At 33.7% G+C, this 72089-nt stretch overlaps 5 protein-coding genes across 8 annotated transcripts; 3 read left to right on the top strand and 2 right to left on the bottom strand.

Moving 5' to 3' along the window:
- The first annotated feature begins 1384 nt into the window (after positions 1 to 1384).
- Positions 1385 to 2754, top strand: LOC115987093 (ethylene-responsive transcription factor CRF5-like). The gene has a single exon (XM_031110549.1). The coding sequence runs from the start codon at positions 1593 to 1595 to the stop codon at positions 2589 to 2591; it is 999 nt and encodes a 332-aa protein (XP_030966409.1). The 5' UTR covers positions 1385 to 1592; the 3' UTR covers positions 2592 to 2754.
- Positions 2755 to 15604: 12850 nt separating this feature from the next.
- On the top strand, positions 15605 to 22475 carry LOC115987179 (mitochondrial carrier protein MTM1-like). Of its 3 annotated transcripts, none has more exons than XR_004090998.1 (10): positions 15605 to 16060; positions 16336 to 16416; positions 16595 to 16723; positions 17428 to 17487; positions 17616 to 17786; positions 18213 to 18312; positions 20223 to 20314; positions 20427 to 20608; positions 21639 to 21697; positions 21879 to 21906. XR_004090998.1 is itself a non-coding variant. In XM_031110678.1 (10 exons), the coding sequence occupies exons 1-10, from the start codon at positions 15854 to 15856 to the stop codon at positions 22009 to 22011; spliced, it is 1182 nt and encodes a 393-aa protein (XP_030966538.1). In that variant the 5' UTR covers positions 15606 to 15853; the 3' UTR covers positions 22012 to 22475. The 3 variants fall into 3 exon arrangements, 2 of the variants coding, with proteins under 2 accessions (XP_030966538.1, XP_030966539.1); XM_031110678.1 differs by having other exon boundaries at positions 15606 to 16060; positions 20427 to 20576; positions 21879 to 22475; XM_031110679.1 differs by lacking the exons at positions 15605 to 16060; positions 16336 to 16416 and having other exon boundaries at positions 16601 to 16723; positions 17412 to 17487; positions 20427 to 20576; positions 21879 to 22475.
- Positions 22476 to 22771: 296 nt separating this feature from the next.
- On the bottom strand, positions 22772 to 23757 carry LOC115987221 (arabinogalactan protein 41-like). The gene is made up of 2 exons (XM_031110728.1): positions 23413 to 23757; positions 22772 to 23032 (listed from the first exon to the last, which is right to left on the bottom strand). The coding sequence occupies exons 1-2, from the start codon at positions 23540 to 23542 to the stop codon at positions 22932 to 22934; spliced, it is 231 nt and encodes a 76-aa protein (XP_030966588.1). The 5' UTR covers positions 23543 to 23757; the 3' UTR covers positions 22772 to 22931.
- A 2487-nt stretch (positions 23758 to 26244) lies between these two features.
- On the bottom strand, positions 26245 to 32884 carry LOC115987220 (tubulin gamma-1 chain). 2 transcript variants are annotated; one of them, XM_031110726.1, is made up of 12 exons: positions 32571 to 32883; positions 31482 to 31682; positions 30792 to 30903; positions 29986 to 30386; positions 29637 to 29690; positions 29452 to 29556; positions 28819 to 28893; positions 28673 to 28717; positions 28318 to 28446; positions 27855 to 27959; positions 27698 to 27774; positions 26245 to 26451 (listed from the first exon to the last, which is right to left on the bottom strand). In XM_031110726.1, exons 1-11 carry the CDS (start codon positions 32697 to 32699, stop codon positions 27715 to 27717), a joined length of 1416 nt encoding a protein of 471 aa, XP_030966586.1. In that variant the 5' UTR covers positions 32700 to 32883; the 3' UTR covers positions 26245 to 26451; positions 27698 to 27714. The 2 variants fall into 2 exon arrangements, with proteins under 2 accessions (XP_030966586.1, XP_030966587.1); XM_031110727.1 differs by lacking the exon at positions 26245 to 26451 and adding an exon at positions 27052 to 27308 and having other exon boundaries at positions 32571 to 32884.
- A 2092-nt stretch (positions 32885 to 34976) lies between these two features.
- Positions 34977 to 55332, top strand: LOC115986541. The gene is made up of 5 exons (XM_031109670.1): positions 34977 to 34990; positions 35132 to 35210; positions 36121 to 36217; positions 48543 to 48636; positions 54872 to 55332. The coding sequence occupies exons 3-5, from the start codon at positions 36186 to 36188 to the stop codon at positions 55094 to 55096; spliced, it is 351 nt and encodes a 116-aa protein (XP_030965530.1). The 5' UTR covers positions 34977 to 34990; positions 35132 to 35210; positions 36121 to 36185; the 3' UTR covers positions 55097 to 55332.
- The last annotated feature ends 16757 nt before the right edge of the window (positions 55333 to 72089 follow it).

Here is a 72089-nt window from a genome sequence, read left to right as displayed (position 1 = left end):
CTAAGAAAAAAAAACCCTTTTCACTAAAAAAAATATTTTTTTTAAATTAGAATTATATTATTAACACTTAAAAGGATGCGAAAGAGTTTATTTTTCTTATTTGCAAATCCTCATCTTGTGGGTTCCATGAGCTGGATTCCTTATCTTTGAGTACATATCTAAAATTACGAAAACAAGTGAATTATAAAGTTGAAATTTATAGAAAGTGAATCAATTATATTTTTGTCTAAAAATCCACATTAAAGAAATCTGAAATTCAAATAATTTCTTAACATTTAAAAAAAATTTTTTTTTTTTTTAAGAAAGGTCTCAAAAAGGCTGAATGCTTGATTGACAAGAAAAAAAAAAAAAAAAATTGACGCTTTGATAGAAGCAATTAATTAATAAAAAATTAGAGTGGAGATAATCAATGCTAATTAGTAATTTAGTATAACGCAAATCCAATTTAATTTAAAATAATGGAGTTTTAAACAACAGTCAAAGTTAACCACTGACACGTCTGTCACCATATGCTATCATATCACCATTCACAAACAGAAGTGGTCCCCTCTCACGTGACCCGTATCTCAGAGGCAAAAAATTGTTTGCCTGTGAAATTCAATTTGTCACCATATTAAAAAAAAAAAAAAAAAAAAAAAATCAAATCAAATCAAATTGTCACACAAAGTTGTTTCTTGGGGACCAAGGTCAATCGAAGGGCCACACAGTTTTTCTAGGCTACGTGGCCGAATCACAACGCTATATTCAAAATGCGGCGAGTCGTCACTCGACATTGGAATCTCTGCCTATTTATAATTTATTTTGATTTGAACGACAAAATAAGTGTAAAATTTCAAAATTCTGTACGTTTAAATAATAAATACTAGTCTTTTCTTCAAAAAAATAAAACTGACTACAAATTATTTTCACATTGTTTTATAATAACATTATTTGATAGTCATGACTCATGTTAAGGAGGGGAAGGATCATTTTTAATAAGTTTTTTAGGATATACAATAACCATCAATTTTAAACAATTATTTATGAAAAATTAAAAGATGTGTCAAAAAGAGTTAGTTACTCTCTCATTTTTCTATAAGAAATTTTTTTAAATAGTTTACTAATGTAATGTTAATATACCTTTATTAACAAATTATTTTAAAAAAAAATTGACATCACTTTTATAAAAAATATAAAAAGTACTAAAAAAATTTAAATTTCTTAAACATATATTTCTTAATCAATACCATTAAAATATTTGTTAACAAAGCGTGAAATTAAACATATTCTTAAAGTTACAATATATATATATATATAATGATTTTAATTTTTAAATTAAAATTTAAAAGCAAAACATAAAAATATATATATAAAAAATAAAAACAAAAAAGAAGAGTAATTAGGATTCTGCTATAAAACAGGGATTCTTTAGCCTTTTGAGTTTTGACTCATCTCTTTCTCTGCAACTCCAAACCTCTTCTCTACCTTCTCAAACCTCAGATCCTTTATTTTTGGGTCATCCTCGTCTGAAAAAACAAAAACCTCTTTCTGTTTTCACATCTTAGAATGCAAAAGACTGTCAAAAACACACATCCAATCTCTGCAATTCAACCATGAATGATTCTGTGAAGTACACAGAACACAGGAAAGTCACTAATAAGCTGGTGAAATCTTTGGGTACACAGTTTCCTGTACCCAATGCCGAGAAACCCAAAATCGTTCGGATCTCAGTCACAGACGCTGACGCCACAGACTCTTCAGGCAGTGAAGACGAAAAAGAAGCATCAGTTCATCGACACAGAGTGAAGAGACTGGTTAACGAGATCAGAATCGAAGATTTCTCACATTATGTTTCAAGCAGAGCTGGGCAGCCCCAGCCCCAGCCTCAGCCCAAAACAAAACAAGCCTCCTTGGCTGTGAAGAAGTTTCGAGGCGTTCGTCTAAGGCCATGGGGGAGATGGGCAGCAGAGATCAGAGACCCACATCGAAAAGTTCGAGTTTGGTTGGGTACATATGATACAGCTGAAGAGGCTGCCTTGGTTTATGACAAAGCTGCTATTCGAATCAAAGGTCCAGACGCACTCACCAATTTTCTCAAACCTCCAGAACAGGTGGTTGTTGTGTCTGGTGATTATGATTCTGGGCAAGAGAGCAATCAAATAATGAGTGTCTCTCCGGTAAGTAGTAGTAGTTGTTGTAAAACCCAACAAAAACCAGAAATTGATGTTGGGAATTGTGGTGCTACTTTTTATGATTGTGATAATTCTGGGAAAGACTCACAGTCTCAGTCTCAGTCTCAGTCTCATAGTGTTTATTCTCCCACCTCTGTTCTCAGATTTCAACCTGTTGAACTTGGGACAGAGGCAGAGAGTGATTGGAAACCAGTGACTGAAGAAATGGATTTTCGGTGTTTTGATGATTACTATTTCGATTCTCAAACTCTGCAACCACCACCGCCCCCACCACCACCGATGTTTTTGGAGGATGATATGAGGGTACAGGAGACATATATTAAAGAAGAAGATTTGTGTGATATTTCTGTTGATGTTTTAGATGCTGATTTTGGGTCTTGTAAATGGGATGTGGAAGATTACTTTCGAGATCCTTGCTAAGTTAAAAAAGAGCATTGTGGGTTTGTGTGCTTGTGATTGTGCTTTTGTGTTACTTTACTTATTAGTGGTAAATTAAAGGGTGGAAAACCAAGTTTTGTTTAGTGCTTAAATTTTATAAAACGGTGGTAAATTTTATTAGTGTGGCCTTTTTCTTTTTGCTTCATTTTGTGGCTTTGTGCAAACTCCATAAACCAAAAATTGTGAGTACTATGCAATCAATGGAAATGGGCAATGGCCTTTTGTGTCTTTTTTGTTTTTATTTTCTGTATGACTCACAACTTGTTTGCGTTGATGAGATATTTTTCCGGTGTGGGATACAGTGGCTCGGGGCTCAAAAGGTAAGCCCACTTGTTAAAAAAGTAGTTTCAATCGCATGTTCAATGGTTGGGCAGCTTAGGCACTTGAGAACCATACGCTCTATCTGCGTTTTGTTAGCCACTCTTTTAGAGGTCAGACGTCCTTATCCAAACCATGTTCCTAATACTATGTTGTATGATTTTTTATTATTATTTTGTTTTAATCGTTTCCGCCAATTTGCCAACTACTAAAAGACAAAGATTTATTCATGTACGGTGACCCATAAGCATGGCTCCCTTTCTTTTATATATATATATATATATATATATAGAAACTTGATTCACAAGCATTTCGAAGACAACATGCTCAGTGTGGATAGCATTATCACTACCTCGCAACAATTTCAAGAGCCAATAACATAAACAAAAAAAAAGTACGATTGGGATTGAGTCATTCACTGATTACAATTACATTATAAATTATATAAGTTTTGCTGGTGAAAACCTAACACTTGGGACATTGTGATTTATTATGTTTTTAGCTAACTTATTTGTATTATGCATTTTTTTTTTTTTTTGTCTCACTTTATATAAATAAGTTGGAACCAAATAAATTGGTCAAATACACACTTTAATGGGCTTGGCCTCTCTGAAAAATAAAAAGTTTGCCCATGCTTTGAAATGTTTCAAAAATTTTTGAGAATCGAACTGTTTCAAAGTTGAAAGACAATGTTATTAGAGAAATTATTATTTATTCATTTGGAAATTTGTAGTTTTGGTAGCTTATTTGTTTAGTGTTTATTAAGAGATATAATTTTTGATAGCTTTTATATTTAAATTTGTCACAAAAAGTTAAAAGTTAGCATATTTCCAAAGAAGTTAGTTTTGCTATTTTTTAAAAAAACATAGAGAAAAGGGCAAAAAAACTAAAAGCTAAAAAATTTTGGCCAAATGGACACTATGTATGAGTTGAATAGGATTTATACAAAATGAGACAAATACTCCCTAACAAATATTGAGATATCGTGACATACCAACTTGCTAGCTTTTATTAAGAGATATAATTTTTGATAGCTTTTATATTTAAATTTGTCACAAAAAGTTAGAGGTTAACATATTTTTAAAGAAGTTAGTTTTGCTATTTTTTTTTAAAAAAAAAATAGAGAAAAGGGCAAAAATACTAAAAGCTAAAAAATTTCGGCCAAATGGACACTATGTATGAGTTGAATAGGATTTATAAAGTGAGACAAAGGATCCGTTTGGATTGAGCTTATTGTTGCTGAAACTGAAAACTGAAAACTGAAAACACTGTAGCAAAATAATTTTTAAATGTGTGAAAAGTACCGTGGGACCTATTTTTAATATTTTTTAATGCGTGAACAGTATTACTACAGTACATAAACAGTACTGCTACAGTGCAAAACAGTAATTTTTGTGCACCAAAGTCAACATATGCGGGCAAAAGAAAAAAAAAAAAAAAAAAAAAAAAAAAAAAACAAAGAAAACACAGAACGGAAACGTAGATGTAGGAAAACACAGTAGCCAAACGCCCTCAAATACTGCTTAACAAATATTGAGATATGTGACATTAAACTTACTAGAATCTTATCAACTTTTCTATTTCTTTTTTTGGGTGGAAATAATTATAAATAAGATAAATTGTAAAATATTATCCTAAAGTTTGTAATTACTTAAATTTTATACTCTAACGTGTGAAAAATTATTATATCTTACAACTGAAATTTGGGACCTATGATGTGAACTATTAGTGTCACCAACGTGGAAGGAGAGAAACATACCCTCAATTGGCGGTGTCATAGTACCACCTACCAAGTTGAAGTCTTGAAAGTTGGAAAAAATGAAATAATAAAAAAAAGCAAGAACCTCAGGATGAAAGCAAACGCCACGTCACAGCAAGGATTTTGTGTACTACAAATGAAACATGGTGAGCCCCCACAGATATCAAGTCAAATTGACCCATTGAGATAGGATAGGTAGTATCTGACGAGGCCCAATTGCAGGCTGTCTGTCTGGTGCTGCAGCTTGCTCTCTTTGTCTCTCTGCTCTTCCCCAGACTCTAGAAAACAATAAATAAAAATATTCTAACAATAAGTCTTTTTCTTTTACATAAAATTAATTAATTATAAATAAAAAAAAATAAAAATAAAAAAAACACACATAAATAAATCTTGGAAAAGGGTGGGTGATATATGCACCGCACTGCAATGCAATTACTAGAGACTAGGACCACGGCTTTTTTTCAAGAAATTCCAAGACAGAGACAATGCTATTTGCCAGCTTTGCTTTCAGGTGAAAATCCCGGCGTGCTTCATGAATCTCCGTCCACTGATATGGATGTCTTTTCCTCTCTGGTCAAATTTTACTACAAAAAGTGTTTTAGCTATATTTATTGGTACATGTATCTGTATCTGTATCTCTCTCTCTATGACTCTATGTCCTCTTGTAAGAGTAAGAACGTGGAAAAAGAGGTTTTCACATCAGACCCACTTGCATGCCTGTCCATTGTTCAGTATCGAATCAAACATCAAACCCCACTTCAATCTTCAAAGTTCAAAGCCAGTTAAAATAAAAAAAAATTAACTTACAACCCCATTCATTAATGACAAGTGCAGCATCAACCACTATCGGAGTTCAATTGAAAAAGACCGTTTAGATCTTTGTCTTTTTTGATGTTGACATTTTTTAAGACAATGACAAAATAATAACTTCTAATATGAGAGGTCATGTTTCTGTTTCGTCTACATCAGCGGTAAATATAAATGGATCACTTAATTTTAACTCAAGTCTATTCTAAAATGCATTTGAATGTGAAATCCAATGTGATTTTGAGTTTTCACACTCTGTGCAGAATGTTTTCTCAAGAGAAAATTTGCTTTACATGATTGTGGTTATAAGTGAAAGTGGAAACTTCTCAACATATGATGTCAACAACCATTTTATCTCTTAAAAGTGAAAACGACTTATTTTTATTGTTTGTGACATGACTGTCATTTCTTCTTCAATGTTATTTGCTGGATTTGAAAATTACAGCTCAAATCCGAACACTATAAGCACATTCAATTTTTAGGAGTCAATTATTTGCAATCAAACTTTATCATATGATTTTAATTATTTTATGTTTTGGAACCAACCATTTGTTCAAAATATCAAAGATAATGCAATTTACAATTGTTGGCTAGCTCATTTCAATTACTTTTGGTAGAAATGTGGATGTTAAAACAGATTTTTAGTTATGATTTTTATCTTTATCTTCATTTAAAAAAAAAAATTTATGAGGTAAAAAAAAGTTGTATTATGAAAGAATTTTAACTTATAGTGCATGTTTCATAATAATTGCTTATTAACAAAAGGTCTAAAATACCAATTAATTTTTGGTATAAATAAAAATTAAATCTCAAATCTCTTTTCAATAACAAACTAACTATTTTTAATTAAACCTTAATAAGAAAATTGTAAATATCGCTATAATAATTTAATCACTCTTGCCGCATACCATAACCATAGGATGTAAGAGTTACTATTTAGCAATTTACCAACTTTAAATATCACTATAATCCTCCATAACCAATTCTATATCCTTAATTTCCTCCAAAAAAAAAAAAAAAACTCCTCTCTCTCTCTCTCTCTCTCTCTCTCTCTCTCTCTCTCTCTCTCTCTCTCTCTCTCTCTCTCTCTCTCTCTCTCTCTCTCTCTCTCTCTATATATATATTAATAGCCAAAGTTTAGAGAAAATCCAATTAAATTTTGATTGGATTTTCAATTCTACGTCACTTGTTTCATTTAATTTTGTGCCAAGTGTATTATTTAATGTAAAAATCAAATAGTTCAAATCCAATTAGATTTTAGTTGGAGTCCAATTTTCTGTCGTGTGTCCATCTTTTTTTTTTTTTTTGACAAGTGAATTATTAGATATAAAAACTGAAGAGTCTAAGTTCAATTAAATTATAAATTATATATATATATAATAAGAAACCGTTACATATTTTAGAAATGTATGATTCAAAAAAAGCGTAAGCTAATACCGTAAATAATTTGAACATCTTCTTAAAAAAATATATAATTTAAATTGTGATTATAATTGTTTCTAATTATACCCATACTACATATTACTGCAGATATTCCCATCTCGAATCAATATAATCAAATTGCTGGAGGCTCATCAATGTTTCTCTAAAATCCTATTGAACCTAATCAAAAGTCTACACCAACAGATCATCATATCAGTTATCAAATTCAAAGTTACTGTAAGAAATCATATCAACGCCACCTTATAAAGCCGCTATCTAGGGTCAAAACTTGAGGCTAAGTATTTAATGGTTCGATTCTCAAAAAAAAAAAAAAAAAAAGTATTTAATGGTTCAAACTTCAAAGTGTACAAGACTACAAGGTCTTCTCTATAGCCAATATCTAAGATTGGCTATGAGCTGTTTACAATATGCAAATCCATCAAACTGATAATGGATGGTGTCAATATAAAATAAAATCGAAAGTCAATATTATAAAAAAAAGTTATTTTTAGAATAACGATATGTAACATCCTGAAGCTTTAAAAACTTATGTTACATAATACTTTAGAATAATGAAATGTAAAATATTGAAACTTTAAAATCTTATGTATATATATATATATATATATACATAGTCATTAAACTGTCCAATGCACAAAATAATTAGTAATAAAAATTAGTTTATATATACATTCACTTTTATTATTGGTACAATCATTTGAAACTAATCAAATTCTATAATTTGTACAAAGAACTATTGAAATATTATTTAAATAAATCCTGATTTCTTTGTCTTCTTCTATTGGATACATATTTTTTATTTGTAGCTTAAGATTTTGCTAGTCAGAAATTGTTTCAATCACCATATCATTGTATTACAAATTATAGATTATAAATGATATATTTTATACTTCACGCTTAAAAAACAGAAGAGTTTACCATATAATAATTGTATGGGTAGGTAGAGCTTCAGTTTGAAGTTTTTGCTTGACTTTTTTTTTTCTTCAAAATATATAGTATTTTAAAATGCTTAGAGATGAGTTTTTAGTGTTACTTCGACAATCCTCCAACACACTCAATACAAAAGACATTAAAATTTAATAAAAGAAAGAGAATTGTCGGGTCTGTGTTTATAGCGCGCAAATGATGATTTTTGTTTATAGGTGATTTTACAAACGAGTTGAGTTGATATGTAATAAAAATATTGCTCATCCAAATAATAATAAAAAATAATGTTTTTCCAACCGAAACTTCTAACAAACAAAAGATGAGAAAAAAAAAAAAAAAAAAAGTAAGAAATTAAGCAAGTAGGCTACATTCTGTTGATTTATGTGTGAATGAGTGGCCCTACCTATCTTAAAAACTGTTCAACCAAATTAAGTGAGTGAGTGAGGAAATGATGACAACAAGCCAAGATTTCAGAGGAATTTAATTGTGGTGATCAATTAATATACAATAATAATGAATTGAATAAATCTGACCTATATTAGTATCTATGGGGCACAGTGCATTGCGGCCGCCAGCTATTCATATGTGTACGTTTTTTTTTTTTTGGTAGGAATATATGTACAATCGTAGTAGTAGTTGTCTACTAATCATGATGGGACTGGCCTGGCCTCCAGACCCAGTGCAAGCGGCCTTGTGTTGTCCCTATATATAGCCTATAGCCTATACTACATTATCTTTAATCTCTAATCGATCGATTTCATATTTTGCTGTAAAACCTGTAAATGTTGTTAAACACTGTTTCGCATGTGATTTCAAACCACAATTTTCAGTATTTAAATACTAAAAATTGTGGTTATAAAAAAAATCCGGAAATGTTTTCGTTTTCTTCGTTTGTTGTTTTAATATCAACCAAAAGTTTCACTTTTACTATCCTTTCCATAATTTTTTTTTTCTTTTTTACTATATATTACAAGTTCACAGTACTCACAATATTAGCATTGTGAAACCATGATTTTAAAGTGAGAAGGAGAGAGAGAGAGGGAAGTATATCATGCATTTAAGTATTTACTATATAGCAAGTAAACAGCATTGTGAGAGGAAATGCTGGCTCCAATCTATATTCGTATATGCCAAAAAAGAAACTAGGGTCCTGTTTTTTTTTTTGAAACCAAACTAGGGTCCTGTTTGGTATGACAACTCAAACATATATTTTCAGTTTTTAAACAATATTACACGTATTTTCACATATTTTTTCACTCACACGTATTTCAAAACAAGTTTTTAAATAAAAAAACACATGTTTTTAAGTACATGTACCAAACACCCCCTAAAGATTTTGCAGATGCATTGATCTACATCCAATGGGGTTTTCAGTGTCATTTTAAGGGACTAAAAAAAATGAAAGAAAGTTATATTTGTCAAAGTAGTTCAAGACTCATTGAAAGCGTAAAATTCTTTGATAAATTGTCTTGATATCATGTTAGAGATAAGTACCTTTATATATATATAAAAAAAAAATGTTTGAAATAAGGAATCAAATTCAACTTTTATTGAGAACAATATTGAGTGTAAATATACACATACAATATTATAAAACTAATCTTTCATTAACATAATAATGAGTTTCACTAATTAAAATAATTAATAAATCAACCATTCATGTTAAAGGATAAAGTATCATATCAATGAGTACCTAATAATTTTTCTAAATAGCCAAAATCCTTCTATTTTAGTATAAATTTGGATCTAAATGTTCCTCCCCATTTATTGAAAAAAAAAAAAAAAAAAAAACCCATACACACTCATTGCATGGTTTTGTGATGGGTGCTTTGTGGTTTATATAATTCTTCCAATTTTTTAAACATTTGTAATTGGTTAAATGCCGAATCCAATTGTTAGTTAGGTTATGTTTGGTTCAATGGAAGAGAAGAGAAAATGAAAAGGGAAGGGAAAGGAAAAAGAGAGGGGAAAGAAAGTTATTCCTCAACTGTGTTTGGATAGAAAGAGAGAGAAAAGAAAAATGTGAGGTATTTTACACTTTTATTCTTTTAATTCATAAAAACCTTTTTCCTCCCATTCTTCCTAGCTAGTAGCTACTTCCTGTTTTCATTTCTAACCAAACAAAGGAAGGTCATTCCTTTCTTTTCTTTTTCTTCCATCTTCCATCAAACCAAACAAAGCCTTAAGAATTAAGATACTAGTGCATTTAAGAAATGTTTATTCTAGAAATAATGTGGGACAAGCTGATACACAAAGTTTTGGACAGAAAAGACAGGAAGCATGACTCACCAACAAATCAGATAAGATTAAAAATACTGAAAAGTGGAAAGAGTTTGAAGGAATAATAAGAAGAATATGTTTATTCCAACGTACGCACAAGTGCACAACACAAAATAACAAGGCAGGCTACTTTTCTTTATTTACTTTTTTGACTCCCTTTATAATGTGAATGGCATGTGGCTTTGCCCTCAAAGTTATACTTATTGGGTTTGAGCCCACCCAACCATTCCCTTGTTTATTCTATGCTTTTCAGGCTCAAGTGGGCCATGTAAATTTTTTCGGTAATTAAGGATTTTCTAATTATGGCAAATGAGCCCAAGAAAAACCTATTAATTTTCATGGAATTGATAGCTTTACATTATGTTTATGTACTTATCACCTAGTATTATTGTGAACCCAAACAGGTGGGGTCCGTAAGGCCCATTTCACCTACCAACAGATAACAGAAGCAGAGACATCGATCTCATCAATCTAAAGGGGTCTACGTTTAGATATTTTTCTTTTTTATTTAAAAGACTAAATTGCAATTTACACCCTTATAATATGAGATGGTTTTGATTTTTTTTTTTCTTCTAAAGTTTTAAAATTTGGATCTGTAACCCTAAAGTTATGCATTGTTTGGATTTAAGTCATTCTGTCAATGCACAATGATAGGTATTTATTAAGTATGAATTAAGATCAAAACAATGTCGCTCTTTTCAATCAAAATTACATCGTTCTAAACCCAATTAAAGCTATGTAATATATTATCATGAAGTTTGTTGCTTGTCCATGAATGCTCAGGCACTTCCATTATGATAAGTTATCGATCTAATGGGTCTACATTTAGATATGTTTCTTTTATTTAAAATCTATGATTGAGAAAAAAAAAAAAAAAAGAATCTTGAAGCTTGTTGCTCATCCATGAATGCTTAGGCAGATACATGAGATAATCAATAGGATTTTAACACTTATCTTATTAAATCCTAGAGGTGGTTTTAACCTTAAAATTGTGTTTGGTTGGGGTGAAAAGAGGGAAGATAAAAAATAAAAAGAAAAATAAAAAAGAAAAGAAAGAAAAATAGAAGAGAAAATGAGATTTTCTTTGGTTGGAGAGAAAATAGGGAGAAGGGAAGATGGTGAGGTGGAGGAGTTATTACGTGGGCCCACCATTCATTTTCTTTTCAAACTAGAGAAAAAAGTAAGAGAGAAAATGGATCATAAACATAAGAATTATCCTTGTTATCCCATTATTTCAAATTACGATAAGAGCAAAATAGGTTTTTTTTTTTTTTTGGGGGGTTCTACTTTTCTATCCTCTTTACCAAACACACCAAATAGAAAATTAAAACATTATCTATCCTCTCAACAATTTCCATTCTCCCACTTCTCCATCCTCTCAACCAAACTATAAGTAATTCTCAAATTTAAGGAAAGCCAACTTGTTTGTTTCACATTTCAAAAACAAAGTTGAAATGGTGCAAAGATCATAAATTGTTATCTATGTATGCCCACTGAAACTAAATTGATAGTGCTTTGATCCTAAAAGTGTCCAATCATATGTATGCACATGTCAAATGATTCAAAATAGTGTCTAAGAGATATAGGAGTTATATGATGTAACTTTTAAAGTGATAGTCTTAATCAAGCCGTTTTGATGTATGATAAAAGTGACTATGTGTTAGTTTTTCTAAATCACCTCTCATATTTGTTTGTAACTTGCACATTAATTTGTATCACTCACTACACACATATTCTTTACTACAATTGGTACACTGCAAGATGGTAGTAGGTTAGGCCTTTCATAGATACATATACGGAAGTATGTTGTAATATTGAGCTAAATTGAAAATTCCTTGAAATTGTGTGTCAAATCATGTTCTTTCATTAGAAGTTATGTCCATGTTTTTTTTGGACAATTATTGAACAAGGCTTAATGTCAACAAATTCTCTAATAGATTGTCTTCTTGTATTTAAACCAACAGGACGTGGTCCTATTGCTTTTTTAATTTTCCTAGTTGTGTGAACAAGGCTTCTACCCCTTACCTTTTCAAATTCAGCTTTTTTGCTACCTTTCCTTTTGTCATTTTTCCCAAGTGAGCTGATTCCATCTCTGCCAAGTTGAAAGTTTTCCCAACTACTTCCCTTCGTGGTTCTTCTTTCTGAGTTCCCCGAGGTACCAGTCCTTTGTTCATAAATTGTTAGTTCCCAAGTTCTCTGATTCCTTTTTGTATCATTGGATGGCTAATAAGGACGTATCTGTTCTTCGTTTTTTGTGTTTCTGGGCACTTCTTTTGACCTGTCTTAATCCCATCCTAGTTTTGCTACATGTCCTGAGAACCTCGAGCTCCTAGCAGTCCCTGGGTATCCTGGCCTAGATCTTTTTATTGGACTCCCTTTTGATTTTCTGATTTTTGGCAGGTTGGGCTTCTTCCTTTCTTCCCTTCGTGGGTCTTGGGGTTAAATCTTTTTTAATAGATTTAGGCCTACCATCCTGTTTTCCTTGTTGTGAGCTCAAACCTTTTATTATTATTTTTTTCCATGGAGTTTAACTTACTGTGCCACTCAGGGCCTTGGTATAGCATTATAACCTTTTAGACCTCAACACATTGATATGATTCAATGTGATTAAAAAAGAAAAAAGAACCATCAAATGTGACTAGTTATGGTCATATGTGCTGTGATTTTGGTATATTAAAAGATGTCAATTAGTTGAGTTACAAGTTTCTTGGTTCTAATATAATATTTTGGTGATTAGTCATAGCAGATTAAGAGCCCGTTTGGTACATGTGTTTAAAAATTGAAAATTGTTGTTTAAAAACATTTGTGGAAATACGTGTGGGTGAAAAAGTGCGTTGAAATACGTGAAATGCTGTTTAAAAACTGAAAATTGTTGTTTAAAAATACAAACCAAACACCCTATAAAGCAGAGGTGCCATACCCTTTAAAAAAAAGTATTTTGAATTTTTTTTCTTCAATTATATATATATATAGTATGTAGTAGTGCGGTTTGCATTGCTAAATGGATTTATGCATACGGCAGGCCGAGCTGTAGCCCAAAATCGAATTAGGGCCGAAAAGGGTTGACTAACTCAAGCCCAGAATAGGAGTATATTTTGGTGAGAGCCCATAGTCCAACATTAGATCAGCGGGAAGCCTGGACTCTGGAATTATTATTATTATTATTATTATTATTATTATTGAGTAAAAGTTTAGAAATTAGTTGGAACTAACCACTTGAAAGTGTAACAAAAATAAAAAATTCAGACCACGCAAACAATTGAATAATTTTAGTAGCACGAAACTTTCACACCTATTTTGCCACAAACGACTGTGCCATGGTGTACTATAACTGAGAATATGTATTATTATATGACCCATCATTTTTTTTTCTCTATTAATTACAATTTATCATATAAAACGGTTATATTAAAATGTAGGCGAAAAGCAAATTTTAGTCCCCACATTTTCAGGCGATTCCCATTTTAGTCCCTACATTTTATTTTTACCGCTTTTGGTCCCTATCTTGAAAAACGCTTCCCATTTTTGTCCCTGCCGTTACATCAGAAACGGAAAAGGCTGACGTCGCAAACGACATGAATAAATAATATTAAATTAATGTCCACGTGGCTTAAATTAATAATAAAAAATGTTTTTTGGCATTAAAAAAATGCCACATCAGCATTTAAATTAAAAAAAATTAATTTATTAATTTTAACTAAATAAAAAAAATTAAAAATTAAAAATCATATGAATTGAAATCTAAGTGTGTTTTGAACAAGAACAATAAGAACACAAACTCAGATCCAAGAACACAAACCCAGAAATTAAAAAAAAAAAAAAAAACATAGATCTGTTTTCATCTTTAATAAGAACACTAAAGGCCACAAACCCATATTTTAAATATAAGAACACATGCCCAAAATTTCTAGTATTTTCTTACCATTTCTTGTAAACCAAACACAAAAACACAAACCGATCTCCAGCAAGAACACAAACACAAACCCAGCAGTAGATCTCTCTTGTCAGCCAAACACAAAAACACAAACCGGTCTCAAGCAAGAACACAAACACAAACCCAGCAGTAGATCTCTCTTGTCAACCAAACACAAAAAAGAAAACACATACCCAAAAATCAGCAAGAAAACAAACACAAACCCATCAATCCATCTTCAGCAACAACCCAACAATCCAAACACAAAATCACAACGATCCGCGATTTGAAACCCAACAATCCAAAACTAAACTCAGACCAATGATCCAAAATCTTCAAACCCACCACATCCACATCCACAAGCTTTAATCCTTCACCAATCTTCAAACCAATCACAACCATCCGATCTTCTACTTTTGTTTCACCGTGAGGAACCCAGGCCGAAGCTCCTCAAGCTTTAATCCTTCACCGTTGATCACCACAGCCATGAACGGCAATGGATCCTTTCTAGGTTTGGTTTATGGTTTTCAAATCCAAACACCATACAACAATGGCCAAGGGTTTAGATCAATCTAAAGAGAGAGAGAGAGAGAAAGAGCAGAGGGTTTGTGTGAGAAGAGAACTTGAGATAAGAAAAGATGAGATCTGAAAACCATGGCCATGAAGGTGATGATTGGGTCTTGATCAGAAGAGAGAGGGGCTTTGAGGAGGCCATGGGTCTTGATCTGAGAGAGAGAGACTTTAAATTTGGTTTGTGTTTGAATCGGGTGAGATAGTATGGGGCTCTTCAACATAATATTTGCTTTGTTTATTTTTTCCATTTGGGGCTATCCAGTGCTTGAAGAACATGAATTCATGTTCTATTCAGAGTTCTTTGTATTCTTCCCAAAAAAGAGAAAAAAAAAATGATAATTTTTTGGGTTTCAAATTTTTTAAGTTTAAAATCCACTCAGATCTTAATTAATATGATTTTTTGTTTTTAATTTTTTTATTTAGTTAAAATTAATAAATTAATTTTTTTAATTTAAATGCTGACGTGGCATTTTTTAATGCAAAAAAACATTTTTTTATTATTAATTTAAGCCACATGGACATTAATTTAATATTATTTATTCATAAAGTTTGCCACATCAGCCTTTTCCGTTTCTGATGTAACCGCAGGGACCAAAATAAAAAGCATTTTTCAGGATAGGGACTAAAAGTGGTAAAAATAAAATGTAAGGATTAAAATGGGAATCGCCTGAAAATGTAGGGATTAAAATGTGCTTACTAAAAAAATTATATAATATATTTACAAACTATTGTTCACTAATTCTTATTAAACTTATTAACAATAAAAACATCATTTTTTACAGGTTCCTCTATTGATTTTTTGTTCATCAAAAAAATCAATAAAGGAATCTGTAAATTGACACACGCTACTAGAGTGGTCACTGGTGGTAGAAGTAGACGTCAGGGCACACGCAAATTGTTTGGCGCCGTTGCACGCCACGAATCACAATCAGCAAATTATTAATAATATTGGAATTTCCCACGCAAAATTATGAAAAGAAAAATGGAAGGAAGGAAAGAAAGCCCTAGAAAGTAGGAATTTCCCTCCTTTCATTTTCATCAATTACAAACCAAGCAATCTCCTTTCATTTCTCTTCCTCCTCCTATAAAAACTCTCTTCTCTCACCTTGTTACATTTTTCAACAACACCAGAATTAAAAACACATAATAATAATCCCAACAGTAACACAACAACAATGAACAAACAACAGTTTTGAATTTCAAAAAAAATTAGAGAAAAAGGGGATGGTGGGGTCAAGGCCGAGTCTACCTTCATGGTTAACTGCAGCAACTACAAGGGTTGATTTTGAAGGGAACGTTTCATCCATGTCTTCTTCTTCTTCTTCTTCTTCTGTTTCTGATATGAATTTGGGGTTTGGAGAGAGGGCTTTCTCTGCCGCTGGCGCCGCTGCCTTCTCCGCTGTTCTCGTTAACCCTCTCGATATCGCCAAGGTGGAACAATATGCTTTACAATCACTTTCTTATATATCTCTCTCTCTCTAATTTTCTGCCATTTATTTGATTGATAGATACAAATACAATGGAATGGGGAGGGAGAATTTTAACCTTAGAAAAAACCACCCACCAAAATGTGCTAGTAGAGTGGAGACAATTGTTTTAACTTGGACCTCTTGCTCTGATATCATATTAAATTGAGCTATTAGGAAGGAATTTAATCATTATTCTAATACTTGAGGTTTCGTTTCATTTTTGATGTGTATGTCCAGACAAGGTTGCAAGCACAGGCTGCGGGAGTTCCCTATCACTATCAGGGACCATGTCATATGGCATGTTTTTACACAAACACGGTATGCTTACACCTTGTTTTGTGATTCTTTACTTCCAACTTATTACTGTTTGGTTGTATTGTTTAAATAACACGACACTTAAACAACGTTACCAAATGGACATAGTTATTACTGTTTGTGCAAGAAAGGAAACTTTAATGTAGGTTATGTTGAATGCTTATTGTCTTTTATGTTTTAGATGCTTCCCGATTTGAGATCGACCACATCATCTGCACGTGCAGTTCTTGGCTCTGAACCACCAGTATGCCCTTCAGATTGTAGCCGGTATACGGGAACACTGGATGTTTTATACAAAGTCATACGTCAGGTTAGTAGACATACATATATGAGTGTATGGCAAAATTTGTTTCATAACGGAAGTTTCAAAATATTTTTGATGCTTTGCAGCTGGCCTCTTGCAATGTCATTATACTTTCTAAAATGATAGAAGCAAATAAATAAGCTTGCATTCTTTTGTTTTTCAAGGAGGAAACTTCTGTATATCTACCCTTAAAAATCATTTCTTTCAATCGAGTTGTGAATTGAATATTTTCTGAATCACTGTCCTGTTTCTTAATAATGCTTTACACTCAGGATTCGGGATCTATTATTGATATACTGATGCAGGATTAGGTTTTTGAGGACTCATTGCTTAAAAGTAGAAGGGAAAAAAGGGATTATGAAGTTTATTGCATTTTTAGGGATAGTTTTAACATTTACTGCTTGCATTTATCCCCTTTTACAAGTTTGTAGCCTTTCTGTAGCTTCGTGAGTATTGCATGCCAAATAAGTTTAGGAAGGTAATCAATACGAAAATTGTATTTAAACCAAGTTCATTAGCGTCAGCGTAGCACATGCATGACACTTACAATCAGGCTTCTTATAAATGCTGTTAAGTTGCTCTGTCCATGTCTTGCAGATGCACCTGCTGTTATGTGCAGCTTAAAGATGTATTTGTTTTTATATTATCAACTTTGTGTTTGGTCTGCAAATCACTTATCTCTAGAGGCTTCAAGGAGTGAATTTGTGCAGGAAGGCTTTACTAGGCTGTGGAGAGGCACAAATGCAAGCTTAGTGTTGGCTGTGCCAACTGTAAGTCTCTCTTAGCTTGGAATTTGTTTTATAGTTTCTTCTCAGGATTGATCCAAGCATAACCTATTGTTTGTATCTTTTGTTGTTAGCTGTCTTGATGAAAGTTATTATTATTAATTGACAACCAGGTTGGCATCTACTTGCCTTGTTATGATATATTCCGTAATTCAATGGAAGAATTTACGACTCAGAATGCTCCAAACTTGACTCCATATGTCCCATTAGTTGCAGGGTCTGTTTCACGGTCATTAGCTTGTGTTTCTTGTTACCCTGTTGAACTGGCAAGGACCCGCATGCAGGTCAGTAGTGTTGTATTTGTGTAATACTGAGCTTTTCATCCAAACCAAGAACTTGGTTTTAGTATTCTTTGTACATTTAATAAATTTATAGGAGATTTGACTTTGAAAAAACAGAAATGGAAAAGAGAGAACAGGAAAGGAAAGGAGTAACTTCATTTGTATTGGATTGCTTACATTGTGCTCATTTGAGAGAACATATTTTCATCGGTATATTAGGTTTATAAAAATAAGCTAGGCAAAAAGTACAATTGTACTTGAAAAATTAAAGCTTTAAAAAGTTGTACATGAGCTAAACGGAAATTAGCTCTGTCAACAAGAACTACTTGTATGGAGAATTTGTGCTACATATGTGCAGGGAACTACTGTAATGGAGAATTGTTTCTGATTGATGTTCTTCATTCTGGTTTTCTTGTCTTTTTAATATAGGCTTTTAAAGAAACCCAAATTGGGGTGAAGCCTCCAGGAGTGTGGAAGACATTGCTTGAGGTCATCAACCCACTCAAGAGCACAAACCTTCTTCAAAATTGTGAGTGTGTACTTCTGACATGATTTGTCTAGGTTTTAGTGAGTTCTGTCTTCCATATCCTCTTAGATATGTGGATTTGTAGTTGATGTTTTAGGCAAGATGATGTGGTGATCTTGTAGTTGAGTTGTAAATAATGGAAGATCAGGATTAGGTGACAAGAACAGAGAGAAGAATGAAAGAAGAGATATTAGAAAATAAGTTCAGGAATTAGGACTCTAGTAATTAGTCTTTTGCGTGGATCCTTAGTATATAACATGATTACATCATTAAGTTAATATAACAAGACAACAAAAAATCCTTAGTCCCAAATCTATGGGGTTAGATATGGACCCTCAACAAGCTTATCATGGTTTCACATGTATTCTTATCCACCTTCTATGTTCACCCTTCCTCATTGGTAATGCTAACAATCCCCTTGAAGTTGGAGTATATAGATAAGCATGCCTAGCTTGGAAGACAATTGTTGAAAGGAAATGCATGCTAAGAACTTCAGAAGAATAACAACCAGTTGATCATTTGAGTGAACATAGAGATTGACAATTTGTTTCCTCTTCAATAAATCTTGACTGATGGTCAGATTTCTATGTGCTTGGTGTGCTCATGGAAAATAGGATTGTTATCTTGTGGCCTATTTGTCACAAGTTGTAATATTTGTTTTATGGGTAATAAATATATCTTATTAAAAAAAGAAGCAGATGTACAAAAGAAGAATATAAGGAGGACACAGGTCATATTACCCTCAAATAGCACATAAGGTCTATTCAGATCCAAAGAGCCATCCCATAGCAACAAAATCTTTACTCATCCAATATTCGTAAGTTGGATCTCCCTTATTAGGGGGATTACCTGTCAAATGTTTTAATTTTCATTTTTCTCACAGAAGCTTTCACACCATGTTCCCAAGCTAGACAGTTAAACTATTCAACTTCTTGTGATAATTGTTTTAAGCATACCCTCATCCTCAAGAAATGTTGGTTTTTCCTTAGCCATGGCTTCTGCAGTCATATCGAACACAATAAACACAAATTGGGACAAGAACCCAATCCAACACAACCAAGCTGATTCAAACCAGAATTAGAAAGGGAAAAAAAATGCATCTAACAAAGGGAAAAACTTAAAAAAAAAAAAAAAAAAAAAAAAAAAGCTGAAAAAACTTAAAGGTGCGACACACTCATAAGCTGAAAACCAGAATAATAACTAGCATCACCAAACAACCAATAGCCAACATAAGGACATAAAAAAGCAACAAACATCACAGAATTCTTATTTGTGTGGAAGACTGAGTAACTCAAATCCATAGAATTGAGAAAAAACTTCATAAAATAAACAAATAACCAACATCTAGGTCCCCCTAAAAAGTCCATTTGGTCCATATGGAAGTGACCCTGTCAATATCAGAAGCAAATCCCCAAAAAGTGCAGATTGAGAGAAGAGAGCTGAAATTTGGGGAAAAGAAGAAATGAAGGGTAAAGGACTCACATAATATGGCTTCAAAAAATTTCGAAATAAATCACCACAATAGAATTGGTTGTCTGTACTGGTGCTGATGGCATCATATGAATGTTGAAGTTAGCATGCCCCTGTTATCTAACAATGACCTCCAGATTGTTGTAATGGTTTTAGGGTTGGATAAGATTACTTTGATGCCAAGTTGATTTGTAAAGTATGGAAGATTTGGGTTAGTTGAGAAGAAAGAGAGAAAAGAGATTGGAAAATAGGTTTAGGGCTCAATTTAATCCCTCAATTGTAGCATATCTTATATTTGAGTGATATGACAATTACTAAAATAGCTAGTGCTAATGCTAACAATGGTAATCCATGAAAATTAAAATTTTCATTGGATACTCAGAAGTCCTATTTGTATATTTCTTTCTTGGGTTTTATCAGATATATGATTCTCATTTTAACAGTGCAAAACTATCGTGTATTGTGGACCGGACTTGGAGCACAACTTGCACGTGATGTTCCTTTCTCTGCAATCTGCTGGTCAACTCTCGAGCCGGTGAGATATCATCTTTTCGAACATTTCAATGGATGCAGTATGATTTCTTATCGTGTGTTGCTCCTGCACATATGTCCAACTTGGTGCCACTTTCTCTTGCTGCTTTGTGCAGATCCGAAGAAGAATTCTTGGACTGGTGGGTGATGAAGCCAGTGCACCCTGCATCCTTGGAACAAACTTTTCTGCTGGTTTTGTTGCAGGAATCCTTGCAGCTGCTGCTACATGTCCGCTAGATGTGGCAAGAACCCGTCGGCAGATAGAGGTTTATTCCCGACCCCCATCCTAGTGAACAAGGTTTCTCTCCAAACTAGTTTGAAGAGAAACTCTTCAAACTCCTTCTATTTCTTTTTATTGGATGTGAAATTGAAAATCTAACCGTTAAACTACATAACTCGTCAAATTTCGTTCAAATTGGATGTTATTTACTATTTGATCAATAAACTTATTTTTTATACATAATATTAGACTACAAAAACTTGAAATTTAAATATTTGATTGATGACGTATCTATTGATCTTCTTAAGATTTTGCAAACATGGAGGACATAATAAGAGCACGTAATCCAACGGTTAGATATTCAAATTTCACATTCAATAAAAAGATATTTGAGGAGTTTGAAGGGTTTGGAGAGAAACCTTTTCCCATCCTAGTGCTCTTTACTCTTTTCTACTCTTTCAACAAAGTAAAGAGACGAATATAAAACAAACCTGGCCACCAAATAAAAGTGCATTTTAAATTAGATAAAGAGTGAAGAGAGTCAAGATAAAAGAACCAATAAAAAATGTTGTCAAATTCTTCTTCCATTTGTGGGTTTGAATATGCATAAATGACATGTACAGGGAATGGATCCAAAACATTTGGCAGGTCAAAAATATGAAATATGGTCCAATGTATGGCAATGAGCTTCTATTAACAAAAAGTTTTCTTATGCTATAATATGGTATGCAAGTTTTCTTAGAGGAGGAAATCCTATCATCTCTCATATACTCAACATAATGCAAGTAATATCCTGCCATCGTGCTTTACGAAAAAAGGTTTACCTTAAACTTCCATGCATTTTCTAGTGACTGAGAACAAAAGTGGAAGCATTAGAAACAGATAGTTGGCAACCTTCTGACTAGTAAATGCAAAATTACCTGATGCGAATTTACAATGAAATTTCTTTCATTCAATTACATGTGATATCTTTTCCCCCTCTCTGTCCTCTTTTACAAGTGAAATATTTGTTCACTACAGAAACAAAATAACTGGAATCCTGGCATAAATTATAAGTTGGCTCCTTCTATGATTTGGCTGTTAATATGGTTTTCTTTTGTAAATTTAGAAAGATCCTGTGAGGGCATTAAAGATGAGGACAAGGGAAACTTTGGTGGAAATTTGGAGGTATGTAGCAGTCTTTGGTATCAGATACAAACTGTACGATTCCATATCACTATTGCATCCAAAATTTTAACCGTAGGATGATCCCATTTAGAACATGTTTAATTCCTATATTAAAATTCATATTTTGGTCTTCCAAATTGCTAGCATACGATACAAGCCTTAAACTTTTTGCTTGGATCAGGGATGGTGGAATGAGGGGGCTATTTACCGGAATTGGTCCCCGTATTGCTCGTGCTGGCCCCTCTGTTGGCATTGTTGTCTCCTTTTATGAAGTTGTAAAGTATGCTTTACACCAGAGATACCTAACTCAATGATCAGGAGCCACTCCCTCAGCCTTTGGGATGACTAACATGGATGGTGCATTCCTTTTACAAAGCTAACTGTTCTTTGCACATGGATGATCACATCAATGTTTGAAAGGAATAAACAGAGTTACACCAGGTCCACTTACCAAGATATTTCCAATAAACAGAGTTAGACAAGGTCCTACTTGACGTTGATGTGCCTGCCATTGCAGGATGTTTGCGCTTGAGATCCAACAAATAATGCTTATGCAAAAATAAATTTCTTTTTCTGAAGTCTGAAGTACCAAGATCACAATACTTTTTTTCATTTCTTTTACATTTCAAAAGCTTGTTTTCAGCATTGTAACAGAATCTCTCTTCAATTGCAATTGCAAGTACCACAGATTCTTTAAGGCAATTTCTTTAGTACCACATCTTTAAGATGTTACTATGCAAAATATAAAGGTAGTGGCTAGAAAATGTGCAGTTTACAAGATTTATATTGCACGCATGAGAAAGTGTGAGCGGGGTTTACCCTCTATGCAACGAAGTGCATGTCTGCTTGTGGCCCGGATACTAGCACAAAGTGATAAAACAGAAACTAAATAAATTGAAGACTGCTTTATAGGAATGTAAATTATTTGTCTCATAATTTGGTGTGTTGGGCTGCTCAGTGGTTACTGGGATGGATTTATTTAGATCTCTTCTTTACTTTTTTTGGGTTATTTATAATAAAGATGGATTGGGACCGTCTTCAGTTGAATATATTCTGGGGGCAAAAAAAAAATCATTCACCAAAATAATAATGCCATTCAATTAATTTGCCAAAACAAACGAACGCCACCAACAATCAATGAAAAAGAGAGGAAAATTATCCCCAATATCATATGTCTATGCTATGCACAAAGCAATTTCCTATCATCTAAAAATCTTATATTTCCTTCCTAGAGCTAGAAGCCGTAGGAAGAGGCATCAAGAGGATGGATGAGGTATGTGAGCACCAGCGCCAGAAGCATCAGCACGTATGCAATCCCTTGGTCAATTGCAGTACCTGAATACAACAACAATGTCCACATGAATGAATCACATTTTTCAACGCATATTTAATAATAATAATAATATAGCGCTTATTTGCTTGAATCACACTCACACGCACAAAGAAATTCAATTTTGGGTTCTTAGATAGCAATGTAGGTAACAAAAATTTCTAATCTGTAAGATTTCGTCAGTAAAATTACATTAGAAATGAAATTTGAACAAACAATGTAAACAAGATACAACACCCAAATAACTAAACGAGAAAGAAATTAAAAAAAAAGGAAAACAATGCGTAGGTAAGGAACACTTTGAATATCCAAAAAGAAAAAAAGAGCAAACTTTTCGGATCTACAGAAGGCAATGAAAGAAAGAAGGAAGTGTATATAATAATACCATCGCTGGTGGGAGCAGGAGCAGGAGCTGGAGATTGAGCCTCAACCACAATGGCAAATAGTAGAGCAAATATGAGCACTACCACAATAACACCACCACTTGATGATGAAGAACCAAAACACACTGCCATTTTAATTCAGACACAGAAACAGACACAGAGAGATATGAAAAAGAGAACGAGAACGAGAACGAGAACGAGAATGATCTTGTGAATTGTGAGGGCGTGTGGGAGAAAGTTTAGTTAATATATAAATATAAATAGAGGGTCTTGATATTCAACCTTGGAGAGGAATCCGGCTGGCCACAATGTTGTATAATCAATATTGTATTACGTTAAATAATTACTAATTTTTTTGACTCTGGGTCTACCTTTCCATTTCTTTTTTTTTTTCTTTTTTTTTTACAATTTTCAAGGCCATGTGATGGTTTTGTCTTATTTCAATTTTTTATTTATTATATTTTTGGGTACAGTATAGATCCACTCTGTCTGCTTCTATAATTGGAGTGGGACCTACCATTTGTATTGTACCCCAACAAATTTTAACGGCTAAAATGTTTGATATCTTATTTTTATTTTTTCAAAATTTTAATTATTTATTTATAATTGTTGGGACACTGCAAAACTGTGATAAATCATCCAACTGACCAATATTCAAACTTGAATTTTAGCGAAATTCTTATTAGAAATTAATGTAATCCACTTCATTTTTTTCATTTGAAAAATTAATAGTAAGATATCCAAACATTTTGTTTGGATTCCCTCTTGCACGGCTACTTTTCAGCCTTGCTGGCATTCAAATTTTAAATTGAGTTTAATTTTGCAAATTAATTAAACAATCATGACAATAACTCATTTAAATTATAAAATTTGGGAATTTACTATGTAGTATTTTGGATAAAGGTTGTTCCTCTTTTTTTATTTATTTTTTTTTAAAGCTCATATTTGAAGCAAATTTTCAAAAGTTTACTATGAATGTCCCAATTTTTCTTATTATAAGTTTTTGTGATACTTCATGAAAATAGCCACGGTTATATTTAAACTTAAGCTAATTATTATTGTATATGTTAAGTTATATACTTTCATACATACATACACCAATTTGCAAAATGGGAAAAAAAAAAAATTTTAAAGCACAATTTCTCATCTTTTCAAAACATGATTTCAATAATATATTTCATTCTCATACGCACAGTAACTATATATACATATATTAAAAAAAAGGGGTTATGGAATCTCATTTTACTCCTACCGAATATCTTTTTCCTTTGAGCCTGTGCCTGTGGCATTTTCTAGCTCTGGTGAGAGGGAAACAAGTTGGCATTCTAGCCAGGGGATTTGCATAGTTTTCATCTACAATACAATAACAGCAAGTTAAACAGCTTGTAGGTGTAGGGCCTGCCTATCTTTGATGTCTTTAATCTTTTACTTATTGCCATTGTCACTTTCCGGCGTTTGCTTTCTCTCTCTCTCTCTGTGCTACCATAATCACTCGTTAGTTGGGTGAATTTTAAAATTCAAATTCAAATTCAAAGTCAAAGAAACGTTAAAGAAGAAGACACTGCCAAGTTGGCATCTGCCGCATCTCTTTACAGCCTCATGTTATAATATATTAAGTACAACTGGATTTTTAGACCATTTTGGCTACAAACCAACTTTGGGTTGGTTTGTAAGGAATAATCAAGGGAAAGAAAATTACACTTCTCTTTCGGTTTCACAAATCATACTACTACATTTTCTTATTATTTGACCGTAACTTCAAATTGGAAGATATTACTATATGTCAAGTAACCTTCGATTTTTTTTTTTTTTTTTTTTTTTTTTTTTTGTGGGTCCGCATACAAGACAACCACAAAGTGGTTAAAGATCCGGTTATCCACAATATTTAGCAAATTAATAGCCAATATTTAATTAATATTTTCCATATCAGACGGTTGTTAATCCAATCATGGGCACCACACAACATGCCATGATGATATACGCACATGCTATAGTGAATGTCTGCCACATGGGTCGGTAGCATCCATATATTTTCTAAAAAAGAGCTTCATAAGTTCATATACTTTCCACAAATAAAAATCAGTAATGCATCTAACACAAAGCATCTACCAAACGCTTAGAATAGTCAAGCCAGAGGTGATTCCGCCGCAAATGCATTGTCTAGATTCCCAAGATCCCAACAACAAAACCAACATAATTATTCCCGCAAAACTTCTTTTTTTGATAGGTAGATTACAAACATTTCATTTTCTACCATTCCTATTGTTGAGTTGTTTCCCTTTTTTTTTTTTTTTTAAGATAAAACAGATAGAAAATAAATTGAAAGCTTTTATCCTTTTCATTTAAAATAAAAATAAAAACTTCACAAAAACCTGATAAAAATGTATATAAAATAAGAATTCCTACACAAGAAATAGATTAAATTGCAAACTATACCCTTAAAGTTTGGGAGTGAATTTTACATCTATACCCACATAAGCTTGCCATGCATGTGTTAGTTTGTTCAATAAAATAAAACCACATCATTTTTGTAGCCTAAAAAAAATTAAATAATTAAAAACAATGTGGCATCATTTTATTAGATAAACTAAGCACATACAACAAACTTATGTGGCACTTAATTAAAAATATGTATGGAGGAGCAATTGATGCTAACGAAATAAAATTTCATGAGGGAAAATCAAAATTATGAAATTTTAGGATGTAAAATATAAACACCTTCAAACTTTTTGGGTGTAGTTTGCAAAGCCAAAATAGTATATAGAGGGAGGGGGTTGGAGGGTTTCCAACTCGGATGCCCATGCACCACATGAGGTTTTAGAACCATTCCGGTATCACTTGATCAACAAGATTATTCCAGCAAACTTGATATACTGAAATTTTGTACTATCACGTTTAATAGCAAGTAGAATAATGGAAGATTGACACACAAAAAATCATCAAATTACAAACCATTAAATTCACAATGCAGGAGGAAATTAATATACACAAGCATTCAAAAAACACTCTCTCCCAACGTTTTTTCACCCAGCACTCTTAACCTGCATTAAAAATGTAAGTAAAGCCAGTCACCTTAACTGCAAGAAGAAAAGGCAAACTGGATGACTATTAACTACATAAATGTTACCATGGGACACAATGCTACACCATAGGCAAAGGGGCCAAAAATAAATAATTTCTAGTAAAGATAACTGTTAAATGCTACTTTTATGTGCTTTCAAATATAATTAACAATGAATCAAACAAATTCAGACATTTCTACCCTCTTTTGGCTGTGTTAGTTTCAACACCCTAGAATAGGAACAGAATCTCCAAGAGGAGCATGTTCAAAATTTAAACATCCTGGAGATACAGAGCTGATCCTCCCCCCCCCCCCCCCCCCCTTCTCTCTCTCTCTCTCTCCCCCCCCTCTCATACACCAATGAAGAAAAATGTTGCTCTATGAAATGGGATAACATACAAATCTAGTGCCCAAAAGGAGAATCCTACGCATCATGTTTTGGATGATTATGTTATTGAATTAAAAAGGCAATCTTTTTTTTAGTTCAGTTGTTACAACATGTGAGAAGGGGGGTTTCGATCCTAGTTCTCATAAAAGAGACCAGGCAGTGCCTAGGCTCTTAGCCTTAATTCAACAAAAAAATCTCACTGCTGACCACACCATTAAAGAGTTTTACTTCAACACTGAAGAAATTCATTGCATAGATGATGGCACAACCTATCTTAGAAGGCAAAAAGGTAACTTTAATAATTTCATTAGCAAGAATAAAATATCAGTTCCTGCAGACTTTTTGCTTACGATAAGTTTTTTTTTGGGGGGGGTTGTTCAAACCTAGGTTCTCCATGTGAGAACTGGGAATGCTACTGAGCTACAAGCTCTTGGCTAGTTCCTGCTGACCTGTTTCCATCAAATTATCAATGTTTTCCGCTAGAGAGAGCATGTTAATTGAATTATGTGGACAGCTGGGCATAACGAATAGCACTTCAAAATCAAATAAACAAGAAGATTAGATATGCACAATGGCGCAGTACAAAGAGCAGAAAAAAGAATCCCTTGGAATGATCACGAAGAGATCCCCCATGAAGCCTATTTATGAGGGAATTGGCAAATTCAAAAAACACACTGGTGTAAGGATGTTCTACATAGGGTTTGAATATCACGTAAGCCCTTAGATTCATCGATGTGATGAAATGTGACTGCTGGAATAGGCAGCCACCAACCGTTCTGACACAGCGCTGACCTCTAAAAACCAAGCAATCTTTTAGGAATTCTAGAAAATAGCTTACTTGATATGTTCACACAGCTAATTTGGATCCACGGTTCCAGAAGCATTGCCTTCTCCAGTTAGAATGTGGTCTGGGTCCTGCATGAAAAAAAAAAACACTTATTAGGAAATTCCAAAACAAATTAAATAAGGGAGAAGTAAAGCAAGTAGGCATCTACCTCCATTCCCCATTTTATGTAATCTGGGGACTCACAGGCCTTGTATTCATCAACCAAACTCTCAATTATGTCTCTTGATTCATCAAATTCTGAAAGGTCATTGTCCTGTACAAGTTTTAGATTATATTAAAATAAGACAAATATAATCCCAGAACACAATAAAGCTGGAACAGCCCCAAAAGAGTATCTTATCTATCACCAATATTACTCTTTAGTCACAAAGGTCTTATGGTAAAGAGTAATATGCATAAATTCGACTTAGGTAGCTGATTGGAAATGTAGAGATGATATGCCTCTGAAATACAGTAATATTTTTCAATAAAATTTATAAATTCTGTCCAACATTGCAATTTGCAAATAAGGGAAGTAAAAAACACAGATGATTTCAACAGGTGCAGTGCCCATGACTTGAAAAATTAGATCTGCAATGAAACTATTAAACTTTATAATCATGAAAACTCACGGCAAACATTGGGAACTTCCGGTAATTGTCAAGAAAAGCTTGCTTCTTTCTCAACTTCTCATACTGACTCAAACACTTGCTGAAAAGGTGCCGGATGCTAGTATGGCTTGCTAACATAAGACCACTGACCTAACAAATGCAGAATACACCAAATTTATTGCCCATTTGCTCAACTCTTTATTCTAATAAATAGCACGTTAGTTCATAAGTAAAACGGACAAGTAGGTTACCCAAAACTATTTCGTCAACAAAATTTGATTAAGAAAATTTGTATTCTCTGAAATAAACTTTAAAGAACAGAATATCAACACAAAAAGTAACAAAAGGAACTTGAAGATAAGACATGGAGTCCTACCCTATGAGCAGTTTGAACATATGGGGACTTTCTAGACAGAGCAACCTACAAAAAAAGAGACAAAAGTGTTGTATAATTCCAGATAATAAAATTACAAAAGAATAGAGTGAAGCTCAGGAGTAATTGCTTTTGCTATGGAAAGCGACCTGAATGCTTGCAGGGCCCCACTCGATAAAGTTAACAAGCTTTCTTTCACGTATCCTCTGCAAACTTTCGTGAACCTGATCACAGAGAAGGCAAATATCAAGATGCAGCAGGCGTTGAAAAACTTTGCAAAAGAAAAAAAGAAGCCATATATAGATTCCTGATAGCTCAACAGTGTATAATAGAAAGAATTTATTCCAAGAATACTACCAAAGATTTGAATGTAAGCGATACTAACTGAAGGTAATGATTTTTCTTTTTCTTTTTTTGATAAACGGTGATGTATGAGAGTCTATTACATATGGCTCCCAAAAAGATATCTGAATTTGCAGACACGTGAACTAGTCTTAATAATATAATAATTTCAATTTTTTGATTGGTGAGTTACAAAAGCACCCGATGAGGCTTGAACACATGACCTCACCCTAGAACTTATAAGGGCTGCTGGTTGAGCTAGAGCCTAGAGCTCATTGGCAATATACTAATTTCAATTTTTTATGGCCAAAAGTTAAAAGAAACTGAGATTGAAGTACGGTCTGTCACATAATAACATTGAGCTAGTCTATCCATACAATCAATTGTATAGGAATTTGTATGAAAATATCCTGACACTTTTTAAGTTGCTCAAATATTACCTGAGTAGGGTCCACTTCCCCTTGGATGATATTCAATATTGATATATACTTTGCTTGACTAGCTTCTTTTGTTCGGGCATATGAGGAAACCATAATATTCTTTGTCTGCAAAGTGCAAAAGAGATCTATTTCAAAGGAATGCTATATTGTGCATGAATGGGAGAACTAAAAGCAAAGAATCTTGCCTGCAGAAGTCTTCTCATGACATCAAGTACAGTGGTTTTACGAATCACATTAGCCTGCCAAGAAAAGATATATTTGTGTTAGACTTTACTGAAATACTTCTTTATAAGCATAACTTGCCTAATACAAAATTTATGAGACAGCAAACAATCAGAGAGAGAAAGAGAGAGGTGAAAAACATAGTAGATTGATAGATTCCTGACTTGCTCAACTTTAATGAGGTCAAAATGTTTAAATAGAAATTTCAAAGTATTAAAGATTCATAATTATTTTTACAGAACTGCCATAATTCTGAACATAATTTTCTGCAGAGATGCTATGAAATAAAGAACATTCATATCTGAATATTACCTGGCGCTCCACTGTGAGAGGTGTATATCCTGTCATTAGAAAATGGCATCTTGGGGTAGGAATTAAAGAAGCAAGAAGGCCAACCAAGTCATTGTTCATGTAACCTGGATATCGCAGAGTGGTTGTACTGGCAGACATTACAGTGGAGACCAGAGAATTTGTTTGAGCAAATGTAGGATTTGATAAATGAAGACGTTCCACAGCAATTCTATTCAATGCAGTGTTATCAAGAACAACAACGCAATCAGCATTTAATGTAAGTCGCTTAAGTGTCAAAAGTGAGTTGTAGGGCTGGACCACCACATCACTCGTCTCCATCTGGTTTGGAAATACACTATATGTCTGAACCAGTTTTTTGCTGTAGCGATCATTTAGAGTTTCCAACAGATATGAACCCATACCTGCACCATTTTAAGTGAGAGCACACAATAAATACACAAGTAAGAAAGCACTTCAAGCATTCATGCACATGCAACTGTGCAAATACTACAAAATACAAAAGGTAAGTAAAAGATACCCATCATTGGGTTAAAATTTAATGATAATAATTGTGCTAGAGGTTCTCATAATTCCATTTTTTATTCATCTTTAAACTGCTAAGAGCAATCTGAATTTAGTCCAACACCCAGCACAAAGCACTTCTAATCAGCTCTAATTTCCATTGAAATAATGCCAAAGAGTAAATGTAAGATTTACTTTAATTACTCAGCAATGCTGTAAAAAGATAAGTGCTGTCCCCAAATATACAAAATATTTTAAAACCTTGGTTTTAGAGGTGAACAGTAAAGACATAGAGTAGTAAGAACCTGAGCCTGTTCCTCCAGCAATAGAGTGACATAAAACAAAACCCTCAAGACTATCACTTCCATCTGCTTCTCTATCAATCATGTCCATTATATCCTCTTCAACACCCTTCCCCTGATCATAAATTAACCATATGACTGATATAAAAAGCAGATAAAATATGCCCTAAACAAGCAAGAGAAATCTGAAAAATAATTTAACCATTTAAAGTATAAACTGGATTGCACATCATGACCTTTCTTGCAAAAGCCAACAAATAATGAATCTCCGAATGATTGAAGCATGAGTGATTAACTGAAATGGTTACTATTTACACTCAAAAATTTTTTATAAGTCTATTTACACTCAAATTGGAAGTATGAACATGTGAAACAATAATTTAACAGCAAGAAACTTGTAGTGTATAGAAATATTTTCATTTTTATTTTATGGATATTGCAATGGTTCTATTTGCAATAATGCTATCTATTATTTTGAATTTATAATTCTTCCATTTTACTAGATGAAACAACAAATTAGACTAAAAAGACTAATAAATTGCTTTCACCCATCGTATAGCTGAATTTGAACCATAGATATCACAGATGCATTAACCTGCAAATATAGCAATGACCCTAAATGAAAAGCTTTGGGTACACACAAAACCCTTAAAGCATTGACTCAGAATCTACAGAGAAAATCAAGCAACAGACCTGATGATAACCACTGGCCCAATTATTTCCTGCACCACCTCCATGATCTGAAACAAAGATATTCTCATGATTGTAGAGATTTCGATATTCACTATTCTGGATGCCGTTAATCACTCTAGGCTCGAGGTCGATCAGCAATGCTCGTGGGATGTAGTGCTGATCATCAGCTTGATAGAAAAAAACATCTTTCCTGTCACCTCCCTACACCATTTCAAACTCAATAATTCTATATTTGGAATAACGATGAAAAAGGTATAACTTGCTAAGAAGCTCACTGAAAAAGATTGTAAGTTTCCTAGTGACCCTCACAATAACTAATTTGACATTAGATTGCTAAGAAAGACTAGAAAAAAATGAGAAAAGAAGATAAATTGTGAATCAAATTTTCATTATTAGGCATCCAAGTACGCAAATTTGAACCAAATACACACAGGACAACAACCAAACCTTCGTCCCAAAATTTTGGGATTGGCTATGAATCCCCATCAAAACATATATATGTGTGTGTGTGCGTGTGTGCATGTGTGTGTGTGTGTGCGCGCGTGTGTGCGTGTGTGTGTGTTATAAGTTTGTGAGAGTCAATTGAATCAATACAATCTTCATTACCTTTTTTTTTGTTTTTGTTTGTCTCCCTTCCTTTGGGGGTAACAAGTTATATCAACAAAGAATTAATGAACAACTCTTGAAGTGCCCTTGTGGCGTTGCTGAATTACATGATACATCACAACTCTCTTTAATTATGTACCCAACATTATACTCAGTAATTGAATTGATACCTGAAATTTCTCCTATTATTTCCTCAAGCGCAGCATCGTTTTTTAGTATTGATGTATGAGAAACCCCACGAATTTTGGTCACCTTAAGGATTTGATTCCCTGGACTTAAAATCAACTCACCCTTCCTCGTTATTACAGGCTCTCCTGTCTAAATCTAGTAATGTGCAGTGGCTAACAACAATTAAAAGTAAAGAACAACGATCGCCATTGGCATAAGCATGAAACCCTAACAAAAACACTACATACTTCCACAACACACACTCGTTTTTTTTGACATGAAAGTGAAAGTGAGAAGAGAGAAGGAGGGGGGGACCTGAGTAGCGAAATCTTCGAGAATGCCATCCTTGCTGATGCCATGTTCGAGGCAGAGCTGCTTCCAGAACTCCATCCCGATCTGGTTCCCACATTGTCCCACCTGGAGCGTGATGATCTCCCGAGGCATTTTCCTTCACTTTCTCGGGAAACTTAGGGTTTGCCGCGCGAGGAAGATGTTTCAAAATGAGAGGGAAATTAACAAGAGGAAATGATAATCCACTTCCACTTCCACGGAGAGTCTGAGTCTAAATAGGAACTGTGAATTTTTTGCTAAAAAGAAACTTTTTATTAGTACTGTAGTATTTGAATTAAGCCTGAGCCGGCCATTTTAGTGATTGTAGAATGCTAAAGTGTGCGCTATGCTACGTGTAGGTTAACATTTTGGTAATGATGTTTTAACTTTATTTAAGCATTGGGAAAATACTTAGAAGTAAAAAAGTGTTGTGAAAATACCTGTTCTATGCAAGGTTCTTGTGTGCTCAAGGCATGGTTAAGTATGCGTATGCACCTCGATCCCAGATTTGGGAAAATCTTGTCTTTATCAATCTATTTGTTTTTCTACATGTTGTTTGATTCTATTTGACTCTATTTAGGTCATTTAATTATGTTTATTGTTTTCCATGTTTGTTTTAGTATCTTGCCATGCTTGTTTTGTAATATTTTTCCTTTTGTGTTTATTTAATTGTTAGTTTTCCTTTTTAATATATTCTGTTTGATTGTGTTTTATTTGTTTTCTTTTATATTGTGATGCAATCTTTAGCATGTTATGTGTGTTATTTTAATTAAGTGCATAATGTATATTTAGGTTAAAGATTAGGGCTTTTTTAATAACTTCTTATTTAAACATGTCTTAGCTTAGCAACACATAATGGAGGCTAGTCCACAAGTCGAGCAATCTTGAGTGTATAACACCTTTCCAAGCCATACCTAAACTCTGGACCCATAATCTGGTATGCAGACCTATGCATGTAAGTAAGTGGCCCAAAAGACTTAGTATGATTCCTAGACCTAATCTAGGAGGAGACTTTATTTTCACCCTCCGCCAGGTCCACTCCAAGGCCGAAGCATACTTTTCATGAGGAAACCCACTTGTTCGCGGGTGCTTGCACCCATACCTCCAAATTTTAGGGGTGTAGTTTTCACATCAGCTTTTTTAGCATTTTATCATGTTTTGATTAGCATTAATTAAGAAAATACAATTTTGAGAGAGAGAGAGAGAGAGAGAGAGAGAGAGAGAGAAGAGAGAGAGAAGAGAGAGAGAGAGAGAGAGAGAGAGAGAGAGAGAGAGAGAGAGAGCATTGTTCTTTTACATAAATCTACTATATTTGTGCTTAGTGTCATATTTTTGTTCATAACTGGTCCTAAACCCAAAAAGAGTATAGTTGTTGTTGTAGATAGATGACTTCATAAATTTAGTCACTTTATTATGAATGGATTCACTTTATTGAATTATTTTCTTGCATGTATTGATAGAGCACAAATCTCGTGTCTCACTTTTGTGTTCCACTTCCATTCATTATGGTATGCCATATGTTTAATTTTTTCCCCCCATTTTAAACTATGATTATTTTATAAGTTACATTAAATGAATACAAGATAAGTTGTGATTAGTGAAGTATATAGTACAACACAAAAAATGTGATTGAGAATTTGTATTCGTGGTGTCATAAAATAAAGGTGGATAAAAAATGCATTCCATATTACCTTTGTTTTAATTGATCATTTTAGCCTTCTTTTTATTGTATTATAAAGTTTTAGGCTCTTATCACTACAAGAAATTTGTACTATTGTGGCGGGTGCAAAAACCGCCGCTATATGTCGCATATTGCGGCTTTTTTTTGAGATCGCCACAGTAGCTCTAGTCTTTTGCGGCGTCTTACAGTGGCAGGACATAAAACCATCGTAATATATATGTTTTTGTAGCGTTAACTTAGATATAGCGGTGCTCCAAAATTCTGCCGCAATAAATATATCATTTTGCGCAAATACTATAGTGGCGGTATAGAAAATTGCCGCAATATGTAAGTTATAGTAGCATTGAGATGACCACTGCAATAGGTACTCCTTTTTGCGGCGATTTTTCTTAGTTATAGCGGCGGGTAGGACTGCCGCAATAGACCTTTAAATTTCTTTGCCCCAAAATTTCCCTATGTTTTTTTCGCCTTCCTACTTATTAGGTTTTCACACTCTCAAAATAACATTCCTTCTCACTCTCTCCAAACTCTCACTTCAACCAAGCTTTTGCTATCAACTCCATCTCTGCCGCCACCGCTTCGCATCCTCGCTGTCGCCACTCTTTTCAGGTCCAGCTCCGACCTCGGCCCAGGCTTTGCACACGCATTCTCTCTCGACGAAGGTTTTAATCTGAGCTTTCCGTTTTGAAATTTGGTTCGTCGGAGACTAACCCGCTCATTTCTGGTAAGTTTCATTCCAATGCTAGTTTCATTCTTTGCATTTTATCTTTCTTAACTTTCCTTCTCGGTGCTTCTTCTTCATCAGATCGATTTGTTAGTTTTATTTTATTTTATTTTTGTTGATTAATGAGTGCCATTGTGCAAGGAATGTTCTTCTAGAGCTCCATGTAGAACCTTCCTAAAGCTAAAGCCTTGCCATATTAAACCCCTTATTTCCATTCCAGGTACAAAATCTCTTTTATTTTGTTTTTCTGTTTTGGTTTTTGTTTAAAATGTTTAATCCATATAGTATAAGCTACTGAAGTGAGTTATTTATTACTATATATTATGTGTTATTGGCATGCATTATGTTTCTGTTTTATGAGAGCACATTATGACATTTGCTTCAAGACTTTATTTTTTTTAACTAAGACATCAATGAGTTCTTTGATGTAGATGGGGATTTGATTACAAAAAGAGTTAACTTGTTGAGCTAACTAATGTTCACACCTGACTTTGTATGCAAACATTAGTGCTACTACAAGTGATAGCTGTGTTTGATGTTATTCATTAGGGCTACTACTACTACTCTTTCCTTTGATGCCTTAAATCATACATTTTAAAAAATTATTTGCAAAAAAATAGCAATGTTGTAAAATTAATTTGCAAATATATATAATAGTTTGGAGTTTTGGACTAGTCATGATTCATTAGTCAACATATTGGCTAGATGTGAGTTCAAGTGTACTCGTCTTTAGAAAAAATGAGTTCCACTGTTTTAAAGGGAACTTGTCTTTAGGAAAGATGAGTTCCACTTAAAACGTGAAAATGGCCATGTTCCATTATCCATGACAGCATAGTGGGTGAAGCTTGTCTCTTGGAGAGACGAGTTCGGTGCTTGAATTCATCTTTTCAAAAGACAAGTTTAACAAAAGGCTATTTTGTAGCAACTTTAATTTTAAAACAATGTTACTTTACTGAATAATATTTAAAATAGCATTATTGATTAACAAGAAGTCCTATAATTGTGCTATGCGTTGGTTGAAAATATGTGATATAAGATGGTATTAACTGATTGGCACATTACTAATTGTTGTATATATTCTGAAAATTTTCATATGTTTATTGGATAACCGTTCGGACTTGTAACACTGGTTAATCTTCGCCGCCAAGGACCACCGCTCCCACTAGCCCTTCTTTTCACGGCATTCTCCCTAACAATGACAAAGACAACAGCCCCCAAACTTTCCAGGTAAGTTTTTTTTTTTTTATTAAATTTATTTTAATTGAAAAAAAAGACATTGTTTTAAAGCTAATTATTTCCTTAAATCTGTAAAAAAAAAAAAAAAAAAGTTTTTGTTTGTGATTATTTTTGAAGTTTGACTGTTTGTCTTGATGATTGTTCCCTTAGCTGAGTTATAGCTTATGTGTAGGAAATCTTTCTGAATATTCTGTGACCTAATTCTTTATTGAAGCCCTACCATGCTACCAATATAAGTCTGAGTTCTGCTCAAAGGTATACCCACTTTACCTGCTCTCAAACCCCTTAATTTGATTGAGATATTTGGAAAGATTATCCTCACTAAAATCATGGAGTTGTTAGTTACTTAGAGTTAGAATTGCTTAAATTTTGAATTACTTAAAAGAGTCAAAATTGCTTAAATTTTGAATTGCTATGCACCTATTCTTTTTGTAGCTGCATGACAATTTGTTTTTGGACAAAATTTCTTGATTATCGCTTAAAAAAAGCATTTCACCTCACAGAATAGTATAGTGAAACCATTATTGTTGTTTTGCTCTTTAGTTGCTTAATTGTGATAGAAAGATCAATTGTAGTCACCAAAATTGATTTTACAATTAGTACTTTGCTCTTGAATTGAACTAGGAGTTAGATTGTAATTCCTAGGAGTGAAGACCACTATAAGTAAAAAATGATATATATGTTCACACTGGTTAACTTACATTTTTTGATAATTAAAAATGTAAGTTCTGACCGTATTAGAGATTGATTCTTCTTGAATTAAATCCAAGTCCCAATATATATATATATATATCAAGTTCTCATTTTGACTTGAGAACTTGATCCCTGCTTACTTGTTCTTTTGGTAAGAAACCAAGTGTTATACTTTTGATGCATTATTTAAATCTCTCAGTTCATCATTTAACTGAAAAGAGTAATTTTAACGTCAACGAAGTATGATTTTTTATTTTGTTAGGGAAGCTCAGAATCCTACTTGTACACTCCTTTTTTACTTCTAGGTTGAAAAGACCTTTGCTCAACATGTGATATATCCCAATGACTACAATTATAGGGCTGCAATGATATGCTTCTCCTCTTGTGCTGTTGTTGTTAGTCTTTAGACTCCCATCCGGTCTTCTAAATGATATTGAGATGATGATTAGGAAATTTTGGTGGGGTCAACGGGGCAACCAACGTAAGATTCATTGGAAGAATTGGGAAACTTTGTGCAAACCAAAGGAGTTAGGAGGTATGGGCTTCAAGGATTTGGAAAAATTTAATGAGGCTTCGGCTTGTGTCGTTTCTCCAAAAATTGAGGAGGTGAAAAATTGAGTAGTTGCAAATCTGCTAGAGCCGGAGGGAGGAGGTTGGAATGAGTAGCTTGTGGATGACCTCTTTCTGCCCTTTGAAGCTCAAAGAATCAAAAGCATTCCTTTGTGTGTTACGGACCAAGATGACTGTTTATCATGGCCAAGGTGTAGGTCGGGGTCTTACTCAGTTAAAACAGGTTACCAAATGCTGTGTGAAAAGGAAATGAGCTCTCTGCCTTCTAGCTCCGACTCTGATGGGGTAAGAAGCTTTTGGAAATTCATATGGTACTTGAAGGTTCCTAACAAAGTGAAGGTGTTCATTTGGCGGGCTTGCTCAAGAGCGCTTCCAACAAAGGAAAATCTGAAAAAGAGGAAAGTGGTAGATTCCTCCGTGTTTGATCAGTGTGGCTGTTTGCAGGAAGATGAGATCCATGCCATTTGGGACTGTGTGCAAGTTTGTGTGGAGTGGGAGTCCTCCTGTGCTGATGTGAGGAATAAGTACCTAACTGTGAAGAATATGTGGGACCTCGTGAGTATTATGAAGGCTGAAGGTAAAAATATGGAGGTGTTTGTGATGTCGGCTTGGCTTATTTGGATGCGAAGAAACAAGTTGCGCTCAAATGAAGCTACTCAGCCTTGTTCGAGAATCGCTCAGTTAGCCTCATCCATGTTGGCCGAGTTCCAGCAAGGAAAACAGAGGCGGGTTGCAGGGGTGCAAGTTGGCCTGGTGCGGTGGCAGCCCCCGGCAGAGAATTCCATCAAAGCTAACTTTGATGGGGTGGTTTTCGGGGAGGAGCAAGAAGCCGGTATTGGGGTGGTGCTTCGCGACTGTGAAGGGCAGGTGCTGGCGGCTTTGTAGGAAAAGGTTAGGCTGCCAGCAACAGTTGAGGTCCTCGAGATGATGGCGGCACGAAGAGCAGCTCTGTTTGCAAGGGAGCTAGGCTTTAGCCGGGTCTGTTTTGAAGGGGATGCGGAGTTAGTGGTGAAATGCTTGCAGTCGGGGTTGGTTTCTAATGCATTGACAGGCCACTTAGTAAAAGACTTTATGTCTATAAGGGGGTATTTTCAGTCCTCCTCTATCATCCATGTAAGGCGGCAGGGCAATCATGTAGCCCATGCACTAGCTAGGGATGCTAGGTTTTCTTTTCCTTTAAGAGTTTGGATGGAGGAAGTGCCTCCAAATGTTTTCAGCTTTGTTGTTAAAGATTTGCAGTAGTTGTTTTCTTCTCCCTTCCTGAGAAGGGAGGTTTCTCAAAAAAAAAAAAAAAAAAAAGGTATTGTTTCTTAATCACAAGATTGTAAACAGTGGTCTTAACTGTTTTATCCACATGTAAAAATAGTGTCACAACCATGGCACTTCCAAACATCTGATTTATGCTCCTCAACTGCTCTTTTCCTTTTATCTACTTCCAAATTCAATGTTGGATAGAACAAGCATGCAAAAGATCTGACCTTAGATTGAGGTTTAAACCTGAATATTTTATTCTCAGGTCCACTTTTTCACATCTAATTTCATGTGATCAAAGTAAGTGAAGTTGGTGAAAGACTTAAGGTACTCTCTCTCTCTCTCTATTTATGGTGGGTTGTTGAATTGGGGCAAGCAGGAGGCTTGCATGGAGTAATAAGGTGGTTTTAGTTGATATTGGAAGTGTTGACTAGGGGTGTGCGTGGTTCGGTAGAGGTGGTTTTTTTGTAAATTTATTACCGAATCGATTGAGATCGGTTTTTTCATAATTGGAACCGATACACACTGCTAGGGTCGGTTTTTTGACCTATAGCGGTGCGGTTTTTTGCGGTCGGTTTAGTCGGTTTGATCGGTTTGAAATATTAAAAAAAAACTTTTTTTTAATGATAAAAAAATTGGGCACATATATCAACCTGTTCAGAATTGGGCACACATAATTTGTTCACATATACTTGTTCAAGATTTCAAGTAATCTGTCTTTTAATACTTGTTCACATATATCAACCTGTTCAAGATTTCAAGTAATCTGTTCAAGATTTCAACCTGTTCAAGATTTCAATATATCAATATATGGAAAAAAAAAAATTGTTCAACAATTCTATTCACATAAAAAAAAAAATCTATTCAATAATAAAAAATTTGTTCATCCAAATAGTAATGATCCAAGCTATCCAAATTTTTTCATTTCATTCACCATGCAAAAATATTTTGAAATTGTCTGAATAAGAGTTCAACACCCAAAATACTATCATGTAGCATATAATATCATTAGTGTCACTGTGTGTGTTAGTGTCAATAACAATAAGTGTTAATGTATCCACTTAATAACGTATTACAGAACCATTTGTCACTGTCCACAAATGCCAAAAAAAAGATATACAAATTCAATTAGCATTTAGGCAAAAGAATGCTAATTGCTTGTATCCCCAAAAATAATCCCACCCATGAATACCTAAATAACTACCATTAGTGAAAAGTCCACTACCAATAACATGTACACATATAATTAGCTATAGACAAAAGAATGCTAATTCTTGTAAGTCCATTGTCCAGTAAGTCTGTTGTCCAGTAAGTCTGTGCATTATGCATCATTCTAGAACTCCTACGAAATACTAAACAAAACAAAATAAACACATGTTAATAACAATAAAACGTTTATGAATAATAGAATATTTATAATTAACACAAACGAATGATAATAGCAAGTATACTTACATAATACTAACTACTAACTAACTTCAAGCAAAGAGTAGCACATCACTCATCATCATCCAACACAACGGTGCTTGAATCCTCCTCCATAGGCATTGGGCAAACCGATGCAATTTCTACAATCCCATTCAAAATAAAATGATTCATAAGCATTGAGCAAATAAATAAGCAATTGATATATATAACAAACAAAATGAACATATATTTACCAGTGTCAATCTCAAAACCATCCATATCCTCCACATTATCCATGCACTCCCGAAGCTTTATTGGTCTTTTTTCCTTTGCATCCTTCAACCAATTTTGGGTACAAATAAGGGCTTCAACTGTATTAGGCGATAGTGAACTACAGAACGAATCCAATACACGCTCCCTCGTACTAAAAGCAGACTCGGATGCAACTGTAGAGATATGAATAGCTAACACATCACGGACAATTTGGGAAAGGACTTAATATCTAGAAGAATTCATTTTCCACCACATCAAGATGTCAAAATCTTCCACATCAGGGTCCTTAGAAGATTCCAACCAATACCTATCCAACTCAGATTTGGTTTCCACACTGTCCTCATCCGTCAAGTGTTGCTTAAACCTATTATTATAACTTTTAATAAGATCAGACAATGAAGCATTGCCAACACTTGGCCTGGAGTCCCTAGACAATGAAGCACCACTACTAGTAGAACTCGAAACTCTATTTTGACCCACTCTCTCCACATACAACCTCTTCAATGCATCCCGAACCTTAGAGCTCATCGCATCCCCCTTGTCCTTTCCATACCACTCCCTAAACCAAAACTTTACATACTTCAATCTAGACCTTGGGTCAAGAACAATAACAACAAAAAGCATCAAATTGATATTATCTATACTTCCCCAATACTTATTATATTTTTTTTTCATCTCTACCACCATACTCTTCAAGAGTGGATCCCCATCAACACTACACAACTGTTGCAATTGATCTTCAATACTAATTCGCTCATGGAAGTATGTATTAGAAGTGACAAACAATGACCCAGAAAATCTAAGTGTTGTCTCATAAAATATGCCAAGAAATTTCACAAAGGTTTTAACATTTTCCCAATCAAGATAGTTAGGAGGACTAATGGGCTTTTTTCCATTCCCATCCGATTCACAAAAATAAATTTTATAATGCCCATCCTCCTCTTCCAACCTATCAAATGCTCTCACAAATTTCAAAGCACAATCTAACATGAGATAAGTGGAATTCCACCTTGGTGGCACATCAAGGGACAACAAACATTTGGCTTTGATTTTCTCATTTTCAATACATTCTTGAAACTTCTCAAACCTTGTGGGAGAGGCTCTCACATATCGCATCGCATTCCTAACTTTGACAATTGATTCGTGAATGAATTTCAACCCACTTTGCACTATCAAATTCAAGATATACGCACAACAACGCATATGCATAAACTCACCACTCAATATGCTATTATCTCTTTCTTTTGTTTTCTTTTGCACATAATCAATTGCCACATCATTAGAACTAGCATTGTCCGCGGTGATTGTAAACAACCAGTCTATACCCCACTTCAACAAACATGACTCAACCGCTCTACCTATGGTGTCCCCTTTGTGATTAACTATAGGGCAAAAGTTTAAGATTTTTTTTTGGGTAAGTCCAATCCCCATCAATGAAGTGTGCCATGACAACCATATAGTTCAAGTTTTGTATGGATGTTCAAGTATCTGTTGTCACACAAACCCGTTGCCCAACAAAAGTCATTCTCAAAATATCCACCTCACTAGAATAAATCTTCATACAAGCCCTTGCAATGCTAGTGCGATGGGGAATAAGAAACCTAGGCTCAACTATTTCCATAAATTCTTGAAAACCTTGACGCTCCACAAATTTAAAAGGCAATTCATCAATGATGATCATCCTTGCCAATGCCAACCTTATCCGCTCTTTACTATAGTTTGTAACCACTAACACATTTGAACCACTTTCCCCTTCTCTCTTAGCATGGAAAGACAAAGTTTTTTGCTTATCATCACGGGGAAAATGCCACTTCTTACACATCTTCATGTGTTGCAACATGCCCGAAGTACCATTTTTCTTACCATGACATTTATATTGATTTTTACAATACTTGCATTGAGACCTAGGATTATTAGGACCAAAACTAGTCAACTTAATGAAGTGTTGCCATACTATAGACGGGTCCTTACCACCTTGTTTAGGTGATAGTGGGGGAAGTGATGCGCCAAGTCCAATTGGTGCTACAGGTTTAGGTGGGTTAGGGTTAACACTACTAGAAATAGGAGGAGGTGGGTTAGGGTCCCTAGGTGCACCAAATCCAGGTGGAGCATCAACATCCATCTAATAAAAAAATTTCCAACCAACAAAAAAACAAAACTTCCACAACAATATCAAATTATAATTTTTCCAACAAATACAATATCAAATAGCTCACTCTCAATCAATGAATGTCACAACCAAATTCAAACTAATCAGTTTAGTTACAACAAGGCAACAATAACAGACTAACAATCATTAATCATTACTCAACAATTTATGTCACTAATATTAATAACAATTTAGAACTAGAGAATTAGCTTTTATTTTATATTTATATTGAATAAATAGAAAATAAAAGCTAATTCTATATATAATTATATATAAACTTAAAGCAGTTGTTACTAAGTACTAAAAATTTAAAATCATAACGTTGAATATAGTGAGTGTTTAGTGATTACCTCTCCGTGAACAATTGAAAGTGTGAACTCTCTCAATCTCGTCTCCCTCAAAAATTAAAATGCTAAAGAAAAAAAAAGTTAGTGCTTATTACTTAGTAGACTGTGACAAATAAGTGCTGAAAAATTGATAAAAACTAAACTGACAAGCATTAACTATAAGCAAGAGAGCATTATAAAACTACACGGTATAAATTAACTAAACTGACTAAATAAATAAATAAACTAAAAACTAACTAAATAAATTAACGGCACTGTATAAATAAACTAAATTGACTAAATAAATAAATAAACTAAAAACTAACTAAATAAATTAACTGCACGGTATAAATTAACTAAACTGATAAGCATTATAAATTTACAACTATAAGCAAGAGAGCAAGAAGGAATCCGGCCTTGTTTCACACAACCATCTCAGGACTACTCAACTTCTCAAACAGTCAAACTAAATAGTCAAACCAAGAGAATCATATAAAGTATCAAGACTACTCAAAGTCTCAAACAGTCAAACCAAGAGAATCATATAAACTTATAAAGTATAAACCCAACTCAATGAGTCAATGATGCGTGTCCAGCAAAGAGGAAAGGGGCTGATGGCTTACCGTGGTTTGTCGCGGGCCTGAGGTGAGCTATTGCTGTGCCTGCAGGTGTGACTCAAGCCAGCAAGACTGCGAGAGGCTAGACTAGGTAGAGGCGATTGGCAAGAGTGGAGCGAGAGAGAGAGAGAGTTGAGGGTTATGAGAGAGAACGAAGTGAATTTATAGTTAGGAATGTCTGAAAACCTAGCATAAAACGGTGCCATTTTGTATTTTGTGTTTTGTGTGTGTTTTTTTTTTTTTTTTTTTTTTTTTTTTTTTTTTTTTTTTGTGTGTGCTTTGTGTTATTTATTTATTTTTTAATAATAACCCAAACGATGACGTTTTAGAAAGAAATTTGAAATGGATACACCTAAAAGATGCCGTATTCAAGATCTAAAAGTCTACTCTGTTTGTATCGGTTCGGTTCGGCTTTAACTCGATGCGTGCTTTATGTCTCCGACGTCTTCACCGCACTGGCATCGGAGCTTTGATTGCGTTCCACTCGCCAGCATCGGCTCCATTTGTCGGTTCCAGTGGTGGTGCGGGATGGTCGGTGCCGGTCAATCTTGTTGGCTGGCTCCGGTGATTGTTTGCACACTTCTAGTATTGACTGTTTTGTGTAATATTGGATGATTCTTGTTGAGTTGTTTTTATTTGATTAATTCATTTTAGGCTATTGCTAATGATGTTGTAGTTATCAAATGTATTGATAACTTCTCTATGTGTTTAAATTCATTATTTTCTTAGGAATATAGCTAAAAGTAAATGATTAAAGATGATTTTTTTCTTAAATTAAAGTGAAATTGTGTAAATAAAATATGTGTTAATTCTTGCTTTGTGCTTTCATGAAATCACATTATAGGTATTTCTTGTAAGCCACTTTATAGCAATGGATAACAGTTGTATGAAAATTACTAATAAAAGGTTGCAAGAATATTTAGATGGAGTCCAATAATTTTTGAATTTTGCTTCTAACCATGCACACCTAGATGGAACGATTTCATGTCCGTGTAGAAAATGTGTGCATACAAATTCGTGGTCGATAGATGTCGTACAGGCTCACTTAGTGTCAAAAGAGATTTGTAGGGGTTATAACCCTTGGGTTTTTAATGGGGAATCATCATTTGCACAAACTTCTACTGAAATTCTTAATAGACATTTCCAAGAAAACCCGATAGAGAATGTCGATCTTCGTGACATGTTGCATGACATGTTCCCAATACAAGATATGACATCTGGGCCAATGGAAGATGTCCCTATTGTGTAACAACCCATAGAAGGTCCTAATGAAGATGCACTTCGGTTTATGAAATTGCTTGAAGATGCTAATCAACCTTGTTATAAGAGCTGTAAGCATTTTAGCAAATTGTCAGCTATTGTGCATTTGTACCACATGAAGTATCTTAATGGTTGAACCAACAAATTATTTACCATGTTGCTACAATTTTTGTTTGATTTTCTTCCTTCAAATGCTAAGTTGTCAAAAGATTGTTATGAGGATAAAAAGATTGTTAAGGATTTGGGCTTAAGCTATGAGAAGATTTCTGCTTGTCCTAAAGATTGTATTTTATATTGGAAGGAGAATGTCAACCTTGAAGCTTGTCCAAACTGTAACCTTTCAAGATGGGAAAGTAATGAGTTTAAAGGTCAACAGAGTACTAATGCTTCCTTTAAGAAAAGAAAGAAGAAAGTTGCAAAGATCCTACGGTGGTTTCCCTTAAAGCTAAGATTGCAATGACTATTTATGTCTCCTAAAACAGCCAATCATATAAAGTGGCATGCCAATGGTCGTGTGAATGACGGGTTAATGAGGCATCCTGCTAATTCTGAAGTTTGGAAATCATTTGACTCTAAGTACATAGAGTTCTCATCCGAGCCTCGTAATGTGAGGCTTGGATTAGCAGCTGATGGATTCAACCCGTATGGGAATATGAGTAGTACTCATAGTACATGGCATGCCATTTTGATTCCATACAATCTTCCTCCATAGATGTGCATGAAAAGGTCTTCTTTCATGTTATTATTATTGATTCCCAGTCCAACCTCACTCGGGAACGATATAGATGTGTACTTACAACCCCTAGTAGAAGAACTGAAGGAATTATAGGATGTTGGAGTAGAAACGTTTAATGTGTCTTCCAAAAAATCATTTCAAATGCATGTTGTATTATTGTGGACCATAAATGATTTCCTGCATATGGTGATATCTCGGGTTAGAGTACCAAAGGTGCTCTTGCATGTCCCCCTTGTAACTATGATAGACAGTCTCGTTGGTTAAGATATGGAAGGAAATTTAGTTACATTGGATATAGGTGATTCTTGGATAGTGATCATAAATTCCGTAAGCAAAAAAATTCATTTGATGGGCATGTTGATACGAGATTAGCTCCTATTACAGTATCTAGGGGGGGAAATCATGTTACAAACGGATGTTGTAGCCGATCATGTGTTTGGGAAGAAAACAATTAATTTTCCCAATAAAAGAAAAGACTGTCTGGAAGAAGAGAAATATATTTTTCACCTTGCCTTATTGGAAGCATCATGTGTTGCATTACAATCTTGACGTGATGCATATTGAGAAGAATGTAGTCAATAATATAATCGACACATTGTTGAACTTGGATGGCAAGATAAAAGATAACTTGAAGGCATGTCAAGACTTAAAGGATATGGGTATAAGAAGTGAATTTCACTTGGAAAAGGTTGGGAATAATTAGACATGCGTGCCACATTGCTACCATATGAACGCTAGTGAAAATGATGGTTTTTTGCAAGTTTTGAAGGATGTAAGAGTGCCAGATGGATATTTGTCAAACATCTCACGTTGTGTTAAACTCAAAGAACGCAAAATTAGTAGGATGAAGAGCCATGATAATCACATCTTAATGTAGCAACTTTTTCCGATAGCAATACGTGGATCTTTGCCCCCTGAAGTGAGTAGGTATTTAATTGACTTATTTTGTTTCTTTAGGGAGATATGTTCCAAAGTACTAAATGTGGAGGAACTTGGGGCTCTTGAGAAGAGAATTTCAGTGACATTGTGTGAGTTGGAAATGATATTATCTCCCTCTTTCTTTACGTAATGGTACATCTAGTCATGCATTTGGCTAGCAAAGCCAAAGTTGCTGACCCAGTTCATTATCGTTGGATGTATCCCATAAAGAGGTAACACATATAGTAACTTGGTCAATTTAGTTTTGTTTAACTTATCAATTTCCCGTTGTTGATCTTGGGTTTTCCAATAGGTACTTGTCAAGACTTAAGTCTTATGTGCGTAATAAAAGTTATCTAGAAGGCTCCATTACAGAAGGGTATATAGTAGAGGAATGCTTAGCATTCTGCTCATGCTATTTTAAATTAGTTGAAACTGCATTCAATTGGTTGGTAAGGAATGTTGAGGAATCCATGGGTGCGGTGGTGAACATTACATTAGATTCAAATTCATGGATCCAAGCATATCATTATGTGCTATTCAATTGTGAAAAAATCACTTCATTTCGCGAGTAAGTAATATATCATTGTGTATTCTTTCATGACATTCAAGTATAATATTCTAACTTAACACTAACACATTTGTCTACATAGTGTACACATAGCGGAGATTAAGGCTAATTTCCCTTTTCATGTAACCGATGATGTTATTCAAAAGCAGCACATAGAGAATTTCTGTAGCTGGTTTAAGAACTATGTAAGTAAAGCATATATGTCTATATATAAAACTTGACTGTAACACTTTAGATAGCATAATTATAATAAACATCATTTAATAGGTGATGTCAATGGATGCATTTGAGAAAAAGAAACTATCTGATAAAGTCATATGACTTGCTCGATATCCAAATAATGAAGCAAAACAGTTCAAGCGTTATGTTATAAATGGTTTGAAGTTTCGCACCAAAGACTCTGAGGCAACTAGGAAAACTCAAAATAGTGGAGTTTGTGTTGTTACTGAAGGTTGTGCTATTTATTATGGTGTACTAATAGATATTATTTAGTTAAACTACTCTGACAAGTATCGATATGTACTATTCAAATGTTAATGGGTTGACGTTATTAGTGGGAGAGGATGCAAAAAAGATGAGTTTGAATTTCCCCTTGTCAATTTTTCACGATTAATACGTATGAGTGATTGATTGATTGACAAGCCTTATGCGTTAGCATCTCAAGTTTTACAAGTGTTTTACGTGGAAGATGCGAGACATAAAGATTGGGCAGTGGCGGTTAAAAAAAAACCTAGGGAGGTGTTTAATGTTGGTATTAATGCTTCACATGATAATGATGATGATGATGATGATGATGATGAAATGGGTACCTATCTTGAGAATGTCCCTTATAATATAACTACTTATGATGCATGTGATGATACAAATGACAGTCATGCTTGGGCTCGAGTTAATAAAGAAGGAACCATTTATGATACATCATTGATCAGTGAGGATGAATTGCTTGAACATGACTTTATCGATGATGAAGAGCTTAACGATGATGTTTATAAGTCTAATGATGATGAGTTCAATGATGATGACTCCAATGATGTTGAGTCTAGTGATGATGAGTGTAGTTAATACTTTTGTTATCACTCATTATATTTTGCCTTAATGATTAGAGTTTCAAAACCTCTCTTTGGTTAGTTTCTTCTCCTTAAAATTATATGTCAATGTTTGTGTGTTTTTTCTTAAAGAATTCATTATGTTCTAATACAATTATTTGAAATTTGGCTGTGTTAAGATTGGATTAATTGATTGAAATTAGTCCAGTACTGATTTTCATTTTGTTTGTTTGCGTAAATCAATTTTGGAAAAATGATTGCTTATAAGATAGGATTTTTTCTTATTTTTGTCATTGCTGTCACAAAAGGACCTTATTTATTTTTTTTTTTTTTGGACAATTTGTTTTGGGTTTTTATTAAAAAAGAAAAAAAAGGGTTGTTCTATTTGGGCTTGTTTATCACTATGCAAATCATCTTGTTTGATTTCTGAGTTGTGGGACATTGTTAAGATTTAGCTTCCAAAAAGATTGCAGTTACTAACTTATTATCAAAACTTTAGGTTGGAGTGGGCATCCAATATGTGGGAAACGTTATCATTTTATAATAAAGCTATGCATGTGCTGTGGAGATGTCTTGCATTTGTCAGAATCCAAGTGAGGACCATTACTTTTTTTTTTTTTGGGTGTAGTAGCTCTTATGTGGGTGTCAGTATGCTATAATCTAGCTGAAGTTTGTTTAACTTCTCTTCAATTAAATTTTAGAGGTTCAATTTAGTTATCAAGTGTTATGACCCTAGCACATGTTGCCAAATGCACATTATGCGAAATTATGATAACTCAGTCCTCAACCATATTTTCTTAGATATACATCTTTAATTGACTTTGTCATGGAGAACTATTAGGCATTTTAACTTCCTTTCCAAATATTGGTGCTTGCTCTAAAGTGATTTTTCTATGTAATTGAGTTAAATGATGTTGTTACATTTTATAAATTAATTTTTGCAAGATTTAGTTGTGCATATGTATATAGAAACATCTATTAGGCATATAGCTTGTCATTGATGCTTATTTCTTAGAAAAGAAATTTGGTTTTTTTTACCATTATGTATATAGAGACATCTATTAGACATATAGCTTGTCATTGCTGTTATAATTTTTTTTGTTGTTGTTGAGCCAACATGTTTAGGCTTTATGTTTCTTTTCCCTTTTCATTACTAAGCTTTTATTTGGACTATGTTGTTCTGCCAAAGGGTATAATTTTGATTTGCCTTCTGGTTGATGATTTCAGATTCTCATTGATGATATTGGAGACGTGATAATTACTAATGATGGTGCTACAATATTGAAAAGTTGCTATAATTTTTTGATGATTTTTTGTGTACAAAGAACTACATTTGAACAACCGCATTTTTAGGAAATGTTGAAGGATTTGTTTAAATACTTTGGAACTTTGATTGTAGTATTAGCTTGGAACTTTGATGATGGTTATAGACAATATTATGTATTTGACAATATATTTCTATGTTAATATATTGACTATTAACATTTGTGGTATTGACTATTAACATAGAAATATATTGTCAAATACATAACATTGTCTATAACCATCATCAAAGTTCCAAGCTAATACCACAGTCAAAGTTCCAAAGTATTTAAAATTATTACAGGTTATTTGTAATAGATATGTGGCTTTAGAACCTAGGAGAAAAAAAAATTATATTTAATGCTGAAGAATTAATATTATGATATAATTAAAGACCTATAGCGGCGTTTATAGCCTATTGCTAAAACGTACATAGGGTTTGTTGTACATGAAGCCTTATAGCGGCGCTTATTGCCTGCCACTAAAAGGTCAATTGACCCGAATGGTAACCTCATATGGCGGCAGTTTTTGGCCTGCTGCAAAGACCAAAAGCACCACTAAATGGTAGATCTATTGCGGCGCTTTTTGTTACTGCTAGAATAGATCTATAGTGGCATCGCAATAGTGGTGGGAAGAACCTCCACAATAGCACCCGCCGCTAAAGGTCAAATGTACCTTTAGTGGTAGTTTTGGCCTGCCGCAATAGTACATTTCTTTTGTAGTGTATTATCATCAACAAACAGTTTTCCTCAATCAGACACGGCTTAGGTCTAGTGTATTAAAGCCAACATGAAACGAACATGTGTCCATATTGTGTCGCCTCCAGTGCATTGGAGCACTTGAGCTAAGCCTTACCTTCTTCCTCAACAATCTTGATATTGCTAAAGGTTATTTAAAAAAAGAAAAGAAAAAAAAGAACACCCTTAATAAACGTATACTAAATTAATATAAATGGGGAAAATAATGAAAGTAGCTAGGTTAGTCTTGGCTCCAAGCACAAATGAGGCAAAATTTATTGTTATTTTTAGGAGGGTAGAGAAAGATAATGAATAATAATGCCAATTTTGGATCTTACAATGAGGAGCAGTGCTCCAAGCCTCCAAGTCATATTAGGAATTAGGATCTGTCCATTTGCGATGTCGCCTTCTCTCTTGTTCATCTTTCTATTTCTTGCTGGCAACCAAGAAAGTAGGTATTTATTTTTTAATTTATTTTCCTTTACATACATCATTAGTACTATCAAAATCCCCTCCACACCACGCTCAACAATAAAAAATATACGCATCACATGAGAGGAAAAAAAAGAAAAAAAAAAAAAGGAGGAGCAAAAATACGCCAAGATCAATCACAAACAATAGGTGATAAATACCTCTTATACCAAAAGGAGACAAAGAAAAAAAAGAAAAGAAATATATATCTTAGAAAACAAAGCTTTGACATTCATCTTTTTCTCTTTTGCAAGATGTCCCATGTTTATCATACAAAACAAGACATAAGCGATTTTATTTTAGGACACAATTGTCAGGTCACAATCTTTATTAGGACTATGAAATAGTTAATTATGAGTGATGGAGAAAAAGTAATGACTCTTTGTAGAAGTAATTGTCTATCACTCACAGTAAACTATTTCATCAAGTTGTTTCGACAAATGTTGCATTAATTGTGGTGGAAGAACTGAAATGTAATTGAAAGTGACCTAACAACAATACTAATGAGGCCACAGCAAGGCTCCCATGGCAAACTTTCTCTTAGTCTCAACATCCCCAGTGATTGGTAGCCCATACTGATTAAGCAAACAATCAAGCTTCCACTCCGGCATGTTCTCGTAGTCATTTTTGTGTATCTTGGATAGTGCAGTGGCATCTGAAAGTGTCCACATGTTTGAAGAAGGCCTCACCACCAATTCCATTCTTCCTCTTCCTCTTCTTATGTTTCGCACTACTTTCCTTTTTCTATTTTTTTCTTTTTGCTGCATAATAAGAGCAACTATGGATCAGGATCCTCTCTATTTCCCTTTGAAATGGAGAGCAAGGATCCGAATCCTCTCCATTTTCCCTTTGAAATGGAGAGTGTCCAATTCACGAACATGATTTGTTTGAAAACTATCAAGGGTCAAAAACGTGCCATGTCAATTAAATAACTGGGGTTAAACACTTAAACTAGAGGGTTGTTTAACTTAACTGGACAAAAAAAACCTTTTAGGAGGATAAAGTGAAATAGAGGCCCGTGCACGTTCTACTGGAAAACAAAAAAAACCTTTTAGGAGCGAAAATTGAAACAGAGGTATATTTGTGCACGCTTAAAGCTTCACAGATTTTAACCAAAAAAAAAAAAAAAAGGGCTTCACAGAAGGTTCAGAGGACAAGTTCAAAGCACATCTCTGTTTCTATCTTGCCAAAATGAAGGTATATTTGTAAAACTTGTTTATAGTTATCTTATTTGATGTTTGATCGTTTTTCTGCATTTATATTGTTGTCTTGGTGAGTTTATATTGTTGTTTTGTTGGCTGGATGCAAGTTAGAGTCTATCTGAATTTTTATTTTTAATTTTTTGAGATAAAAGATTGAATCTTTATAATGCCTGGATGATTCTTGGAGTCCATCTCATTTTTCTACATTTATATTGTTGTCTTGGTGAGTTTATATTGTTGTTTTGATGGCTGGATGCAAGTTAGAGTCTATCTAAACTTTTATTTTTAATTTTTTGAGATAAAGATTGAAACTTTATAATGGCTGGATGATTCTTGGAGTATCTTTTTTATTTTTTTTGAGATAAAGATTGAATCTTTATTAGTATATGGCATATTTGATTGCCTGTTCTATCCACACCAATGGTCCCTGTTCTGCCTAGTCTATTTCCCATTTGATTGTTGACATTCAAGACTGGGCTATGTCTTTTGTTTCTTGCAATTTTAGTTGGATTAGTAGATGCCGTAACTCTACTGCTCATTCAGCAGCCAAATTTTCCCTTGCTTCCAATGACTCTTTCATTTTTACTCTTGCCTCATTTTTTTACATCATCTCTGTTTTGAAAACAAATGATAGGTGAAAGTTATAATAAATTTATGGTCAATTTTTTTTAGGAATAATGATGGGAATACATGTTCCTTCTAATGTGCCGATGGAATCTACCCCATTTAAAGGGATGGAGTTTGAAACAAATGAGATTGCATATGATTTTTATAATGAATATGGCAGAAAGGCTGGTTTTAGTATTAGAAAAGAGTATGTAAATAAATGTAAAAAGACTGGAGTGGTTACTTCAAGGAGATTTGTGTGTGCGTAGGAGGGAGTTCGAGGCAAAGACAAGAGAGATCAGAATATAAAGAATCCACAAGCAAAAACAAGATGTGGTTGTGAAGCACGTTTGGTTATTGTACTTAATTGTAATAGTAAAAAATATGTGGTGACTGAATTTATTGTTGAGCATAACCACTATCTCCACCTCTCATCAACTGTGCACATGATGCCATCACAACAGAAAGTGGCTGCAACTCATGTTATTAAAATTGATTTGGCACATGAATCAGGATTAAGATTAAAGCAATCTTATGAGCTTCTTAGTAAGCAAGTTGGTGGATATGATAATTTGGGTTTTATCAAGCAAGATTATAAAAACTATTTACGCATTAAGTGATAGAGAGACATGGAGCATGGGGAAGCTGCTAGCTTGGGAAGATATTTCAGTCATCAACTTAAGGAAAATCCTTTATATTATTTCACTACTCAATTGGACTGTGAAGAGTTGATTATTGATATCTTTTGGGCCGATGTAAGAACGATCATTGACCATAGCCACTTCGGTGATGTAATAACTTTTGATATGATGTATAGTACAAATAGAGATGCAAGGCCACTTAGAGTATTTTTGGGTCTCAATCACAATAGAGAGACTGTTGTATTTGGAGGTGCACTTTTATATGATGAAACGATTGAATCTTTTGTATGGTTATTTGAGACATTCTTAGAAGCAATGTCTGAAAAGAAGCCAATCACTATTTTCACAGATCAAGATGCAACAATATCAACTGCAATAAAAGTAGTCATGCCTAAGACATATCATGCATTGTGTAGTTGGCATATGTGGCAGAATGCTGAGAAACACTTGGGTCATTTACTCAAAAATGAGTCTCACTTTAATGATGATTTCTTAGCATGTATCTATGAGAATGATGGTGAAGATGAGTTTCTTACAGCTTGGAATGAAATGCTGGATAAGTATGATATTTATGAAAATAAATGGCTAATTGATCTATTTAAATTGAAGGAAAAATGGGCAAGCATATGTTAAGAGAACTTTCACTGTAGGAATGAAGACAACCTAGCTTAGTGAGAGTTTCAATGTTGACTTGAAGGATTGCTTGCGTAATGATCTCAATATAGTAGAGTTTTTCACTCATTTTGAAAGAGTTGTCAATCAAAAATGGGATAAGGAGTTAGAAGCAGAATACAACTCTAGACATAAATTTCCAAGATTGAAGCTCAAAAGCTCTCCTATGCTTAACCAAGTAGCAACAGTGTACACACCTACGTTGTTTGATTATTTCAGATAGAAGTTAAAGAGGTAATGACACTTTCCATCCTAGAACGCAATGTAAGTCAAACACATAGTTATGTGATTGGAGTTTTTAATCAATATGGAAAATATGAAGTCATGTGGAATCCATTAGATGAGACTCTATCTTGTAGTTGCAGAAAGTTTGAGTCATTTGGTATTTTATGTAGGCATGGTTTGAAAGTTCTTGATGTATTGGATATCAAGTTGATTCCTAATAGATATATCATGAAGAGGTGGAGAAGAGATGCAAAAGATGGAAGTGGAAAAAATTGCACAACACATAACACTAAGCCGGATACTCGACTGGAATATGTAGATTGGTATCGAGATTTATGTCCAAAATATATTCAATTGGTGAATGAGGCATGTGAAACTAAAGAAGACCATAATATTCTAAGCTTAGCAATTGTAGATTTGAAAAAAAAAAACTTTGTGACCTTAAGAATTGCAAAACTAATGTAGAAGAAGACATCATTAGGCCTTCCTCCAATTTTGCAGACAAAGAAGATCAATTATGTGCTTTGATTACGATTGTACCAAAATGTATAAAGAAAAGGGAGATTTATCGCAATAAAAAGCGTAAGACGAAATCATGGATATAAAAGATGTCGAAACCAAAGGAAGGCACATCAAAGAAGCAAACAAAAAAAAGAAAAGTGCAGGAGGTAATCTTCTAAATTAACCTTATTTTCACCATTTTATTTAATTTTTACACATTAATATAATATACTATTATTGTTGCTAAACTAGTACAATTTTTATAGGAAATATATGCATATGATGTCATGGCACAAAAGAAAACTAAGGATATCTCTTCTGGAAATATTACTAGTTTTACACAATTTTTAATGGTAAAGATATTTACAATTATATATTTTACTTTGATATTAATAATAGTTTAGATGCATGATTTAATAATTTCAATGCTAAGCTTGTGATATGTGTAATGTGTAATTGGTTTTTTTGTAGTCGGCTTATACAAGTTTTGCATCACATCAGGGAGGCTCATCAGCAAATGTTGCATTAGCATCACATTTAGAGAGTATATCAAGTGTTGCAGGCTCCAACGACAAAATTAATGGTGCAGGAGGTCTCTTGACTCAAGGAAGTGTTGCAAGTGGGGGTCCCTTGACTCAAGAAAGTGTTACAAGTGGATGGAATGAGATGGTTCATAAATTCAAGCCATTTTTCTAGTTTAGGATCATGTTTTATAATCTATGATGCATGTTGAGATAAAGTGCTCTTGTTTTGTAATTTTCCTAGTTTAGGACTGGAGTTTTGATGGTCCAAAACTTAGTCACATTTGTGACCAAGTGTTCTAGTTTTGTAATTTTCTTACTTTAAGATTGAAGTTATGATGATCCATAGATTTTCTTTTGTTACCAACTGACAGTGATCTGCATGTTTGATGTATCTCTGCATGGTGTTAATTTCTGCATAATTATTTGTTGCTGCAGAAATTTTTATGTTTTTCTGCATAATTACTGTTTTTGTAGATTGTACATTTTGTAGATTGTAATTTCTGCATAATTACTGTTTGTGTTTCTATATAACTATTGTTTGTAATTTCTGCATAATTACTGTTTTTGTATAATTACTGTTTGCGTTTCTGCATAATTATTGTTTGTAATTTCTGCATAATTACTGTTTGTGTTTTTGCATAATTACTGTTTGTGTTTTTGCATAGTTGTTGTTTACTGCAGAAGGTTTCAGATGTATTAGGAGTGGATCAGTTTCAGAAGGTTTTCTGCAGAAGGTTTCAGATGTGTTTTTGCAATAATTACTGATCCACTATCTAGTTGCCATCTTGCTTTATTGCAATCTAGTTGCCATCAGTGAATATAATATATATTGCAATCTATTTTGCAATAAAGTACTATTTAAATTTCTAAGTCAAGTACACATGTGCAAAGCAGTTTAAGGCCAAAAAGCAAATCACTTGGTTTTTGGTTGAATGCACATTCATGCGAACTTTGTGTACTTGCATTGCAAATTAGTAAGGGAGTTAGTTAATCGCTTTCTTTTACATTGCTCACCTAATCTGTGTACTTGGGTTGTACCCCTATGAGTTACTTGGCATTACAATCAAAATTCAATCCAACAGAGTAGATAATAAGAGAATTTAAAAAAAAAAAATGAACATATTTCATTAAAATGTACACTTTGATCACATAACAAGAATTCCATTGAAATAAACAACTTTGATTACAATAACATGAAACTTCTACAATTGGTGTGCTTATTGCTTGACTATACATTCCACCTCTTGTTTCTTGATTATACATTCCATCCAAAGTCTACAATTTTCAATCTTATCTTGATCACTTTGACTTGCCTCATGTTAAACAACTCGCCCAATCTCTTGGTATGAATGTATGATGCTTCATTTTTATGTAAGTTCTTTTGGTATCAAAGCTTTGGGATGTATTATAGCTCCAAAGGCCCTTCCAAATTACTGATAATTAGGATCAATGAAACCTACAAGCAATATTAACAAATCTCAATCCTTCAGAATTATAGAGAAACCAATAATAGAACCTGTCCAAAAAATTATGCAGACTTTCCATATGGATAACCAAAAGGCCAATACAAGAATCTACAAAAAGAGAGGCACAAAAAACAGTCAGAAAATTCAATTATTCTTTCTATAAGAGCTTTAAAGTTCAAATACCAACCACAAAAGGGTTCTCAACAGTTCAGATTTTTGAAAATCTAAAAGCTAATGTATATCAGCAGCTAGCAGCCAGTAAACAAAAATCTAGCCATAGGCTGAATGTTTTCTTTTACAGTTCATCATCAAAATACAATTATGTGCATTCCATTCCTACAAAGGACAATTTACACACACCCAATTCTGCAATCAGTGGCATGACAGGGAAAATAAAGAGACATTCACAATACATTCCCTAAAACCTTCCATAATAAAGTGAACAATTAAAAATAGAATCAAAATTCGTGCAAAAGCACAAACATTTACATAACGGTGAGACCAAAAAAAATACCCACAAACCAAAAAAATGGAACTAAACATTCTAATAACCACAGAATAAAACACACACACAGAGATAATATATAAAAATTTTAAGCGTATAAACTAATCCCAATTCAAAAGAAAATCAAAAACCCCAAGAAAATCAAAAACCCCAAGAAAGCACCATCACAAAGCAACTTCTGGCGGATAAAACCAGGCAGAGAGAGAAAACTTATTGGGTAGTGCTTATGCCTGCAGGTGGGCGGCACTTTCTGATGATGCTAGGTTGGTGTGAGACATAGCCCGCGCAACAACGGTGGCTTGGCACGATGGCTAGTGGCACCAGCGACGGTGAGGGCCGTGGGATGGAGAGAGAAAATCCTTGGAGATAAGAGTTTGAACTTTGAAATTTCAGATGGGCTGGTGAGAGAAAAGAATAGCACAATGGTTGGTGGCATCGGCAACAGTGAGGACCGTGGGATGGAGAAAGAAAATCCTTGGAAATGAGAGTTTGAACTTTGAAATTTCAGATGGGCTGGTGAGAGAAAAGAATATGCTGAGTTAACCTTGGTTTAACCAGAGTTTGAATTTGTTGAGTTAAGTTTTTAACATTTTAATTGACGTGAAACGTTTTTGACCCTTGATGGTTTTCAAACAAATCCTGTCTGTGAACTGGACACTCTCCATTTCAAAGGGAAATGGAGAGGATCCAGATCCAACAAGTCTATGGTGGCCTATTGTGAGAGCGTGGTGCAAGCATTGTCGAGGTAGGCAATTTTTTTTTTTTTTTTTGAATAGGAGTAGAACAACTTTTGCAAGGCTAAATTTTCAAAAATTTCACACCCTCCTTCACATAGAATTGTCATTCACTCATTTGGATTTGGACCCACCACAGCACAAAAAAAATAAAGGAAGGGTGTGAAGATTTTTGTGAAAATTTCAGTGCTTATAGAGGGTTATTGATTATGACAAGAGCAATAACATTTTTATATGACCTTACCATTAATACAATTTTTCATATTTTCTCATATAATTTATCTTAATCTTGACGCTACATCCTACCTTATTCTAACATGGTATCAAGTTGCGATTTATCTTTTCGAATATGGTATTAGAGTAAGTGTCTCATGTCATATGTTTAATATGGCATTACCTTATTAATAGGTTTAATATGGTATTACTTCCAACAAGGCAATTTTGTTGATTCCAACTATATTTAATGGGCACCTACATCTTTCTTCTACACCTTTTTTTTTTTTTGGCTTTGTTTTTGGTCATTCGCTACATTGTTTTTAGGCTGTGTTACTCGGACCATGTCTCTTATCAACAATCTTTATTAGCTTTCTTCTTAGTCATATGTTTTTTTTCCCCATCTTTAGGCTGAGTTTCTTAAACCACGCTTCTAATCGTAAGCCCCAATAGGTATAATTTGCATTGTGCTCATCATTCAAGCCTTAACAGTTATACGTGCGTCAAGCCTTAATAAGAAACATAGGACTAAGAAGAAAGCTTGAACCAAATTGAGATTTCTAAAGACGTGAGATTTCTAAAGACAAAAAATGATTGACTTCACAATTATCGACTTTACAGCAAAGGTTCATAAATCATAGTCACTTTTCGACAGCAAAGGTTCATAAATCATAGTCACTTTTCGCAACGCCTGTTGAAGATGAATTTATTAAGGCGGTGCAGCTCGTCTTTACACCTAAACTTGTTGCCATAATAACCTATAATCATGGATTCTTAAATAACAAAAACAAAAAACTATAATCATAAAGTGCATTACGAAAAGAAAAAAAAGAAAAAGCATCTATAAAGTCAGTAGTTCAATTTATAAAGGTAGAGTTTCAAAAAAGACAAACAGGTAAATAATTAATTATCTCATATTCCTTAAGAGGGTGTATTGTGTATATATAGTATACATACTTGCCTCACACTCATTCAAAAGTTTTATCATGACTTTTAAGTAAAATTTGTATTATAACTTTGTGTTAGAATCTTACCCCTTTCATTTTGTAAAGGTAGAGATCAACATAATAATAAAAAAAAAATGTTGATTTACTTACTCTATTGATAATATATTGTGGTGGGTTCTAGTTAGTTCAAATGGTAAAATCTCTCTTGGTTGAACAAGAAATTTGGAGTTCAATTCTTGCTTACACCAAAAATCGATTGGTGTCTTGGTTTGATGATAAAGAGCTATCATCAGGAGTAGGTTGAAACTCTCTCAAAAAAAAAAAAAAAAAAAGGCGAAAATGCACTTTTGGTCCCTACATTTTGGGCCGATTCTCGATTTGGTCCCTAAATTGATTTCGCTCCTAGGTCAGTCCTTGATATTAGAAAATCGTTTTTATTTTAGTCCCTACCGTCAACCCAATACTAGAAAAATCTGAGGTGGCAGATGGAGTGCATAAGTGGCATATTAAATGCTAACGTAGCCGAAAATAATAATAAAAAATACGACGTCGACATCCATGTCAGTATCTAATTTAAAAAAACATATATCAACTTTAAAAAAATTTAAAAACATAAAAACAAAATTTAAAACATAAAAATACATCAATTTAGATTTGAATAAAAATAAACAAGAACATGAACACAGATCACAAGAACACAAGAACATGAACTCAGATCATAAGAACACAAGAACACGAACCCAGATAACAAGAACAATACTCAAAATTTCTATTCCAAAATTTGTATACATTCTTCCACCAAAAATCAATTATAAATTAAATAAAAAATGGTTTTGTATTCATCCACAAAAATCAAAACCTAAAACATCAAACCCAATGACCACCACCATAATCTGCCACACTAACCCATATCCACCAGCACCAAACCCGAATGACCTCTAGCACCACCACTACTAGATCCATCACCACCAAACCCTACAATCAAATTTTAACCATAACTCAAACATATTTTGAACCATTAAACAACCCAGACCCCCCACACCATCATAGATCAAAGAAAGAGGCACCGAGTGGGTGAGTCCAAGAAAAGAAGAGATAGAGGAAGAGATCAAGGAGACTACCTTAATGGTGGCTAGTGGTGGTGAATGGCGAGGAAGGAAACCACAGCCACTACCACTAATTCGAGTTTCACGACACACACAAGGGGGAGAAGCCGTGTTGCCCATCGTTTTCTCCAATCCGTGTTGCCTACCAAGCACCGAAGCAGATCTGTTCATCGTTGGTCGACGAGGGAGAAGCCAAATCAGTGCTAGCCACATCTCAGCCTCTCTCTCTCTCTCTCTCTCTCTCTCTCTCTCTCTCTCTCTCTCTCTCTCTCTCTCTCTCTCTCTCTCTCTCTCTCTCTCTCAACACAGATATATCTTTGTGAACATGATAAAAAATCGTACTCCAAAAATAGTTTTAAAGTTTTTTTTTAAAGAATCAAAACTTGTGACCACTTTTTACCACAATTTTAGATTAGTTTAAAAAATTAATTTAATTAAATTTAAAAAAATTGGAAATTCAGAAATTTGTTTTTAATTCAACGTTTGTTATTGTTGTTGTTGTTGTGTTTTTTATTTTATTTTTTAATATTATTAAATTATTTATTTTAATTAGATTAATTTTTATTTTTAATTTTTAATTTTCTGACCTGGCTTTTTTAAATTAATTTAAATGCTGATGTGGCAATTTAAATGCTGATGTGGCATTTTAAATGCTGACGTGGGATTTAAAAATTCCAAATAAAATTTTTTAATATTATTTTATTAGCCACATCAGCATTTAATGTGCACACAGTGTATTCCGTTTGCCATATCAGATTTTTCTGTTACTGGGTTGATGGTAGGGACTAAAATAAAAACGATTTTCTGAAATTAAGGACTGACTTAGGAGCAAAATCAATTTAGGGACCAAATCGAGAATTGGCCCAAAATTTAGGGACCAAAAGTGCATTTTCGCCCTAAAAAAAAAAATTTATATTGTGGCCTTAATTTTAAAATTTTGCCCTTACAACTATTTTATTTTATTTTTAAATTGCATTTTAAGTCTTTTGGTAGGTATTTTTTCCCTTTCAAAATTCTTATATATATATATATATATTTTTTTTTTTTTTGTAATACAGAAAAAGAAATTAACTCCAAATTTTATGCATGAAGGTTTGGGTTACTTTCTTTGCCAAGTCTTGAACTTCTTGTAGGATTGGAGCTAGAGCTACCCTCAAAATTCTTATATATATACAGTATACCCGTAAAAATTTGATTTATTGGCTTAATAAGTAATAACTGTTATTATTAGGCATTATTTCATAGATATTGATATTGATATTGTTAGGATATGTGCCCTTTAAATCCTATTGTATGATGCTATGTATGACATTATGTTGTGATTAATAAAGTTGTTTTATTATTATTTAAAATAATGGTAATATGAATGTTTGGACATTATCATTTAGTCTATGAGATACATAGTATGTGATTTACTCATAGAAAATATAAATCACAAGTTCTTTGTAAACTCAGAATTTTAGTTCAGAGTTGGTGATGAAATTGGGCATTTCATCTACGAAGACTATAACATATCAACTAAGATGATTTGACTTAATCATGGAAGTGGAGACTTCTAGTTGGTATATTGATATGTTTTAAGAGTTAAGACATATTGAACTAGATCACTGTGAGATTTATTATTCTCCTAATGATTGTCAAATAAATAATAAATCTCACGACTTCTATTTACATGAACTCTTAATCTTGAGAGAATAATGGACATGATCATAAAGTGTAGATCGCTTTGATATATTAGGAGTGAAATCTAAAGTCACGATCAAAACCTCAGTATGTTAGGCAGCCACATTTAGTGTTGATGAAACATATATTCTCAAGATGGAATTCAATTTCTCTTATCGGAGATATAAAATATTCCCTTGAGATAAGTTTAATGAGTTTGGTTATTCAGAGTGTTAGGCCTAACCCCTTTGGTAAGGAGTTACTAAAGTATATATTTATGAAATTGGATTTCATAAATATATGATGAATAACTTAATTTCATGAATATATGATGAATAACTTAAAGGATTAAATCTGGTACTTAAGGATTAAACTGTAGTAATCTTCAAAGTGGCAGTCTAATAAAGTCTTGAGATATAATTTATTAATAAGGCCTAGAATGCAATTATATTTATATAGTGATATTAAATATAATTAATGGTAACTTTAGACTTGTCAAGAGTTGACAGAAAAGTCCAAGGCCCATTGGAGCTAGAGTCTTATATGTTTCATTTTGGTCCCACTCCAAGCCACATACTAAAGCCCAATTGGAATGGCCCAAAATACTAGTCCAATTAGACAATTAGTTGTAAGGAAAGAAACATACAGAATTTTGAAAGAGAATGAAATGATTTGTATGTTAGTGTAGGACACTCTCTTATTCTCCCTTGAACACACACATATAGACTGATTGAGAAACCACACTTCTTGGGCACAAGTGAAATTGGAGTGAAGATTAAAAGTGTTCCAAAGTACTTCTAATCTTTGGTTTTGAATTTCATTATGAAAGTTCAAATATGTATATAAAACACCTTTGAACGTTTAGACCTCCAATTACAAAATAACCAATTCAAGCTTTATGTCAAACAACTAGTGTGCGAAAAATGAACAAAACCTATGAACAAAATTGGTAAACAATCTAAACCAATTAAAAACACATCCATAGTAGAAAATAAAAGGCAAAGATAAAGAAAAGAGAAATGCAAACACAAGGACAACACACGATGTGTTATCGAAGAGGAAACCGAAGCCTTCGGCGTAAAACCTCTCCGCCGCCCTCCAAGCAGTCAATAATCCACTAGAAAATGTAGTTGGGATAAATAAACAGTAATAGACCCTCCAAGCCTAATCTACCCGATGTACCTAAGCCCTCCAAGCTTCTTGCTCCAACGAGGTTGCGCCGAACCTTTTTCTTTTCTAACTTACAGGATTCCGCTATAATCCATACCATCCGCCATCCTTGGCATCTTCCAATGCTTCCCAAAACTTCAAAAACACTCAACACTCTAAATGGGTGTGGGTAGTGTTTGGATAGAAATCTCCTCTCAATAAGTATGATAATGAGAGAGGGAATGAAAAGAGACTACAAAGATTTCTTTCTAAGAATGAGTAGCTCTCTCTAATTAGGTGGGTGTTTTTAAGAAACCTTTCTTAGGGTTTTTCTTTCTGAATAGCCACACATATTTTGTGGGAATAAGGGGTATTTATACTGGTGTGAGAATGAAATGCAAAGAGTCAGTATTTCCAAAACAGGGTTGGCTGGCAACTTGACCTCACAACTTGAATAAGTCGCGAGTTCAAGCCGCGAGCTAACTGAGTGGCCAGTCTGGATTTTTTTCCTATAGTGCTCCAGCTAGCATGACTATTCAGCTCCCCTACATGCTCTGCGCGTGTGCAACTTCTGGCGGCTTGCAAGCCGCGAGCCTCCCGCGAGATCCAGCTGCGAGTCCTTGCTTCACAGCACAGTCTTGAGCATTTTTTCACACTCTCTCACACACTACCCTTACATGATTCCCACCTAAATATAGGGTTTCTAAGTGCTGTATTACAAGTAAATTTGTTATGGAATAAAGCCAACACATGATTGATTAAATTCAACCTTACACATTACACCAAGGTTCTTATATTCTGAAATTTACATAGTACATATTATCAATTGCGAATGGAGTAGATTTGTTATTTTTTCCGCTGCGTATGTTTTGTATGTGATACAAACATGTATTTTTCCAACAGATATCATGCTCATTCCCTCAATATTGAGAACTATCTATATCAGCCACTCAAACCCAATATAATCCTTCAATTTCAATATCAGCTTCAGTTTGATCCCGCTTATTATTTGGCTTATTTTGTTTATTGAGTTATCCACAATCATTTATACATTTTTTTTTAAGAAAACAACCCGCCTAGGTAATTTTATTTGATAGCTGAAAAATCACGTACGAAGTAATGAAAAAGATTTGGAGGAACATTCTCCATCTAGATCGAAACCAGAAAAGAAAGTCTTGCTCTTTAATCTAAGGCATGGGCTAAAGTATTTCATTGTCTATGTGTGTGAGAGAAGGAAAAACACTGGAGAGAGCTAACGTAAGACAAAGTGTCTTTTATCAAATGACCATAAGAGGTTGGTGTTGGAATACCATCTTGCAGCGCCTTGATGGATATTTCTAAATCACCCTCAAAGATAGCATCTTGAAATCCAAGTTCATGAACAAAATAGGCAGCTCTTATAGTAGCAAGTGTCTTGAGCACCACTATCGAAGATGGCTTTGGTATTTTTTCGAATAGGGCTACCATAATCTCCCCTCGAGGATTTTTGACAACCACTCCTATATCGACTTTATTCAGTTCATCAAACATGGCTAAATCGAAGTTTGCTTTCAACTTACCCTCATCAGGTGGCTTCCAAATCTTCTTGACAGGTCGGACTTGCTTTGCAGCTTTGGGACGGAGCTTTTGGACTCAAACAGGTAATCACAGGCTGAGGAGGATATTCTGTTCAGGGGTAGCACAGGCTGTTGCACCCGGACCTTATTCCTTCTATCCCAAATCATCCAACACCTTGTCGCAATCGCTCCAAGTTTCTCTATTCTTTGATCAGCACCCCAAATAGCTTGGCAAAGGAAAAAAATTGTGGTTTGCAACAGCTAACTCCTTGAACTCTGAGCTCCAAACCTACAATAAATTTGTATAGCCCTATAGTGCATGTAGGACGTCTTCAGGAGCCTATAAACATGAAGCACACAATGGAGAACTAACAATTATTTTTTGAACCACCTTCTTCAAAGTTGGCAATAAGTTCGAGCATGCTCTCCATATGAAGGTTTTCACCTTATTTGGGACATTCATCTTCCACAATATGTTCCAAAAATATCTTGAAGCAGCCCCATTAGATATTGATGCTAGCTCACTATCTTCCTCTGCACGTAATAGGTGGTGGCCCAATTTTACTGCATAATTACCATAGCTAGTACTCGGCCAAAACAGAAGGTCCAGCTGAGTGAAGGAGAAAATTGGGATTGATTTAATTTTTTCTACCTCAAAAGGATAAAAAAATATGATCAATGAGGGAGGTATTCCACCATTTTGTGTCTTGGTTGATAAGCTGGGATACCATTGCTTCGCTGTGCAGTAAATTTGGTGTTGAGACAATTCAACCACTGCCCTCCCCAGGCAGCCAATTGTCCTTATAAATGTGGACAAATTTGCCATCATCCACTCGCCATTTTGCTCCTAGATTGATAACCCTTCTAGCCCGAAGGATACTCTTCCACGCATATGACCCAGACTTCATTCTTGTCTTAAAAATTGATCTATTTGGAAAATACTTAGCCTTGAACACCCTATAAAAGAGAGAATTTGTGTCATGTATAAGTTGCCACACTTGCTTTCCTAGCATTGCCTCATTGAATTTTGTCAATTCTCGAAACCCCATACCACTTTTGGATTTTGGTTGGCACAAAGATTTCCAACTCTTCCAATGAATTTTCCTCCTATCTCCATGTTGACCCTACCAAAATTTTCGTATCATTGCTTCAATGTCATGACAGAGGCCTATGGGTAATTTGAAGCAACTCATAGCAAAGGTGGGTATAGCTTGCACAACTTCTTTCAACAGCACTTCTTTTCTGGCTTGAGAGAGCAATTTTTCCTTCCACCCTTGAAGTTTCCCCCACACTCTCTCTTTTATGTAGTTTAGGCTTGCTCTTCTATTTTTCCCTACCACCACTGGAAGCCCTGTATTTCTCATATTCTTTTAATTCCACAACTCCCAAGTAATATTTTATTGAGTTTTTTGTGGACTCTGCCACTCCTTTATCGGAAAAGAGATTTGTTTTCTCCCTATTCACCTATTGACCCCAGGCCCTTTCATATTGCTTCAGCAAAGATTGAAAAGATTTCACTTCCTCCAAATCTGCTAGGCAAAAAATCAGATTGTCATCTGCAAAAAAACAAGTGAGATATTTGGGGGCCGTTTTTGCATAGTGAAGAACCCTTCATCTTACCACCAACCACAACTTTTTTAATTAGCCCATTTAAACCTTTGGAACAAATAGGAAATAGATAAGGAGAAAAGGGGGTCCCCTTGTCTAATTCCCCTTGAAGGTTTAATATTACCTCTAGGTTCCCCATTAACCAAAATAGAGTATGAGATAGTACTGATACAAGCCTAATACCAAACTAATCCATTTCCTATCAAAGCCCATCTTCACCATAAGTTTTTCAAGAAAGATCCACTCCACTAGATCATAGGCATTACTCATATCGAATTTCATAGCCATGAATCCACTTCTACCCCTCTTCCTTAATTTCATGTGATGCAGAGATTCAAAGGCTACCAATATATTATTTGAGATAGCCTTATGTGTTTGGAAGGCAGTCTGTGATTTAGAAATAATATCTGGTAGGATCTTTTTCAATCTATTTGCTAGTACCTTAGACACAAGCTTATACAAAATGTTACATAAAGCAATAGGTCTAAATTCAGATACATGCTTTGGACTCTTTACTTTTGGAATCAAGGTAATATAGGTATGATTAATACTAGGTGGAATAATACCTGTATTAAGCACTAATAGAACAACACTTGACACATCATTGCCAATATCTTTCCAAAAGTGTTGATAGAAGACCGGGGGCATGCCATCAAGGCTTGGGGCTTTTAATGGTGACATTTGTTTCAAAGCATAGTCCACTTCCATCTTGGTAAATTCCCCAACCAGCATGGAGTTCATTGTTGTAGAGATTGACATGGTAGTATCCTCCAACACTTCATCAATATGGTTTGAATTCGATGTCTGAAATAAATCCTGACAGAATTCCACAAATAAGGCAACCACTTGATCATCATCTTCGCACCACAAGCCATCTGCCCTCCTCAAACCTTTTATCAAATTTCTTCTAAACCTGTGGGAAGCTCTGCTATGAAAATAGTTAGAATTTTGATCCCCTTCCTTCAACCTGGCTGCCTTGACCCTTTGCTGCCACAGTTTTTCTTCTTGGGCCAGCAACTCTCTAATTTCATGTTTTAATAAAATAAACCAATAAGAATAATTTATTTTAAAAACGGTCTAAATGTACTTGTTATCTATGCTATTAATAATAGGATTTCCTATTTGGGTTTCAACATTTTGCATACTTAAATATCCTCACACAAATTTTTAAATTCTCTAAAATACTCCTATCTTTTAGTTAAATAATTTTAAATTGAAAAACAAAAATTGGTTAAAAAAGTAATTTATTGTTCCTAAGTTTTAGGCTTTTTAATTTATCAGATTCAGCCTAAAACTTAGGATACTATCTCTATTTTATTTTTAAATATTATTCTACATTACCTTACCTCTTTCTTAAAAAAAAAAATACAAACAATTATTTATTTCCTCATATCACCTAATTCTTGACTATTCTTTCTTCTCATCTCATTTTCAAGACTTATTTTAGGAGCACACTTTTATCACTCTTTTTCACGACTATTTTATGTGGTAGACTATAACTAATTGTTTATCATTTTTACATGAAATCACGTCCTAGAATTTATGCATTTCTACCGTGTGTCTGTTAGTGGCTATATGCTTTCTTCAGTCTTCTCTTCTCCTATTTTTATCTTCTTATGTTTTCTTTTGTTTTTTGTTTTTTGTTTTTATCTCACACCAACTTTGCTTCATCTTGTTCTCTTTTTTCCCCCATCTCTTGTGTTAAGATCAAATGTTTTAGGCAGGGGTTTTGCTTTTAAGGGAAACAAAAAAGCCCAAAATGCACACCCAAAATGATTCAGAATGGACCCGAATTCTATTCGATGTGGAATAAGGGGATTTCTCATTTTGGTTTGCATACTAGTACAAAATTTTTCACTGGTTTCGACCAGAACGGAACAAAATTCAAAACATTGATCATACTGCTTTTGTTGTATATTTTTATTTTGTTTTTGTTTTTTTGGTTTTGTCGCTTTCATTTCATGATTGACCAAGTCATTGGATGTTCTGCAGTTTGCACATAGACCTTCCCTCCCCATTCCCAAATAAAAAACACTTTGAAAGAAAAAAATTGAAAGCAACCACAAGAAAAGAAGAAAGATAAAAAAAACAAAAGAAAGGTGGGCTTTACCAACCAAATTACTAACCACCACCAGTTTCAATTCAGTAGCTTTCAATGCTTTCTGCTTTCACTGGGCTAGATAAGTGGTAGTCCCAAAGGGAGATTATGAATAGTAACTATAATAATCATAATAATACAATTACGCAACACCCTTCATCACCTCCTCTTTCCTATCATTCTACATTATTGGCCAAAATGGCCAAATACCACAAATTTCAGAAATTTGTAGTAAAAAAACATTGTTTCGGAACTATATAGGGAAATACCACTTTTTATGGTACTCGAGTTTCTTAAACTCGAGTTCCTAGAAGTTTTGCCACCATGGCACTGTTGAGGAGGTAATTGGGCAATTAAAAAAAATAATGTAGTACTTGAGCATGGTAAACTCGAGTACCATGCAACACAGTATTCGAGTATACCAGGCTCGAGTACCATTTTATAATAAAATGTTTTTTTTTTTTCCTTCTAAGGTACTCAATTTCCCATGCTCGAGAACCTTGTAATTTTTTTTTTTTTTTTGGGATTATCAACAAATAAACATAAACATAAAATGAGGTTTATTTTATTTATAGAGTACTCGAGCTCACCACGTTTGAGTACCTAGTAATTTTTTTTTTTTTGGATTATCGACAAATAAACATAAACATAAAAATAAGTAGCTTTTCTACGTTTTTATTTATTTAAATAGAAGCATTGTAAAATATAGAGATTTTAATTTCAAAATATGAATTTAATTTCTACATTAAGTAAAGTTGTTCACTATTTTCTCACAAAAATTGTTCACTATTTTCTACATAAACTATTTCTAGCATTTTGGATAAAATTATTTTCTGTTCAGCATTATTTAAAAAATCGTTCACTCTTTTTTCGAGGTAATGTGCAAAACAACAATGCAAAAGAATTGTATATAGTTAGTTAGGCAACGTTTGAAACAATAAAGGAAAGTAGCATCTCGAGTTTTAGAAACTCGAGATCCATATTAGAAAAAGGCCACATAAATCTCGAGTCTTTAAGACTCGAGTTTTATGCGAAAAAAATTTCACCTATAGTGGCGTTTTTAAGCCTTTCAGTGACGTTTTAAAGCCCTATAACGGCGCTTTCCTGGAAATTTTTTTTTCTTAAGTACAGATTTATGGAGTCCTATAGTGGCGTTTTTAATCCCTATAGTGACGTTTTATAGACCTATAGCGGCGTTTTTATTCAATTTATGGAAATCGATTCTTTAAAACTCGATTTTCAGCTTAATTTTTTTTCCACTTTACACTAATCCACTTACAAATCGAGACTTAAAAACTCGATTTTTATCTTGAAACTCGAGTTTTAGACACTCAAGATGCTAGTTTTCAATATTGTTTTAAAACATGACAATTAACTAAATTTTTTAAAATTTATTGTTATTTAGAAAAAAAATTCCTCTTTTTTCTGCGTAAATTATTTTCTATTCACTATTTAAAAAATCGTTCACTGTTTTCTCATAAAACACCTAGTGAAATCGTTTTTTCTAAATCTGAACGCCAAATCTGAATGCTTTTTCATGTTTGAATTTCACAATAATCGAATATATTTTTCTGCATTGATAAAACCTGTTTCTACATTAATAAAATTTGCACTCTGCCCATCATGTTTACTGTATATTCGAATCTGCTTACTGCATTCATAAAATCTGTTTTTTACATTAAGTAGAACTGTTCACTGTTTTCTCATAAAAATTGTTCATTGTTTTCTACATAAACTATTTCTAGCATTTTGCATAAAATTATTTTCTGTTCAGCATTATTTACAAAATTGTTCACTCTCTTTTCTGCGTAAATTATTTTCTGTTCACTATTTAAAAAATTGTTCACTGTTTTCTCATAAAACACCTAGTGAAATCATTTTTTCTAAATCTAAACGCCAAATTTGAATGCTTTTTCATGTTTAAATTTCACAATAATCAAATATATTTTTCTACATTGATAAAATCTGTTTCTACATTAATAAAATTTGCACTCTGCCCATCATGTTTATTGTATATTCAAATCTGCTTACTGCATTTATAAAATCTATTTTTTGCATTATGTAAAATTGTTCATTGTTTTCTCATAAAAATTGTTCACTGTTTTTTGCACAAACTATTTCTAGCATTTTGCATAGAATTATTTTCTATTTAGCATTATTTACAAAATTGTTCACTCTCTTTTCTGCGTAAATTATTTTCTATTCACTATTTAAAAAATCGTTCACGGTTTTCTCATAAAACACCTAGTGAAATCGTTTTTTCTAAATCTAAACACCAAATCTGAATGCTTTTTTAGGTTTGAATTTCACAATAATCGAATCTATTTTTCTGCATTGATAAAATCTGTTTCTACATTAATAAAATTTGCACTTTGCCCATCATGTTTACTGCATATTCGAATCACTCTCTTTTCCGTGAAAATTATTTTCTGTTCACTATTTAAAAAATCGTTCACTATTTTCTCATAAAACACCTAGTGAAATCATTTTTTCTAAATCTAAATGCCAAATCTAAATGCTTTTTCGTGTTTTAATTTCACAATAATCGAATCTATTTTCCTGCATTGCTAAAATCTGTTTCTACATTAATAAAATTTGCCCTTTGCCCATGGTAAAGTAACCTTAGAATCTTAGAAACTTCGAAACTTGTCTTTTGTCTTCTTAGTCCGTCTATTTTATAGGTGAAATGAACCATGGTAAAGTAACTTGAGTAGGTAAATTTAACTCAAGTTAATTTGTCGGTGGTATGGAAATTAGTACTGATGAGTAATAGTTTGTCTGTGTCTGTCTGGGAATCTTTCTGTGTTAACTGTAGCTATGTATCTTGTTAGACTTTGTTTCAAAAAATTGCTAAAGAAACATGACTTTTTCTATACCTCTTGTTTCAAATTTAATTGACTTTCCTCTACTAATGGTTACGTTCTAATGTCAACTCGTACTTTTGATTGGAAGATTACTGCGTAAATTAAGCCTATGTGAGTGGACTCTGATTGGACCAGATATTGTGTATTGTTCCCCATTCAGCAGTCAACTAGAAAATCTTTAGGTTTCTAAAGCATGGAAGCAATAGGCAGTAGAAATCTAAAAGAGACATTTAGCACTTGTGTTGCATTAAATTTTGTAGAAATACAATGTAGCTTAGTATGAAAATAATACACATGAAAAATACTTTAAAAAAATTATGAGAATGGCATAATAATGAAATTAAAAAAGTGCAATTCCTAGTGTTTGTCCAATGCAGTTGTGCAATACTAAAGATTACATACCCAGGCCATGAGTATGAAAGAAGTGGTTGCACACTCTGAAAATTGGCCAGCTTTAAAAGACTACAATAGGAGGTGTATGTATCCTTATAAAAGTAGATTTGTTCCCTGAAGGTAGGCAAATAGACAGACACAATCATTTAGCTACTTGATACTCTAGAAAGGTAGACTGTATGGCTAAAAGTAGATTTTATCAATGCAGAAAAACAAATTCGTTCATTGTGAAATTTAAACATGAAAAAGCATTTGGATTTGGCATTCAAATTTTGAAAACATGATTTCACTAAGTGTTTTATGAGAAAATAGGGAACAATTTTTTAAATAGTGAACAGTAAAAAATTTACGTAGAAAAGAGAGTGAACAATTTTTTAAATAATGCTGAATAGAAAATAGTTTTATGCAGAATGCTAGAAATAGTTTATGCAGAAAACAGTGAACAATTTTTATGAGAAAACAGTGAACAGTTTTACTTAATGCAATAAACAAATTTTATAAATGCAGTAAGCAGATTCGAACATACAGTAAACATGATGTGCAAAGTGCAAATTTTATTAATGTAGAAACATATTTTATCAATGCAGAAAAATAGATTCGATTATTGTGAAATTCAAACATGAAAAAGCATTCAGATTTGGCATTTAGATTTAGAAAAATATGATTTCACTAGGTGTTTTATGAGAAAATAGTGAACAATTTTTTAAATAGTGAACAAAAAATAATTTACGCAGAAAAGAGAGTGAACAATTTTTTAAATAATGTTGAAAAGAAAATAATTTTATGCAAAATGCTAGAAATAGTTTATGCAGAAAACAATGAACAATTTTTGTGAGAAAACAGTGAACAGTTTTCATTAATGTA

Source organism: Quercus lobata, chromosome 4 (genome assembly GCF_001633185.2).
Source record: "Quercus lobata isolate SW786 chromosome 4, ValleyOak3.0 Primary Assembly, whole genome shotgun sequence".
NCBI lineage: Eukaryota > Viridiplantae > Streptophyta > Magnoliopsida > Fagales > Fagaceae > Quercus > Quercus lobata.
This window is presented reverse-complemented; position numbering and strand designations above follow the sequence as displayed.

Excerpts from the sequence above, each read along its gene's own strand:
- LOC115987093 (XM_031110549.1), top strand. The coding sequence starts at position 1,593 with ATGAATGATTCTGTGAAGTACACAGAACACAGGAAAGTCACTAATAAG.
- LOC115987179 (XM_031110678.1), top strand. The coding sequence starts at position 15,854 with ATGGTGGGGTCAAGGCCGAGTCTACCTTCATGGTTAACTGCAGCAACT. Across the intron at positions 17,787-18,212 it reads TGGCAAGGACCCGCATGCAG|GCTTTTAAAGAAACCCAAAT; the intron begins GTCAGTAGTGTT and ends TTTTTAATATAG. Across the intron at positions 20,315-20,426 it reads GCTGGTCAACTCTCGAGCCG|ATCCGAAGAAGAATTCTTGG; the intron begins GTGAGATATCAT and ends TGCTTTGTGCAG.
- LOC115987221 (XM_031110728.1), bottom strand. The coding sequence starts at position 23,542 with ATGGCAGTGTGTTTTGGTTCTTCATCATCAAGTGGTGGTGTTATTGTG. Across the intron at positions 23,033-23,412 it reads TCCTGCTCCCACCAGCGATG|GTACTGCAATTGACCAAGGG; the intron begins GTATTATTATAT and ends TGTTGTATTCAG.
- LOC115987220 (XM_031110727.1), bottom strand. The coding sequence starts at position 32,699 with ATGCCTCGGGAGATCATCACGCTCCAGGTGGGACAATGTGGGAACCAG. Across the intron at positions 31,683-32,570 it reads TCGAAGATTTCGCTACTCAG|GGAGGTGACAGGAAAGATGT; the intron begins GTCCCCCCCTCC and ends GAAATGGTGTAG. Across the intron at positions 30,387-30,791 it reads TGCTGGAGGAACAGGCTCAG|GTATGGGTTCATATCTGTTG; the intron begins GTTCTTACTACT and ends AAAATGGTGCAG.
- LOC115986541 (XM_031109670.1), top strand. The coding sequence starts at position 36,186 with ATGACAAAGACAACAGCCCCCAAACTTTCCAG. Across the intron at positions 36,218-48,542 it reads ACAGCCCCCAAACTTTCCAG|GTTGGAGTGGGCATCCAATA; the intron begins GTAAGTTTTTTT and ends TCAAAACTTTAG. Across the intron at positions 48,637-54,871 it reads TTGCATTTGTCAGAATCCAA|TCGGCTTATACAAGTTTTGC; the intron begins GTGAGGACCATT and ends GTTTTTTTGTAG.